This window comes from Schistocerca nitens, chromosome 12 (genome assembly GCF_023898315.1).
Source record: "Schistocerca nitens isolate TAMUIC-IGC-003100 chromosome 12, iqSchNite1.1, whole genome shotgun sequence".
Lineage (NCBI taxonomy): Eukaryota > Metazoa > Arthropoda > Insecta > Orthoptera > Acrididae > Schistocerca > Schistocerca nitens.
Window position 1 is genome coordinate 183,200,576 of NC_064625.1, and position 72,089 is coordinate 183,272,664.

Sequence of the window (72,089 nt, forward strand, 5' to 3'; positions counted from 1 at the left end):
GAAGGTCCAAGGGATACAGTAAACCTGCACTGGTGCATCGGAATCTAATACTGGTCTCCCAGAAGCCGCTCAAAGCACAAACTCTTAGAAGATTCACTCTTCTTGTACTTAAGTCGGCATTGTGCCTTTTACATTCAATTCCGATGCGATTTCTGTGTTTCATCGTCAATGTGAGGGTCCAAGGGATACAGTAAACCTGCACTGGTGCATCGGAATCTAATACTGTTCTCGCAGGAGCCGCTCAAAGCACAAACTCTTAGAAGATTCACTCTTCTTGTACTTAAGTCGGCATTGTGCCTTTGATATTCAATTCCGATGCGATGTCAGTGTTTCATCGTCAATGTGAAGGTCCAAGGGATACAGTAAACCTGCACTGGTGCATCGGAATCTAATACTGTTCTCGCAGGAGCCGCTCAAAGCACAAACTCTTAGAAGATTCACTCTTGTTGTACTTAAGTCGGCATTGTGCCTTTTATATTCAATTCCGATGCGATGTCAGTGTTTCATCGTCAATGTGAAGGTCCAAGGGATACAGTAAACCTGCACTGGTGCATCGGAATCTAATACTGTTCTCGCAGGAGCCGCTCAAAGCACAAACTCTTAGAAGATTCACTCTTCTTGTACTTAAGTCGGCATTGTGCCTTTGATATTCATTTCCGATGCGATGTCAGTGTTTCATCGTCAATGTGAAGGTCCAAGGGATACAGTAAACCTGCACTGGTGCATCGGAATCTAATACTGGTCTCCCAGAAGCCGCTCAAAGCACAAACTCTTAGAAGATTCACTCTTGTTGTACTTAAGTCGGCATTGTGCCTTTTATATTCAATTCCGATGCGATGTCAGTGTTTCATCGTCAATGTGAAGGTCCAAGGGATACAGTAAACCTGCACTGGTGCATCGGAATCTAATACTGTTCTCGCAGGAGCCGCTCAAAGCACAAACTCTTAGAAGATTCACTCTTCTTGTACTTAAGTCGGCATTGTGCCTTTTACATTCAATTCCGATGCGATTTCAGTGTTTCATCGTCAATGTGAAGGTCCAAGGGATACAGTAAACCTGCACTGGTGCATCGGAATCTAATACTGTTCTCGCAGGAGCCGCTCAAAGCACAAACTCTTAGAAGATTCACTCTTCTTGTACTTAAGTCGGCATTGTGCCTTTGATATTCAATTCCGATGCGATGTCAGTGTTTCATCGTCAATGTGAAGGTCCAAGGGATACAGTAAACCTGCACTGGTGCATCGGAATCTAATACTGTTCTCGCAGGAGCCGCTCAAAGCACAAACTCTTAGAAGATTCACTCTTGTTGTACTTAAGTCGGCATTGTGCCTTTTATATTCAATTCCGATGCGATGTCAGTGTTTCATCGTCAATGTGAAGGTCCAAGGGATACAGTAAACCTGCACTGGTGCATCGGAATCTAATACTGTTCTCGCAGGAGCCGCTCAAAGCACAAACTCTTAGAAGATTCACTCTTCTTGTACTTAAGTCGGCATTGTGCCTTTTACATTCAATTCCGATGCGATGTCAGTGTTTCATCGTCAATGTGAAGGTCCAAGGGATACAGTAAACCTGCACTGGTGCATCGGAATCTAATACTGTTCTCGCAGGAGCCGCTCAAAGCACAAACTCTTAGAAGATTCACTCTTCTTGTACTTAAGTCGGCATTGTGCCTTTGATATTCAATTCCGATGCGATGTCAGTGTTTCATCGTCAATGTGAAGGTCCAAGGGATACAGTAAACCTGCACTGGTGCATCGGAATCTAATACTGTTCTCGCAGGAGCCGCTCAAAGCACAAACTCTTAGAAGATTCACTCTTCTTGTACTTAAGTCGGCATTGTGCCTTTTACATTCAATTCCGATGCGATGTCAGTGTTTCATCGTCAATGTGAAGGTCCAAGGGATACAGTAAACCTGCACTGGTGCATCGGAATCTAATACTGTTCTCGCAGGAGCCGCTCAAAGCACAAACTCTTAGAAGATTCACTCTTGTTGTACTTAAGTCGGCATTGTGCCTTTTATATTCAATTCCGATGCGATTTCTGTGTTTCATCGTCAATGTGAGGGTCCAAGGGATACAGTAAACCTGCACTGGTGCATCGGAATCTAATACTGTTCTCGCAGGAGCCGCTCAAAGCACAAACTCTTAGAAGATTCACTCTTGTTGTACTTAAGTCGGCATTGTGCCTTTTATATTCAATTCCGATGCGATGTCAGTGTTTCATCGTCAATGTGAAGGTCCAAGGGATACAGTAAACCTGCACTGGTGCATCGGAATCTAATACTGTTCTCGCAGGAGCCGCTCAAAGCACAAACTCTTAGAAGATTCACTCTTGTTGTACTTAAGTCGGCATTGTGCCTTTTATATTCAATTCCGATGCGATGTCAGTGTTTCATCGTCAATGTGAAGGTCCAAGGGATACAGTAAACCTGCACTGGTGCATCGGAATCTAATACTGTTCTCGCAGGAGCCGCTCAAAGCACAAACTCTTAGAAGATTCACTCTTGTTGTACTTAAGTCGGCATTGTGCCTTTTATATTCAATTCCGATGCGATGTCAGTGTTTCATCGTCAATGTGAAGGTCCAAGGGATACAGTAAACCTGCACTGGTGCATCGGAATCTAATACTGTTCTCGCAGGAGCCGCTCAAAGCACAAACTCTTAGAAGATTCACTCTTCTTGTACTTAAGTCGGCATTGTGCCTTTTACATTCAATTCCGATGCGATGTCAGTGTTTCATCGTCAATGTGAAGGTCCAAGGGATACAGTAAACCTGCACTGGTGCATCGGAATCTAATACTGTTCTCGCAGGAGCCGCTCAAAGCACAAACTCTTAGAAGATTCACTCTTCTTGTACTTAAGTCGGCATTGTGCCTTTGATATTCAATTCCGATGCGATGTCAGTGTTTCATCGTCAATGTGAAGGTCCAAGGGATACAGTAAACCTGCACTGGTGCATCGGAATCTAATACTGTTCTCGCAGGAGCCGCTCAAAGCACAAACTCTTAGAAGATTCACTCTTCTTGTACTTAAGTCGGCATTGTGCCTTTTACATTCAATTCCGATGCGATGTCAGTGTTTCATCGTCAATGTGAAGGTCCAAGGGATACAGTAAACCTGCACTGGTGCATCGGAATCTAATACTGTTCTCGCAGGAGCCGCTCAAAGCACAAACTCTTAGAAGATTCACTCTTGTTGTACTTAAGTCGGCATTGTGCCTTTTATATTCAATTCCGATGCGATTTCTGTGTTTCATCGTCAATGTGAGGGTCCAAGGGATACAGTAAACCTGCACTGGTGCATCGGAATCTAATACTGTTCTCGCAGGAGCCGCTCAAAGCACAAACTCTTAGAAGATTCACTCTTCTTGTACTTAAGTCGGCATTGTGCCTTTGATATTCAATTCCGATGCGATGTCAGTGTTTCATCGTCAATGTGAAGGTCCAAGGGATACAGTAAACCTGCACTGGTGCATCGGAATCTAATACTGTTCTCGCAGGAGCCGCTCAAAGCACAAACTCTTAGAAGATTCACTCTTGTTGTACTTAAGTCGGCATTGTGCCTTTTATATTCAATTCCGATGCGATGTCAGTGTTTCATCGTCAATGTGAAGGTCCAAGGGATACAGTAAACCTGCACTGGTGCATCGGAATCTAATACTGTTCTCGCAGGAGCCGCTCAAAGCACAAACTCTTAGAAGATTCACTCTTCTTGTACTTAAGTCGGCATTGTGCCTTTGATATTCAATTCCGATGCGATGTCAGTGTTTCATCGTCAATGTGAAGGTCCAAGGGATACAGTAAACCTGCACTGGTGCATCGGAATCTAATACTGGTCTCCCAGAAGCCGCTCAAAGCACAAACTCTTAGAAGATTCACTCTTGTTGTACTTAAGTCGGCATTGTGCCTTTTATATTCAATTCCGATGCGATGTCAGTGTTTCATCGTCAATGTGAAGGTCCAAGGGATACAGTAAACCTGCACTGGTGCATCGGAATCTAATACTGTTCTCGCAGGAGCCGCTCAAAGCACAAACTCTTAGAAGATTCACTCTTCTTGTACTTAAGTCGGCATTGTGCCTTTGATATTCAATTCCGATGCGATGTCAGTGTTTCATCGTCAATGTGAAGGTCCAAGGGATACAGTAAACCTGCACTGGTGCATCGGAATCTAATACTGGTCTCCCAGAAGCCGCTCAAAGCACAAACTCTTAGAAGATTCACTCTTGTTGTACTTAAGTCGGCATTGTGCCTTTTATATTCAATTCCGATGCGATGTCAGTGTTTCATCGTCAATGTGAAGGTCCAAGGGATACAGTAAACCTGCACTGGTGCATCGGAATCTAATACTGTTCTCGCAGGAGCCGCTCAAAGCACAAACTCTTAGAAGATTCACTCTTCTTGTACTTAAGTCGGCATTGTGCCTTTTACATTCAATTCCGATGCGATGTCAGTGTTTCATCGTCAATGTGAAGGTCCAAGGGATACAGTAAACCTGCACTGGTGCATCGGAATCTAATACTGTTCTCGCAGGAGCCGCTCAAAGCACAAACTCTTAGAAGATTCACTCTTGTTGTACTTAAGTCGGCATTGTGCCTTTTATATTCAATTCCGATGCGATTTCTGTGTTTCATCGTCAATGTGAGGGTCCAAGGGATACAGTAAACCTGCACTGGTGCATCGGAATCTAATACTGTTCTCGCAGGAGCCGCTCAAAGCACAAACTCTTAGAAGATTCACTCTTCTTGTACTTAAGTCGGCATTGTGCCTTTTATATTCAATTCCGATGCGATGTCAGTGTTTCATCGTCAATGTGAAGGTCCAAGGGATACAGTAAACCTGCACTGGTGCATCGGAATCTAATACTGTTCTCGCAGGAGCCGCTCAAAGCACAAACTCTTAGAAGATTCACTCTTCTTGTACTTAAGTCGGCATTGTGCCTTTGATATTCAATTCCGATGCGATTTCTGTGTTTCATCGTCAATGTGAGGGTCCAAGGGATACAGTAAACCTGCACTGGTGCATCGGAATCTAATACTGTTCTCGCAGGAGCCGCTCAAAGCACAAACTCTTAGAAGATTCACTCTTGTTGTACTTAAGTCGGCATTGTGCCTTTTATATTCAATTCCGATGCGATTTCTGTGTTTCATCGTCAATGTGAGGGTCCAAGGGATACAGTAAACCTGCACTGGTGCATCGGAATCTAATACTGTTCTCGCAGGAGCCGCTCAAAGCACAAACTCTTAGAAGATTCACTCTTCTTGTACTTAAGTCGGCATTGTGCCTTTGATATTCAATTCCGATGCGATGTCAGTGTTTCATCGTCAATGTGAAGGTCCAAGGGATACAGTAAACCTGCACTGGTGCATCGGAATCTAATACTGTTCTCGCAGGAGCCGCTCAAAGCACAAACTCTTAGAAGATTCACTCTTGTTGTACTTAAGTCGGCATTGTGCCTTTGATATTCAATTTCGATGCGATTTCTGTGTTTCATCATCAATGTGAAGGTCCAAGGGATACAGTAAACCTGCACTGGTGCATCGGAATCTAATACTGTTCTCGCAGGAGCCGCTCAAAGCACAAACTCTTAGAAGATTCACTCTTCTTGTACTTAAGTCGGCATTGTGCCTTTGATATTCAATTCCGATGCGATTTCTGTGTTTCATCGTCAATGTGAGGGTCCAAGGGATACAGTAAACCTGCACTGGTGCATCGGAATCTAATACTGTTCTCGCAGGAGCCGCTCAAAGCACAAACTCTTAGAAGATTCACTCTTCTTGTACTTAAGTCGGCATTGTGCCTTTGATATTCAATTTCGATGCGATTTCTGTGTTTCATCATCAATGTGAAGGTCCAAGGGATACAGTAAACCTGCACTGGTGCATCGGAATCTAATACTGTTCTCGCAGGAGCCGCTCAAAGCACAAACTCTTAGAAGATTCACTCTTGTTGTACTTAAGTCGGCATTGTGCCTTTGATATTCAATTCCGATGCGATTTCTGTGTTTCATCGTCAATGTGAGGGTCCAAGGGATACAGTAAACCTGCACTGGTGCATCGGAATCTAATACTGTTCTCGCAGGAGCCGCTCAAAGCACAAACTCTTAGAAGATTCACTCTTCTTGTACTTAAGTCGGCATTGTGCCTTTGATATTCAATTTCGATGCGATTTCTGTGTTTCATCATCAATGTGAAGGTCCAAGGGATACAGTAAACCTGCACTGGTGCATCGGAATCTAATACTGTTCTCGCAGGAGCCGCTCAAAGCACAAACTCTTAGAAGATTCACTCTTGTTGTACTTAAGTCGGCATTGTGCCTTTTATATTCAATTCCGATGCGATTTCTGTGTTTCATCGTCAATGTGAGGGTCCAAGGGATACAGTAAACCTGCACTGGTGCATCGGAATCTAATACTGTTCTCGCAGGAGCCGCTCAAAGCACAAACTCTTAGAAGATTCACTCTTCTTGTACTTAAGTCGGCATTGTGCCTTTGATATTCAATTCCGATGCGATGTCAGTGTTTCATCGTCAATGTGAAGGTCCAAGGGATACAGTAAACCTGCACTGGTGCATCGGAATCTAATACTGTTCTCGCAGGAGCCGCTCAAAGCACAAACTCTTAGAAGATTCACTCTTGTTGTACTTAAGTCGGCATTGTGCCTTTTATATTCAATTCCGATGCGATTTCTGTGTTTCATCGTCAATGTGAGGGTCCAAGGGATACAGTAAACCTGCACTGGTGCATCGGAATCTAATACTGTTCTCGCAGGAGCCGCTCAAAGCACAAACTCTTAGAAGATTCACTCTTCTTGTACTTAAGTCGGCATTGTGCCTTTGATATTCAATTCCGATGCGATGTCAGTGTTTCATCGTCAATGTGAAGGTCCAAGGGATACAGTAAACCTGCACTGGTGCATCGGAATCTAATACTGTTCTCGCAGGAGCCGCTCAAAGCACAAACTCTTAGAAGATTCACTCTTGTTGTACTTAAGTCGGCATTGTGCCTTTGATATTCAATTTCGATGCGATTTCTGTGTTTCATCATCAATGTGAAGGTCCAAGGGATACAGTAAACCTGCACTGGTGCATCGGAATCTAATACTGTTCTCGCAGGAGCCGCTCAAAGCACAAACTCTTAGAAGATTCACTCTTCTTGTACTTAAGTCGGCATTGTGCCTTTTATATTCAATTCCGATGCGATTTCTGTGTTTCATCGTCAATGTGAGGGTCCAAGGGATACAGTAAACCTGCACTGGTGCATCGGAATCTAATACTGTTCTCGCAGGAGCCGCTCAAAGCACAAACTCTTAGAAGATTCACTCTTCTTGTACTTAAGTCGGCATTGTGCCTTTGATATTCAATTCCGATGCGATGTCAGTGTTTCATCGTCAATGTGAGGGTCCAAGGGATACAGTAAACCTGCACTGGTGCATCGGAATCTAATACTGTTCTCGCAGGAGCCGCTCAAAGCACAAACTCTTAGAAGATTCACTCTTGTTGTACTTAAGTCGGCATTGTGCCTTTGATATTCAATTTCGATGCGATTTCTGTGTTTCATCATCAATGTGAAGGTCCAAGGGATACAGTAAACCTGCACTGGTGCATCGGAATCTAATACTGTTCTCGCAGGAGCCGCTCAAAGCACAAACTCTTAGAAGATTCACTCTTCTTGTACTTAAGTCGGCATTGTGCCTTTGATATTCAATTCCGATGCGATTTCTGTGTTTCATCGTCAATGTGAGGGTCCAAGGGATACAGTAAACCTGCACTGGTGCATCGGAATCTAATACTGTTCTCGCAGGAGCCGCTCAAAGCACAAACTCTTAGAAGATTCACTCTTGTTGTACTTAAGTCGGCATTGTGCCTTTGATATTCAATTTCGATGCGATTTCTGTGTTTCATCATCAATGTGAAGGTCCAAGGGATACAGTAAACCTGCACTGGTGCATCGGAATCTAATACTGTTCTCGCAGGAGCCGCTCAAAGCACAAACTCTTAGAAGATTCACTCTTGTTGTACTTAAGTCGGCATTGTGCCTTTGATATTCAATTCCGATGCGATTTCTGTGTTTCATCGTCAATGTGAGGGTCCAAGGGATACAGTAAACCTGCACTGGTGCATCGGAATCTAATACTGTTCTCGCAGGAGCCGCTCAAAGCACAAACTCTTAGAAGATTCACTCTTCTTGTACTTAAGTCGGCATTGTGCCTTTGATATTCAATTTCGATGCGATTTCTGTGTTTCATCATCAATGTGAAGGTCCAAGGGATACAGTAAACCTGCACTGGTGCATCGGAATCTAATACTGTTCTCGCAGGAGCCGCTCAAAGCACAAACTCTTAGAAGATTCACTCTTCTTGTACTTAAGTCGGCATTGTGCCTTTGATATTCAATTCCGATGCGATGTCAGTGTTTCATCGTCAATGTGAAGGTCCAAGGGATACAGTAAACCTGCACTGGTGCATCGGAATCTAATACTGGTCTCCCAGAAGCCGCTCAAAGCACAAACTCTTAGAAGATTCACTCTTGTTGTACTTAAGTCGGCATTGTGCCTTTTATATTCAATTCCGATGCGATGTCAGTGTTTCATCGTCAATGTGAAGGTCCAAGGGATACAGTAAACCTGCACTGGTGCATCGGAATCTAATACTGTTCTCGCAGGAGCCGCTCAAAGCACAAACTCTTAGAAGATTCACTCTTCTTGTACTTAAGTCGGCATTGTGCCTTTTACATTCAATTCCGATGCGATGTCAGTGTTTCATCGTCAATGTGAAGGTCCAAGGGATACAGTAAACCTGCACTGGTGCATCGGAATCTAATACTGTTCTCGCAGGAGCCGCTCAAAGCACAAACTCTTAGAAGATTCACTCTTGTTGTACTTAAGTCGGCATTGTGCCTTTTATATTCAATTCCGATGCGATTTCTGTGTTTCATCGTCAATGTGAGGGTCCAAGGGATACAGTAAACCTGCACTGGTGCATCGGAATCTAATACTGTTCTCGCAGGAGCCGCTCAAAGCACAAACTCTTAGAAGATTCACTCTTCTTGTACTTAAGTCGGCATTGTGCCTTTGATATTCAATTCCGATGCGATGTCAGTGTTTCATCGTCAATGTGAAGGTCCAAGGGATACAGTAAACCTGCACTGGTGCATCGGAATCTAATACTGTTCTCGCAGGAGCCGCTCAAAGCACAAACTCTTAGAAGATTCACTCTTCTTGTACTTAAGTCGGCATTGTGCCTTTTATATTCAATTCCGATGCGATGTCAGTGTTTCATCGTCAATGTGAAGGTCCAAGGGATACAGTAAACCTGCACTGGTGCATCGGAATCTAATACTGTTCTCGCAGGAGCCGCTCAAAGCACAAACTCTTAGAAGATTCACTCTTCTTGTACTTAAGTCGGCATTGTGCCTTTTACATTCAATTCCGATGCGATGTCAGTGTTTCATCGTCAATGTGAAGGTCCAAGGGATACAGTAAACCTGCACTGGTGCATCGGAATCTAATACTGTTCTCGCAGGAGCCGCTCAAAGCACAAACTCTTAGGAGATTCACTCTTCTTGTACTTAAGTCGGCATTGTGCCTTTGATATTCAATTCCGATGCGATGTCAGTGTTTCATCGTCAATGTGAAGGTCCAAGGGATACAGTAAACCTGCACTGGTGCATCGGAATCTAATACTGTTCTCGCAGGAGCCGCTCAAAGCACAAACTCTTAGAAGATTCACTCTTCTTGTACTTAAGTCGGCATTGTGCCTTTTACATTCAATTCCGATGCGATGTCAGTGTTTCATCGTCAATGTGAAGGTCCAAGGGATACAGTAAACCTGCACTGGTGCATCGGAATCTAATACTGTTCTCGCAGGAGCCGCTCAAAGCACAAACTCTTAGAAGATTCACTCTTGTTGTACTTAAGTCGGCATTGTGCCTTTTATATTCAATTCCGATGCGATTTCTGTGTTTCATCGTCAATGTGAGGGTCCAAGGGATACAGTAAACCTGCACTGGTGCATCGGAATCTAATACTGTTCTCGCAGGAGCCGCTCAAAGCACAAACTCTTAGAAGATTCACTCTTGTTGTACTTAAGTCGGCATTGTGCCTTTTATATTCAATTCCGATGCGATGTCAGTGTTTCATCGTCAATGTGAAGGTCCAAGGGATACAGTAAACCTGCACTGGTGCATCGGAATCTAATACTGTTCTCGCAGGAGCCGCTCAAAGCACAAACTCTTAGAAGATTCACTCTTGTTGTACTTAAGTCGGCATTGTGCCTTTTATATTCAATTCCGATGCGATGTCAGTGTTTCATCGTCAATGTGAAGGTCCAAGGGATACAGTAAACCTGCACTGGTGCATCGGAATCTAATACTGTTCTCGCAGGAGCCGCTCAATGCACAAACTCTTAGAAGATTCACTCTTCTTGTACTTAAGTCGGCATTGTGCCTTTTACATTCAATTCCGATGCGATGTCAGTGTTTCATCGTCAATGTGAAGGTCCAAGGGATACAGTAAACCTGCACTGGTGCATCGGAATCCAATACTGGTCTCCCAGAAGCCGCTCAAAGCACAAACTCTTAGAAGATTCACTCTTCTTGTACTTAAGTCGGCATTGTGCCTTTGATATTCAATTCCGATGCGATGTCAGTGTTTCATCGTCAATGTGAAGGTCCAAGGGATACAGTAAACCTGCACTGGTGCATCGGAATCTAATACTGTTCTCGCAGGAGCCGCTCAAAGCACAAACTCTTAGAAGATTCACTCTTCTTGTACTTAAGTCGGCATTGTGCCTTTTATATTCAATTCCGATGCGATGTCAGTGTTTCATCGTCAATGTGAAGGTCCAAGGGATACAGTAAACCTGCACTGGTGCATCGGAATCTAATACTGTTCTCGCAGGAGCCGCTCAAAGCACAAACTCTTAGAAGATTCACTCTTCTTGTACTTAAGTCGGCATTGTGCCTTTTACATTCAATTCCGATGCGATGTCAGTGTTTCATCGTCAATGTGAAGGTCCAAGGGATACAGTAAACCTGCACTGGTGCATCGGAATCTAATACTGTTCTCGCAGGAGCCGCTCAAAGCACAAACTCTTAGAAGATTCACTCTTCTTGTACTTAAGTCGGCATTGTGCCTTTTATATTCAATTCCGATGCGATGTCAGTGTTTCATCGTCAATGTGAAGGTCCAAGGGATACAGTAAACCTGCACTGGTGCATCGGAATCTAATACTGGTCTCGCAGGAGCCGCTCAAAGCACAAACTCTTAGAAGATTCACTCTTCTTGTACTTAAGTCGGCATTGTGCCTTTGATATTCAATTCCGATGCGATGTCAGTGTTTCATCGTCAATGTGAAGGTCCAAGGGATACAGTAAACCTGCACTGGTGCATCGGAATCTAATACTGTTCTCGCAGGAGCCGCTCAATGCACAAACTCTTAGAAGATTCACTCTTCTTGTACTTAAGTCGGCATTGTGCCTTTGATATTCAATTCCGATGCGATGTCAGTGTTTCATCGTCAATGTGAAGGTCCAAGGGATACAGTAAACCTGCACTGGTGCATCGGAATCTAATACTGTTCTCGCAGGAGCCGCTCAAAGCACAAACTCTTAGAAGATTCACTCTTGTTGTACTTAAGTCGGCATTGTGCCTTTTATATTCAATTCCGATGCGATGTCAGTGTTTCATCGTCAATGTGAAGGTCCAAGGGATACAGTAAACCTGCACTGGTGCATCGGAATCTAATACTGTTCTCGCAGGAGCCGCTCAAAGCACAAACTCTTAGAAGATTCACTCTTCTTGTACTTAAGTCGGCATTGTGCCTTTGATATTCAATTCCGATGCGATTTCTGTGTTTCATCGTCAATGTGAAGGTCCAAGGGATACAGTAAACCTGCACTGGTGCATCGGAATCTAATACTGTTCTCGCAGGAGCCGCTCAAAGCACAAACTCTTAGAAGATTCACTCTTCTTGTACTTAAGTCGGCATTGTGCCTTTTACATTCAATTCCGATGCGATGTCAGTGTTTCATCGTCAATGTGAAGGTCCAAGGGATACAGTAAACCTGCACTGGTGCATCGGAATCTAATACTGTTCTCGCAGGAGCCGCTCAAAGCACAAACTCTTAGAAGATTCACTCTTGTTGTACTTAAGTCGGCATTGTGCCTTTGATATTCAATTCCGATGCGATGTCAGTGTTTCATCGTCAATGTGAAGGTCCAAGGGATACAGTAAACCTGCACTGGTGCATCGGAATCTAATACTGTTCTCGCAGGAGCCGCTCAAAGCACAAACTCTTAGAAGATTCACTCTTCTTGTACTTAAGTCGGCATTGTGCCTTTGATATTCAATTCCGATGCGATGTCAGTGTTTCATCGTCAATGTGAAGGTCCAAGGGATACAGTAAACCTGCACTGGTGCATCGGAATCTAATACTGTTCTCGCAGGAGCCGCTCAAAGCACAAACTCTTAGAAGATTCACTCTTGTTGTACTTAAGTCGGCATTGTGCCTTTGATATTCAATTCCGATGCGATGTCAGTGTTTCATCGTCAATGTGAAGGTCCAAGGGATACAGTAAACCTGCACTGGTGCATCGGAATCTAATACTGTTCTCGCAGGAGCCGCTCAAAGCACAAACTCTTAGAAGATTCACTCTTCTTGTACTTAAGTCGGCATTGTGCCTTTGATATTCAATTCCGATGCGATGTCAGTGTTTCATCGTCAATGTGAAGGTCCAAGGGATACAGTAAACCTGCACTGGTGCATCGGAATCTAATACTGTTCTCGCAGGAGCCGCTCAAAGCACAAACTCTTAGAAGATTCACTCTTCTTGTACTTAAGTCGGCATTGTGCCTTTGATATTCAATTCCGATGCGATGTCAGTGTTTCATCGTCAATGTGAAGGTCCAAGGGATACAGTAAACCTGCACTGGTGCATCGGAATCTAATACTGTTCTCGCAGGAGCCGCTCAAAGCACAAACTCTTAGAAGATTCACTCTTGTTGTACTTAAGTCGGCATTGTGCCTTTTATATTCAATTCCGATGCGATGTCAGTGTTTCATCGTCAATGTGAAGGTCCAAGGGATACAGTAAACCTGCACTGGTGCATCGGAATCTAATACTGTTCTCGCAGGAGCCGCTCAAAGCACAAACTCTTAGAAGATTCACTCTTCTTGTACTTAAGTCGGCATTGTGCCTTTTACATTCAATTCCGATGCGATGTCAGTGTTTCATCGTCAATGTGAAGGTCCAAGGGATACAGTAAACCTGCACTGGTGCATCGGAATCTAATACTGTTCTCGCAGGAGCCGCTCAAAGCACAAACTCTTAGAAGATTCACTCTTCTTGTACTTAAGTCGGCATTGTGCCTTTTATATTCAATTCCGATGCGATGTCAGTGTTTCATCGTCAATGTGAAGGTCCAAGGGATACAGTAAACCTGCACTGGTGCATCGGAATCTAATACTGTTCTCGCAGGAGCCGCTCAAAGCACAAACTCTTAGAAGATTCACTCTTCTTGTACTTAAGTCGGCATTGTGCCTTTTATATTCAATTCCGATGCGATGTCAGTGTTTCATCGTCAATGTGAAGGTCCAAGGGATACAGTAAACCTGCACTGGTGCATCGGAATCTAATACTGTTCTCGCAGGAGCCGCTCAATGCACAAACTCTTAGAAGATTCACTCTTCTTGTACTTAAGTCGGCATTGTGCCTTTTATATTCAATTCCGATGCGATGTCAGTGTTTCATCGTCAATGTGAAGGTCCAAGGGATACAGTAAACCTGCACTGGTGCATCGGAATCTAATACTGTTCTCGCAGGAGCCGCTCAAAGCACAAACTCTTAGAAGATTCACTCTTCTTGTACTTAAGTCGGCATTGTGCCTTTGATATTCAATTCCGATGCGATGTCAGTGTTTCATCGTCAATGTGAAGGTCCAAGGGATACAGTAAACCTGCACTGGTGCATCGGAATCTAATACTGGTCTCCCAGAAGCCGCTCAAAGCACAAACTCTTAGAAGATTCACTCTTGTTGTACTTAAGTCGGCATTGTGCCTTTTATATTCAATTCCGATGCGATGTCAGTGTTTCATCGTCAATGTGAAGGTCCAAGGGATACAGTAAACCTGCACTGGTGCATCGGAATCTAATACTGTTCTCGCAGGAGCCGCTCAAAGCACAAACTCTTAGAAGATTCACTCTTCTTGTACTTAAGTCGGCATTGTGCCTTTGATATTCAATTCCGATGCGATGTCAGTGTTTCATCGTCAATGTGAAGGTCCAAGGGATACAGTAAACCTGCACTGGTGCATCGGAATCTAATACTGGTCTCCCAGAAGCCGCTCAAAGCACAAACTCTTAGAAGATTCACTCTTGTTGTACTTAAGTCGGCATTGTGCCTTTTATATTCAATTCCGATGCGATGTCAGTGTTTCATCGTCAATGTGAAGGTCCAAGGGATACAGTAAACCTGCACTGGTGCATCGGAATCTAATACTGTTCTCGCAGGAGCCGCTCAAAGCACAAACTCTTAGAAGATTCACTCTTCTTGTACTTAAGTCGGCATTGTGCCTTTTACATTCAATTCCGATGCGATGTCAGTGTTTCATCGTCAATGTGAAGGTCCAAGGGATACAGTAAACCTGCACTGGTGCATCGGAATCTAATACTGTTCTCGCAGGAGCCGCTCAAAGCACAAACTCTTAGAAGATTCACTCTTGTTGTACTTAAGTCGGCATTGTGCCTTTTATATTCAATTCCGATGCGATGTCAGTGTTTCATCGTCAATGTGAAGGTCCAAGGGATACAGTAAACCTGCACTGGTGCATCGGAATCTAATACTGTTCTCGCAGGAGCCGCTCAAAGCACAAACTCTTAGAAGATTCACTCTTCTTGTACTTAAGTCGGCATTGTGCCTTTTATATTCAATTCCGATGCGATGTCAATGTTTCATCGTCAATGTGAAGGTCCAAGGGATACAGTAAACCTGCACTGGTGCATCGGAATCTAATACTGTTCTCGCAGGAGCCGCTCAAAGCACAAACTCTTAGAAGATTCACTCTTCTTGTACTTAAGTCGGCATTGTGCCTTTTACATTCAATTCCGATGCGATGTCAGTGTTTCATCGTCAATGTGAAGGTCCAAGGGATACAGTAAACCTGCACTGGTGCATCGGAATCTAATACTGTTCTCGCAGGAGCCGCTCAAAGCACAAACTCTTAGAAGATTCACTCTTCTTGTACTTAAGTCGGCATTGTGCCTTTTACATTCAATTCCGATGCGATGTCAGTGTTTCATCGTCAATGTGAAGGTCCAAGGGATACAGTAAACCTGCACTGGTGCATCGGAATCTAATACTGGTCTCCCAGAAGCCGCTCAAAGCACAAACTCTTAGAAGATTCACTCTTGTTGTACTTAAGTCGGCATTGTGCCTTTTATATTCAATTCCGATGCGATGTCAGTGTTTCATCGTCAATGTGAAGGTCCAAGGGATACAGTAAACCTGCACTGGTGCATCGGAATCTAATACTGTTCTCGCAGGAGCCGCTCAAAGCACAAACTCTTAGAAGATTCACTCTTCTTGTACTTAAGTCGGCATTGTGCCTTTTATATTCAATTCCGATGCGATGTCAGTGTTTCATCGTCAATGTGAAGGTCCAAGGGATACAGTAAACCTGCACTGGTGCATCGGAATCTAATACTGTTCTCGCAGGAGCCGCTCAAAGCACAAACTCTTAGAAGATTCACTCTTGTTGTACTTAAGTCGGCATTGTGCCTTTTATATTCAATTCCGATGCGATGTCAGTGTTTCATCGTCAATGTGAAGGTCCAAGGGATACAGTAAACCTGCACTGGTGCATCGGAATCTAATACTGTTCTCGCAGGAGCCGCTCAAAGCACAAACTCTTAGAAGATTCACTCTTCTTGTACTTAAGTCGGCATTGTGCCTTTGATATTCAATTCCGATGCGATGTCAGTGTTTCATCGTCAATGTGAAGGTCCAAGGGATACAGTAAACCTGCACTGGTGCATCGGAATCTAATACTGGTCTCCCAGAAGCCGCTCAAAGCACAAACTCTTAGAAGATTCACTCTTGTTGTACTTAAGTCGGCATTGTGCCTTTTATATTCAATTCCGATGCGATGTCAGTGTTTCATCGTCAATGTGAAGGTCCAAGGGATACAGTAAACCTGCACTGGTGCATCGGAATCTAATACTGTTCTCGCAGGAGCCGCTCAAAGCACAAACTCTTAGAAGATTCACTCTTCTTGTACTTAAGTCGGCATTGTGCCTTTTACATTCAATTCCGATGCGATGTCAGTGTTTCATCGTCAATGTGAAGGTCCAAGGGATACAGTAAACCTGCACTGGTGCATCGGAATCTAATACTGTTCTCGCAGGAGCCGCTCAAAGCACAAACTCTTAGAAGATTCACTCTTGTTGTACTTAAGTCGGCATTGTGCCTTTTATATTCAATTCCGATGCGATTTCTGTGTTTCATCGTCAATGTGAGGGTCCAAGGGATACAGTAAACCTGCACTGGTGCATCGGAATCTAATACTGTTCTCGCAGGAGCCGCTCAAAGCACAAACTCTTAGAAGATTCACTCTTCTTGTACTTAAGTCGGCATTGTGCCTTTTATATTCAATTCCGATGCGATGTCAGTGTTTCATCGTCAATGTGAAGGTCCAAGGGATACAGTAAACCTGCACTGGTGCATCGGAATCTAATACTGTTCTCGCAGGAGCCGCTCAAAGCACAAACTCTTAGAAGATTCACTCTTCTTGTACTTAAGTCGGCATTGTGCCTTTGATATTCAATTCCGATGCGATTTCTGTGTTTCATCGTCAATGTGAGGGTCCAAGGGATACAGTAAACCTGCACTGGTGCATCGGAATCTAATACTGTTCTCGCAGGAGCCGCTCAAAGCACAAACTCTTAGAAGATTCACTCTTGTTGTACTTAAGTCGGCATTGTGCCTTTTATATTCAATTCCGATGCGATGTCAGTGTTTCATCGTCAATGTGAAGGTCCAAGGGATACAGTAAACCTGCACTGGTGCATCGGAATCTAATACTGTTCTCGCAGGAGCCGCTCAAAGCACAAACTCTTAGAAGATTCACTCTTCTTGTACTTAAGTCGGCATTGTGCCTTTGATATTCAATTCCGATGCGATGTCAGTGTTTCATCGTCAATGTGAAGGTCCAAGGGATACAGTAAACCTGCACTGGTGCATCGGAATCTAATACTGGTCTCCCAGAAGCCGCTCAAAGCACAAACTCTTAGAAGATTCACTCTTCTTGTACTTAAGTCGGCATTGTGCCTTTTATATTCAATTCCGATGCGATGTCAGTGTTTCATCGTCAATGTGAAGGTCCAAGGGATACAGTAAACCTGCACTGGTGCATCGGAATCTAATACTGGTCTCCCAGAAGCCGCTCAAAGCACAAACTCTTAGAAGATTCACTCTTCTTGTACTTAAGTCGGCATTGTGCCTTTTATATTCAATTCCGATGCGATGTCAGTGTTTCATCGTCAATGTGAAGGTCCAAGGGATACAGTAAACCTGCACTGGTGCATCGGAATCTAATACTGGTCTCCCAGAAGCCGCTCAAAGCACAAACTCTTAGAAGATTCACTCTTCTTGTACTTAAGTCGGCATTGTGCCTTTTATATTCAATTCCGATGCGATGTCAGTGTTTCATCGTCAATGTGAAGGTCCAAGGGATACAGTAAACCTGCACTGGTGCATCGGAATCTAATACTGGTCTCGCAGGAGCCGCTCAAAGCACAAACTCTTAGAAGATTCACTCTTCTTGTACTTAAGTCGGCATTGTGCCTTTGATATTCAATTCCGATGCGATGTCAGTGTTTCATCGTCAATGTGAAGGTCCAAGGGATACAGTAAACCTGCACTGGTGCATCGGAATCTAATACTGTTCTCGCAGGAGCCGCTCAAAGCACAAACTCTTAGAAGATTCACTCTTCTTGTACTTAAGTCGGCATTGTGCCTTTGATATTCAATTCCGATGCGATGTCAGTGTTTCATCGTCAATGTGAAGGTCCAAGGGATACAGTAAACCTGCACTGGTGCATCGGAATCTAATACTGGTCTCCCAGAAGCCGCTCAAAGCACAAACTCTTAGAAGATTCACTCTTCTTGTACTTAAGTCGGCATTGTGCCTTTTATATTCAATTCCGATGCGATGTCAGTGTTTCATCGTCAATGTGAAGGTCCAAGGGATACAGTAAACCTGCACTGGTGCATCGGAATCTAATACTGGTCTCGCAGGAGCCGCTCAAAGCACAAACTCTTAGAAGATTCACTCTTCTTGTACTTAAGTCGGCATTGTGCCTTTGATATTCAATTCCGATGCGATGTCAGTGTTTCATCGTCAATGTGAAGGTCCAAGGGATACAGTAAACCTGCACTGGTGCATCGGAATCTAATACTGTTCTCGCAGGAGCCGCTCAAAGCACAAACTCTTAGAAGATTCACTCTTCTTGTACTTAAGTCGGCATTGTGCCTTTGATATTCAATTCCGATGCGATGTCAGTGTTTCATCGTCAATGTGAAGGTCCAAGGGATACAGTAAACCTGCACTGGTGCATCGGAATCTAATACTGGTCTCCCAGAAGCCGCTCAAAGCACAAACTCTTAGAAGATTCACTCTTCTTGTACTTAAGTCGGCATTGTGCCTTTTATATTCAATTCCGATGCGATGTCAGTGTTTCATCGTCAATGTGAAGGTCCAAGGGATACAGTAAACCTGCACTGGTGCATCGGAATCTAATACTGGTCTCGCAGGAGCCGCTCAAAGCACAAACTCTTAGAAGATTCACTCTTCTTGTACTTAAGTCGGCATTGTGCCTTTGATATTCAATTCCGATGCGATGTCAGTGTTTCATCGTCAATGTGAAGGTCCAAGGGATACAGTAAACCTGCACTGGTGCATCGGAATCTAATACTGTTCTCGCAGGAGCCGCTCAAAGCACAAACTCTTAGAAGATTCACTCTTGTTGTACTTAAGTCGGCATTGTGCCTTTTATATTCAATTCCGATGCGATGTCAGTGTTTCATCGTCAATGTGAAGGTCCAAGGGATACAGTAAACCTGCACTGGTGCATCGGAATCTAATACTGTTCTCGCAGGAGCCGCTCAAAGCACAAACTCTTAGAAGATTCACTCTTCTTGTACTTAAGTCGGCATTGTGCCTTTGATATTCAATTCCGATGCGATGTCAGTGTTTCATCGTCAATGTGAAGGTCCAAGGGATACAGTAAACCTGCACTGGTGCATCGGAATCTAATACTGGTCTCCCAGAAGCCGCTCAAAGCACAAACTCTTAGAAGATTCACTCTTCTTGTACTTAAGTCGGCATTGTGCCTTTTATATTCAATTCCGATGCGATGTCAGTGTTTCATCGTCAATGTGAAGGTCCAAGGGATACAGTAAACCTGCACTGGTGCATCGGAATCTAATACTGGTCTCCCAGAAGCCGCTCAAAGCACAAACTCTTAGAAGATTCACTCTTCTTGTACTTAAGTCGGCATTGTGCCTTTGATATTCAATTCCGATGCGATGTCAGTGTTTCATCGTCAATGTGAAGGTCCAAGGGATACAGTAAACCTGCACTGGTGCATCGGAATCTAATACTGGTCTCCCAGAAGCCGCTCAAAGCACAAACTCTTAGAAGATTCACTCTTCTTGTACTTAAGTCGGCATTGTGCCTTTTATATTCAATTCCGATGCGATGTCAGTGTTTCATCGTCAATGTGAAGGTCCAAGGGATACAGTAAACCTGCACTGGTGCATCGGAATCTAATACTGGTCTCCCAGAAGCCGCTCAAAGCACAAACTCTTAGAAGATTCACTCTTCTTGTACTTAAGTCGGCATTGTGCCTTTTATATTCAATTCCGATGCGATGTCAGTGTTTCATCGTCAATGTGAAGGTCCAAGGGATACAGTAAACCTGCACTGGTGCATCGGAATCTAATACTGTTCTCGCAGGAGCCGCTCAAAGCACAAACTCTTAGAAGATTCACTCTTCTTGTACTTAAGTCGGCATTGTGCCTTTTACATTCAATTCCGATGCGATGTCAGTGTTTCATCGTCAATGTGAAGGTCCAAGGGATACAGTAAACCTGCACTGGTGCATCGGAATCTAATACTGTTCTCGCAGGAGCCGCTCAAAGCACAAACTCTTAGAAGATTCACTCTTGTTGTACTTAAGTCGGCATTGTGCCTTTTATATTCAATTCCGATGCGATTTCTGTGTTTCATCGTCAATGTGAGGGTCCAAGGGATACAGTAAACCTGCACTGGTGCATCGGAATCTAATACTGTTCTCGCAGGAGCCGCTCAAAGCACAAACTCTTAGAAGATTCACTCTTGTTGTACTTAAGTCGGCATTGTGCCTTTTATATTCAATTCCGATGCGATGTCAGTGTTTCATCGTCAATGTGAAGGTCCAAGGGATACAGTAAACCTGCACTGGTGCATCGGAATCTAATACTGTTCTCGCAGGAGCCGCTCAAAGCACAAACTCTTAGAAGATTCACTCTTCTTGTACTTAAGTCGGCATTGTGCCTTTGATATTCAATTCCGATGCGATTTCTGTGTTTCATCGTCAATGTGAGGGTCCAAGGGATACAGTAAACCTGCACTGGTGCATCGGAATCTAATACTGTTCTCGCAGGAGCCGCTCAAAGCACAAACTCTTAGAAGATTCACTCTTGTTGTACTTAAGTCGGCATTGTGCCTTTTATATTCAATTCCGATGCGATTTCTGTGTTTCATCGTCAATGTGAGGGTCCAAGGGATACAGTAAACCTGCACTGGTGCATCGGAATCTAATACTGTTCTCGCAGGAGCCGCTCAAAGCACAAACTCTTAGAAGATTCACTCTTCTTGTACTTAAGTCGGCATTGTGCCTTTTACATTCAATTCCGATGCGATGTCAGTGTTTCATCGTCAATGTGAAGGTCCAAGGGATACAGTAAACCTGCACTGGTGCATCGGAATCTAATACTGTTCTCGCAGGAGCCGCTCAAAGCACAAACTCTTAGAAGATTCACTCTTGTTGTACTTAAGTCGGCATTGTGCCTTTTATATTCAATTCCGATGCGATGTCAGTGTTTCATCGTCAATGTGAAGGTCCAAGGGATACAGTAAACCTGCACTGGTGCATCGGAATCTAATACTGGTCTCCCAGAAGCCGCTCAAAGCACAAACTCTTAGAAGATTCACTCTTGTTGTACTTAAGTCGGCATTGTGCCTTTTATATTCAATTCCGATGCGATTTCTGTGTTTCATCGTCAATGTGAAGGTCCAAGGGATACAGTAAACCTGCACTGGTGCATCGGAATCTAATACTGTTCTCGCAGGAGCCGCTCAAAGCACAAACTCTTAGAAGATTCACTCTTGTTGTACTTAAGTCGGCATTGTGCCTTTTATATTCAATTCCGATGCGATTTCTGTGTTTCATCGTCAATGTGAAGGTCCAAGGGATACAGTAAACCTGCACTGGTGCATCGGAATCTAATACTGGTCTCCCAGAAGCCGCTCAAAGCACAAACTCTTAGAAGATTCACTCTTCTTGTACTTAAGTCGGCATTGTGCCTTTTACATTCAATTCCGATGCGATTTCTGTGTTTCATCGTCAATGTGAGGGTCCAAGGGATACAGTAAACCTGCACTGGTGCATCGGAATCTAATACTGGTCTCGCAGGAGCCGCTCAATGCACAAACTCTTAGAAGATTCACTCTTGTTGTACTTAAGTCGGCATTGTGCCTTTTATATTCAATTCCGATGCGATGTCAGTGTTTCATCGTCAATGTGAAGGTCCAAGGGATACAGTAAACCTGCACTGGTGCATCGGAATCTAATACTGTTCTCGCAGGAGCCGCTCAAAGCACAAACTCTTAGAAGATTCACTCTTCTTGTACTTAAGTCGGCATTGTGCCTTTTATATTCAATTCCGATGCGATTTCTGTGTTTCATCGTCAATGTGAGGGTCCAAGGGATACAGTAAACCTGCACTGGTGCATCGGAATCTAATACTGTTCTCGCAGGAGCCGCTCAAAGCACAAACTCTTAGAAGATTCACTCTTCTTGTACTTAAGTCGGCATTGTGCCTTTTACATTCAATTCCGATGCGATGTCAGTGTTTCATCGTCAATGTGAAGGTCCAAGGGATACAGTAAACCTGCACTGGTGCATCGGAATCTAATACTGTTCTCGCAGGAGCCGCTCAAAGCACAAACTCTTAGAAGATTCACTCTTGTTGTACTTAAGTCGGCATTGTGCCTTTTATATTCAATTCCGATGCGATGTCAGTGTTTCATCGTCAATGTGAAGGTCCAAGGGATACAGTAAACCTGCACTGGTGCATCGGAATCTAATACTGGTCTCCCAGAAGCCGCTCAAAGCACAAACTCTTAGAAGATTCACTCTTCTTGTACTTAAGTCGGCATTGTGCCTTTTACATTCAATTCCGATGCGATTTCTGTGTTTCATCGTCAATGTGAGGGTCCAAGGGATACAGTAAACCTGCACTGGTGCATCGGAATCTAATACTGTTCTCGCAGGAGCCGCTCAAAGCACAAACTCTTAGAAGATTCACTCTTCTTGTACTTAAGTCGGCATTGTGCCTTTGATATTCAATTCCGATGCGATGTCAGTGTTTCATCGTCAATGTGAAGGTCCAAGGGATACAGTAAACCTGCACTGGTGCATCGGAATCTAATACTGTTCTCGCAGGAGCCGCTCAAAGCACAAACTCTTAGAAGATTCACTCTTCTTGTACTTAAGTCGGCATTGTGCCTTTTATATTCAATTCCGATGCGATGTCAGTGTTTCATCGTCAATGTGAAGGTCCAAGGGATACAGTAAACCTGCACTGGTGCATCGGAATCTAATACTGTTCTCGCAGGAGCCGCTCAAAGCACAAACTCTTAGAAGATTCACTCTTCTTGTACTTAAGTCGGCATTGTGCCTTTGATATTCAATTCCGATGCGATGTCAGTGTTTCATCGTCAATGTGAAGGTCCAAGGGATACAGTAAACCTGCACTGGTGCATCGGAATCTAATACTGGTCTCCCAGAAGCCGCTCAAAGCACAAACTCTTAGAAGATTCACTCTTGTTGTACTTAAGTCGGCATTGTGCCTTTTATATTCAATTCCGATGCGATGTCAGTGTTTCATCGTCAATGTGAAGGTCCAAGGGATACAGTAAACCTGCACTGGTGCATCGGAATCTAATACTGTTCTCGCAGGAGCCGCTCAAAGCACAAACTCTTAGAAGATTCACTCTTCTTGTACTTAAGTCGGCATTGTGCCTTTGATATTCAATTCCGATGCGATTTCTGTGTTTCATCGTCAATGTGAGGGTCCAAGGGATACAGTAAACCTGCACTGGTGCATCGGAATCTAATACTGTTCTCGCAGGAGCCGCTCAAAGCACAAACTCTTAGAAGATTCACTCTTCTTGTACTTAAGTCGGCATTGTGCCTTTGATATTCAATTCCGATGCGATTTCTGTGTTTCATCGTCAATGTGAGGGTCCAAGGGATACAGTAAACCTGCACTGGTGCATCGGAATCTAATACTGTTCTCGCAGGAGCCGCTCAAAGCACAAACTCTTAGAAGATTCACTCTTGTTGTACTTAAGTCGGCATTGTGCCTTTTATATTCAATTCCGATGCGATTTCTGTGTTTCATCGTCAATGTGAGGGTCCAAGGGATACAGTAAACCTGCACTGGTGCATCGGAATCTAATACTGTTCTCGCAGGAGCCGCTCAAAGCACAAACTCTTAGAAGATTCACTCTTCTTGTACTTAAGTCGGCATTGTGCCTTTTACATTCAATTCCGATGCGATGTCAGTGTTTCATCGTCAATGTGAAGGTCCAAGGGATACAGTAAACCTGCACTGGTGCATCGGAATCTAATACTGTTCTCGCAGGAGCCGCTCAAAGCACAAACTCTTAGAAGATTCACTCTTGTTGTACTTAAGTCGGCATTGTGCCTTTTATATTCAATTCCGATGCGATTTCTGTGTTTCATCGTCAATGTGAAGGTCCAAGGGATACAGTAAACCTGCACTGGTGCATCGGAATCTAATACTGGTCTCCCAGAAGCCGCTCAAAGCACAAACTCTTAGAAGATTCACTCTTCTTGTACTTAAGTCGGCATTGTGCCTTTTACATTCAATTCCGATGCGATTTCTGTGTTTCATCGTCAATGTGAGGGTCCAAGGGATACAGTAAACCTGCACTGGTGCATCGGAATCTAATACTGGTCTCGCAGGAGCCGCTCAATGCACAAACTCTTAGAAGATTCACTCTTCTTGTACTTAAGTCGGCATTGTGCCTTTTACATTCAATTCCGATGCGATTTCTGTGTTTCATCGACAATGTGAAGGTCCAAGGGATACAGTAAACCTGCACTGGTGCATCGGAATCTAATACTGGTCTCCCAGAAGCCGCTCAAAGCACAAACTCTTAGAAGATTCACTCTTCTTGTACTTAAGTCGGCATTGTGCCTTTTACATTCAATTCCGATGCGATTTCTGTGTTTCATCGTCAATGTGAGGGTCCAAGGGATACAGTAAACCTGCACTGGTGCATCGGAATCTAATACTGTTCTCGCAGGAGCCGCTCAAAGCACAAACTCTTAGAAGATTCACTCTTCTTGTACTTAAGTCGGCATTGTGCCTTTTACATTCAATTCCGATGCGATGTCAGTGTTTCATCGTCAATGTGAAGGTCCAAGGGATACAGTAAACCCGCACTGGTGCATCGGAATCTAATACTGTTCTCGCAGGAGCCGCTCAAAGCACAAACTCTTAGAAGATTCACTCTTCTTGTACTTAAGTCGGCATTGTGCCTTTTACATTCAATTCCGATGCGATGTCAGTGTTTCATCGTCAATGTGAGGGTCCAAGGGATACAGTAAACCTGCACTGGTGCATCGGAATCTAATACTGTTCTCGCAGGAGCCGCTCAAAGCACAAACTCTTAGAAGATTCACTCTTGTTGTACTTAAGTCGGCATTGTGCCTTTTATATTCAATTCCGATGCGATTTCTGTGTTTCATCGACAATGTGAAGGTCCAAGGGATACAGTAAACCTGCACTGGTGCATCGGAATCTAATACTGGTCTCCCAGAAGCCGCTCAAAGCACAAACTCTTAGAAGATTCACTCTTCTTGTACTTAAGTCGGCATTGTGCCTTTTATATTCAATTCCGATGCGATTTCTGTGTTTCATCGACAATGTGAAGGTCCAAGGGATACAGTAAACCTGCACTGGTGCATCGGAATCTAATACTGGTCTCCCAGAAGCCGCTCAAAGCACAAACTCTTAGAAGATTCACTCTTGTTGTACTTAAGTCGGCATTGTGCCTTTTACATTCAATTCCGATGCGATTTCTGTGTTTCATCGACAATGTGAAGGTCCAAGGGATACAGTAAACCTGCACTGGTGCATCGGAATCTAATACTGGTCTCGCAGGAGCCGCTCAAAGCACAAACTCTTAGAAGATTCACTCTTCTTGTACTTAAGTCGGCATTGTGCCTTTTATATTCAATTCCGATGCGATTTCTGTGTTTCATCGTCAATGTGAGGGTCCAAGGGATACAGTAAACCTGCACTGGTGCATCGGAATCTAATACTGGTCTCCCAGAAGCCGCTCAAAGCACAAACTCTTAGAAGATTCACTCTTGTTGTACTTAAGTCGGCATTGTGCCTTTTATATTCAATTCCGATGCGATTTCTGTGTTTCATCGTCAATGTGAAGGTCCAAGGGATACAGTAAACCTGCACTGGTGCATCGGAATCTAATACTGGTCTCCCAGAAGCCGCTCAAAGCACAAACTCTTAGAAGATTCACTCTTCTTGTACTTAAGTCGGCATTGTGCCTTTTACATTCAATTCCGATGCGATTTCTGTGTTTCATCGTCAATGTGAGGGTCCAAGGGATACAGTAAACCTGCACTGGTGCATCGGAATCTAATACTGGTCTCGCAGGAGCCGCTCAAAGCACAAACTCTTAGAAGATTCACTCTTCTTGTACTTAAGTCGGCATTGTGCCTTTTATATTCAATTCCGATGCGATTTCTGTGTTTCATCGTCAATGTGAGGGTCCAAGGGATACAGTAAACCTGCACTGGTGCATCGGAATCTAATACTGGTCTCCCAGAAGCCGCTCAAAGCACAAACTCTTAGAAGATTCACTCTTGTTGTACTTAAGTCGGCATTGTGCCTTTTACATTCAATTCCGATGCGATTTCTGTGTTTCATCGACAATGTGAAGGTCCAAGGGATACAGTAAACCTGCACTGGTGCATCGGAATCTAATACTGGTCTCGCAGGAGCCGCTCAATGCACAAACTCTTAGAAGATTCACTCTTCTTGTACTTAAGTCGGCATTGTGCCTTTTATATTCAATTCCGATGCGATTTCTGTGTTTCATCGTCAATGTGAAGGTCCAAGGGATACAGTAAACCTGCACTGGTGCATCGGAATCTAATACTGTTCTCCCAGGAGCCGCTCAATGCACAAACTCTTAGAAGATTCACTCTTCTTGTACTTAAGTCGGCATTGTGCCTTTGATATTCAATTCCGATGCGATTTCTGTGTTTCATCGTCAATGTGAAGGTCCAAGGGATACAGTAAACCTGCACTGGTGCATCGGAATCTAATACTGGTCTCCCAGAAGCCGCTCAAAGCACAAACTCTTAGAAGATTCACTCTTCTTGTACTTAAGTCGGCATTGTGCCTTTGATATTCAATTCCGATGCGATTTCTGTGTTTCATCGTCAATGTGAGGGTCCAAGGGATACAGTAAACCTGCACTGGTGCATCGGAATCTAATACTGGTCTCCCAGAAGCCGCTCAAAGCACAAACTCTTAGAAGATTCACTCTTCTTGTACTTAAGTCGGCATTGTGCCTTTTATATTCAATTCCGATGCGATTTCTGTGTTTCATCGTCAATGTGAAGGTCCAAGGGATACAGTAAACCTGCACTGGTGCATCGGAATCTAATACTGTTCTCGCAGGAGCCGCTCAAAGCACAAACTCTTAGAAGATTCACTCTTGTTGTACTTAAGTCGGCATTGTGCCTTTTATATTCAATTCCGATGCGATGTCAGTGTTTCATCGTCAATGTGAAGGTCCAAGGGATACAGTAAACCTGCACTGGTGCATCGGAATCTAATACTGGTCTCCCAGAAGCCGCTCAAAGCACAAACTCTTAGAAGATTCACTCTTCTTGTACTTAAGTCGGCATTGTGCCTTTTATATTCAATTCCGATGCGATTTCTGTGTTTCATCGTCAATGTGAGGGTCCAAGGGATACAGTAAACCTGCACTGGTGCATCGGAATCTAATACTGGTGTGTCAGGAGCCGCTCAAAGCACAAACTCTTAGAAGATTCACTCTTCTTGTACTTATGTCGGCATTGTGCCTTTTATATTCAATTCCGATGCGATTTCTGTGTTTCATCGTCAATGTGAAGGTCCAAGGGATACAGTAAACCTGCACTGGTGCATCGGAATCTAATACTGGTCTCGCAGGAGCCGCTCAATGCACAAACTCTTAGAAGATTCACTCTTCTTGTACTTAAGTCGGCATTGTGCCTTTTATATTCAATTCCGATGCGATTTCTGTGTTTCATCGTCAATGTGAAGGTCCAAGGGATACAGTAAACCTGCACTGGTGCATCGGAATCTAATACTGTTCTCCCAGGAGCCGCTCAATGCACAAACTCTTAGAAGATTCACTCTTCTTGTACTTAAGTCGGCATTGTGCCTTTGATATTCAATTCCGATGCGATTTCTGTGTTTCATCGTCAATGTGAAGGTCCAAGGGATACAGTAAACCTGCACTGGTGCATCGGAATCTAATACTGGTCTCCCAGAAGCCGCTCAAAGCACAAACTCTTAGAAGATTCACTCTTCTTGTACTTAAGTCGGCATTGTGCCTTTGATATTCAATTCCGATGCGATTTCTGTGTTTCATCGTCAATGTGAGGGTCCAAGGGATACAGTAAACCTGCACTGGTGCATCGGAATCTAATACTGGTGTGTCAGGAGCCGCTCAAAGCACAAACTCTTAGAAGATTCACTCTTCTTGTACTTATGTCGGCATTGTGCCTTTTATATTCAATTCCGATGCGATTTCTGTGTTTCATCGTCAATGTGAAGGTCCAAGGGATACAGTAAACCTGCACTGGTGCATCGGAATCTAATACTGGTCTCGCAGGAGCCGCTCAATGCACAAACTCTTAGAAGATTCACTCTTCTTGTACTTAAGTCGGCATTGTGCCTTTTATATTCAATTCCGATGCGATTTCTGTGTTTCATCGTCAATGTGAGGGTCCAAGGGATACAGTAAACCTGCACTGGTGCATCGGAATCTAATACTGGTGTGTCAGGAGCCGCTCAAAGCACAAACTCTTAGAAGATTCACTCTTCTTGTACTTATGTCGGCATTGTGCCTTTGATATTCAATTCCGATGCGATTTCTGTGTTTCATCGTCAATGTGAAGGTCCAAGGGATACAGTAAACCTGCACTGGTGCATCGGAATCTAATACTGGTGTGTCAGGAGCCGCTCAAAGCACAAACTCTTAGAAGATTCACTCTTCTTGTACTTAAGTCGGCATTGTGCCTTTGATATTCAATTCCGATGCGATTTCTGTGTTTCATCGTCAATGTGAAGGTCCAAGGGATACAGTAAACCTGCACTGGTGCATCGGAATCTAATACTGGTCTCCCAGAAGCCGCTCAAAGCACAAACTCTTAGAAGATTCACTCTTCTTGTACTTAAGTCGGCATTGTGCCTTTTATATTCAATTCCGATGCGATTTCTGTGTTTCATCGTCAATGTGAGGGTCCAAGGGATACAGTAAACCTGCACTGGTGCATCGGAATCTAATACTGGTGTGTCAGGAGCCGCTCAAAGCACAAACTCTTAGAAGATTCACTCTTCTTGTACTTAAGTCGGCATTGTGCCTTTGATATTCAATTCCGATGCGATTTCTGTGTTTCATCGTCAATGTGAAGGTCCAAGGGATACAGTAAACCTGCACTGGTGCATCGGAATCTAATACTGGTCTCCCAGAAGCCGCTCAAAGCACAAACTCTTAGAAGATTCACTCTTCTTGTACTTAAGTCGGCATTGTGCCTTTTATATTCAATTCCGATGCGATTTCTGTGTTTCATCGTCAATGTGAGGGTCCAAGGGATACAGTAAACCTGCACTGGTGCATCGGAATCTAATACTGTTCTCCCAGAAGCCGCTCAATGCACAAACTCTTAGAAGATTCACTCTTCTTGTACTTAAGTCGGCATTGTGCCTTTGATATTCAATTCCGATGCGATTTCTGTGTTTCATCGTCAATGTGAGGGTCCAAGGGATACAGTAAACCTGCACTGGTGCATCGGAATCTAATACTGGTCTCCCAGAAGCCGCTCAAAGCACAAACTCTTAGAAGATTCACTCTTCTTGTACTTATGTCGGCATTGTGCCTTTTATATTCAATTCCGATGCGATTTCTGTGTTTCAACGTCAATGTGAAGGTCCAAGGGATACAGTAAACCTGCACTGGTGCATCGGAATCTAATACTGGTCTCGCAGGAGCCGCTCAATGCACAAACTCTTAGAAGATTCACTCTTCTTGTACTTAAGTCGGCATTGTGCCTTTTATATTCAATTCCGATGCGATTTCTGTGTTTCATCGTCAATGTGAGGGTCCAAGGGATACAGTAAACCTGCACTGGTGCATCGGAATCTAATACTGGTGTGTCAGGAGCCGCTCAAAGCACAAACTCTTAGAAGATTCACTCTTCTTGTACTTATGTCGGCATTGTGCCTTTGATATTCAATTCCGATGCGATTTCTGTGTTTCATCGTCAATGTGAGGGTCCAAGGGATACAGTAAACCTGCACTGGTGCATCGGAATCTAATACTGGTGTGTCAGGAGCCGCTCAAAGCACAAACTCTTAGAAGATTCACTCTTCTTGTACTTAAGTCGGCATTGTGCCTTTGATATTCAATTCCGATGCGATTTCTGTGTTTCATCGTCAATGTGAAGGTCCAAGGGATACAGTAAACCTGCACTGGTGCATCGGAATCTAATACTGGTCTCCCAGAAGCCGCTCAAAGCACAAACTCTTAGAAGATTCACTCTTCTTGTACTTAAGTCGGCATTGTGCCTTTTATATTCAATTCCGATGCGATTTCTGTGTTTCATCGTCAATGTGAGGGTCCAAGGGATACAGTAAACCTGCACTGGTGCATCGGAATCTAATACTGGTGTGTCAGGAGCCGCTCAAAGCACAAACTCTTAGAAGATTCACTCTTCTTGTACTTATGTCGGCATTGTGCCTTTTATATTCAATTCCGATGCGATTTCTGTGTTTCATCGTCAATGTGAAGGTCCAAGGGATACAGTAAACCTGCACTGGTGCATCGGAATCTAATACTGGTCTCGCAGGAGCCGCTCAATGCACAAACTCTTAGAAGATTCACTCTTGTTGTACTTAAGTCGGCATTGTGCCTTTTATATTCAATTCCGATGCGATTTCTGTGTTTCATCGTCAATGTGAAGGTCCAAGGGATACAGTAAACCTGCACTGGTGCATCGGAATCTAATACTGTTCTCCCAGGAGCCGCTCAATGCACAAACTCTTAGAAGATTCACTCTTCTTGTACTTAAGTCGGCATTGTGCCTTTGATATTCAATTCCGATGCGATTTCTGTGTTTCATCGTCAATGTGAAGGTCCAAGGGATACAGTAAACCTGCACTGGTGCATCGGAATCTAATACTGGTCTCCCAGAAGCCGCTCAAAGCACAAACTCTTAGAAGATTCACTCTTCTTGTACTTAAGTCGGCATTGTGCCTTTGATATTCAATTCCGATGCGATTTCTGTGTTTCATCGTCAATGTGAGGGTCCAAGGGATACAGTAAACCTGCACTGGTGCATCGGAATCTAATACTGGTCTCCCAGAAGCCGCTCAAAGCACAAACTCTTAGAAGATTCACTCTTCTTGTACTTAAGTCGGCATTGTGCCTTTTATATTCAATTCCGATGCGATTTCTGTGTTTCATCGTCAATGTGAAGGTCCAAGGGATACAGTAAACCTGCACTGGTGCATCGGAATCTAATACTGTTCTCGCAGGAGCCGCTCAATGCACAAACTCTTAGAAGATTCACTCTTGTTGTACTTAAGTCGGCATTGTGCCTTTGATATTCAATTCCGATGCGATTTCTGTGTTTCATCGTCAATGTGAGGGTCCAAGGGATACAGTAAACCTGCACTGGTGCATCGGAATCTAATACTGGTCTCCCAGAAGCCGCTCAAAGCACAAACTCTTAGAAGATTCACTCTTCTTGTACTTAAGTCGGCATTGTGCCTTTTATATTCAATTCCGATGCGATTTCTGTGTTTCATCGTCAATGTGAAGGTCCAAGGGATACAGTAAACCTGCACTGGTGCATCGGAATCTAATACTGTTCTCGCAGGAGCCGCTCAATGCACAAACTCTTAGAAGATTCACTCTTGTTGTACTTAAGTCGGCATTGTGCCTTTTATATTCAATTCCGATGCGATGTCAGTGTTTCATCGTCAATGTGAAGGTCCAAGGGATACAGTAAACCTGCACTGGTGCATCGGAATCTAATACTGGTCTCCCAGAAGCCGCTCAAAGCACAAACTCTTAGAAGATTCACTCTTCTTGTACTTAAGTCGGCATTGTGCCTTTGATATTCAATTCCGATGCGATTTCTGTGTTTCATCGTCAATGTGAGGGTCCAAGGGATACAGTAAACCTGCACTGGTGCATCGGAATCTAATACTGGTCTCCCAGAAGCCGCTCAAAGCACAAACTCTTAGAAGATTCACTCTTCTTGTACTTAAGTCGGCATTGTGCCTTTTATATTCAATTCCGATGCGATTTCTGTGTTTCATCGTCAATGTGAGGGTCCAAGGGATACAGTAAACCTGCACTGGTGCATCGGAATCTAATACTGGTGTGTCAGGAGCCGCTCAAAGCACAAACTCTTAGAAGATTCACTCTTCTTGTACTTATGTCGGCATTGTGCCTTTTATATTCAATTCCGATGCGATTTCTGTGTTTCATCGTCAATGTGAAGGTCCAAGGGATACAGTAAACCTGCACTGGTGCATCGGAATCTAATACTGGTCTCGCAGGAGCCGCTCAATGCACAAACTCTTAGAAGATTCACTCTTGTTGTACTTAAGTCGGCACTGGGCCTTTTATATTCAATTCCGATGCGATTTCAGTGTTTCATCGTCAATGTGAAGGTCCAAGGGATACAGTAAACCTGCACTGGTGCATCGGAATCTAATACTGGTCTCCCAGAAGCCGCTCAAAGCACAAACTCTTAGAAGATTCACTCTTCTTGTACTTAAGTCGGCATTGTGCCTTTTATATTCAATTCCGATGCGATTTCTGTGTTTCATCGTCAATGTGAGGGTCCAAGGGATACAGTAAACCTGCACTGGTGCATCGGAATCTAATACTGGTCTCCCAGAAGCCGCTCAAAGCACAAACTCTTAGAAGATTCACTCTTCTTGTACTTAAGTCGGCATTGTGCCTTTTATATTCAATTCCGATGCGATTTCTGTGTTTCATCGTCAATGTGAGGGTCCAAGGGATACAGTAAACCTGCACTGGTGCATCGGAATCTAATACTGGTGTGTCAGGAGCCGCTCAAAGCACAAACTCTTAGAAGATTCACTCTTCTTGTACTTATGTCGGCATTGTGCCTTTTATATTCAATTCCGATGCGATTTCTGTGTTTCATCGTCAATGTGAAGGTCCAAGGGATACAGTAAACCTGCACTAGTGCATCGGAATCTAATACTGGTCTCGCAGGAGCCGCTCAATGCACAAACTCTTAGAAGATTCACTCTTGTTGTACTTAAGTCGGCACTGGGCCTTTTATATTCAATTCCGATGCGATTTCAGTGTTTCATCGTCAATGTGAAGGTCCAAGGGATACAGTAAACCTGCACTGGTGCATCGGAATCTAATACTGGTCTCCCAGAAGCCGCTCAAAGCAAAAACTCTTAGAAGATTCACTCTTCTTGTACTTAAGTCGGCATTGTGCCTTTTATATTCAATTCCGATGCGATTTCTGTGTTTCATCGTCAATGTGAGGGTCCAAGGGATACAGTAAACCTGCACTGGTGCATCGGAATCTAATACTGGTCTCCCAGAAGCCGCTCAAAGCACAAACTCTTAGAAGATTCACTCTTCTTGTACTTAAGTCGGCATTGTGCCTTTTATATTCAATTCCGATGCGATTTCTGTGTTTCATCGTCAATGTGAGGGTCCAAGGGATACAGTAAACCTGCACTGGTGCATCGGAATCTAATACTGGTCTCCCAGAAGCCGCTCAAAGCACAAAGTCTTAGAAGATTCACTCTTCTTGTACTTAAGTCGGCATTGTGCCTTTTATATTCAATTCCGATCCGATGTCAGTGTTTCATCGTCAATGTGAAGGTCCAAGGGATACAGTAAACCTGCACTGGTGCATCGGAATCTAATACTGGTCTCCCAGAAGCCGCTCAAAGCACAAACTCTTAGAAGATTCACTCTTCTTGTACTTAAGTCGGCATTGTGCCTTTTATATTCAATTCCGATGCGATTTCAGTGTTTCATCGTCAATGTGAAGGTCCAAGGGATACAGTAAACCTGCACTGGTGCATCGGAATCTAATACTGGTCTCCCAGAAGCCGCTCAAAGCACAAACTCTTAGAAGATTCACTCTTCTTGTACTTAAGTCGGCATTGTGCCTTTTATATTCAATTCCGATGCGATTTCTGTGTTTCATCGTCAATGTGAGGGTCCAAGGGATACAGTAAACCTGCACTGGTGCATCGGAATCTAATACTGGTGTGTCAGGAGCCGCTCAAAGCACAAACTCTTAGAAGATTCACTCTTCTTGTACTTATGTCGGCATTGTGCCTTTTATATTCAATTCCGATGCGATTTCTGTGTTTCATCGTCAATGTGAAGGTCCAAGGGATACAATAAACCTGCACTGGTGCATCGGAATCTAATACTGGTCTCGCAGGAGCCGCTCAATGCACAAACTCTTAGAAGATTCACTCTTATTGTACTTAAGTCGGCACTGGGCCTTTTATATTCAATTCCGATGCGATTTCAGTGTTTCATCGTCAATGTGAAGGTCCAAGGGATACAGTAAACCTGCACTGGTGCATCGGAATCTAATACTGGTCTCCCAGAAGCCGCTCAAAGCACAAACTCTTAGAAGATTCACTCTTCTTGTACTTAAGTCGGCATTGTGCCTTTGATATTCAATTCCGATGCGATTTCTGTGTTTCATCGTCAATGTGAGGGTCCAAGGGATACAGTAAACCTGCACTGGTGCATCGGAATCTAATACTGGTGTGTCAGGAGCCGCTCAAAGCACAAACTCTTAGAAGATTCACTCTTCTTGTACTTAAGTCGGCATTGTGCCTTTTATATTCAATTCCGATGCGATTTCTGTGTTTCATCGTCAATGTGAAGGTCCAAGGGATACAGTAAACCTGCACTGGTGCATCGGAATCTAATACTGGTCTCCCAGAAGCCGCTCAAAGCACAAACTCTTAGAAGATTCACTCTTCTTGTACTTAAGTCGGCATTGTGCCTTTTATATTCAATTCCGATGCGATTTCTGTGTTTCATCGTCAATGTGAGGGTCCAAGGGATACAGTAAACCTGCACTGGTGCATCGGAATCTAATACTGGTGTGTCAGGAGCCGCTCAAAGCACAAACTCTTAGAAGATTCACTCTTCTTGTACTTATGTCGGCATTGTGCCTTTTATATTCAATTCCGATGCGATTTCTGTGTTTCATCGTCAATGTGAAGGTCCAAGGGATACAGTAAACCTGCACTGGTGCATCGGAATCTAATACTGGTCTCGCAGGAGCCGCTCAATGCACAAACTCTTAGAAGATTCACTCTTGTTGTACTTAAGTCGGCACTGGGCCTTTTATATTCAATTCCGATGCGATTTCAGTGTTTCATCGTCAATGTGAAGGTCCAAGGGATACAGTAAACCTGCACTGGTGCATCGGAATCTAATACTGGTCTCCCAGAAGCCGCTCAAAGCACAAACTCTTAGAAGATTCACTCTTCTTGTACTTAAGTCGGCATTGTGCCTTTTATATTCAATTCCGATGCGATGTCAGTGTTTCATCGTCAATGTGAGGGTCCAAGGGATACAGTAAACCTGCACTGGTGCATCGGAATCTAATACTGGTCTCCCAGAAGCCGCTCAAAGCACAAACTCTTAGAAGATTCACTCTTCTTGTACTTAAGTCGGCATTGTGCCTTTGATATTCAATTCCGATGCGATTTCTGTGTTTCATCGTCAATGTGAGGGTCCAAGGGATACAGTAAACCTGCACTGGTGCATCGGAATCTAATACTGGTGTGTCAGGAGCCGCTCAAAGCACAAACTCTTAGAAGATTCACTCTTCTTGTACTTAAGTCGGCATTGTGCCTTTTATATTCAATTCCGATGCGATTTCTGTGTTTCATCGTCAATGTGAAGGTCCAAGGGATACAGTAAACCTGCACTGGTGCATCGGAATCTAATACTGGTCTCCCAGAAGCCGCTCAAAGCACAAACTCTTAGAAGATTCACTCTTCTTGTACTTAAGTCGGCATTGTGCCTTTGATATTCAATTCCGATGCGATTTCTGTGTTTCATCGTCAATGTGAGGGTCCAAGGGATACAGTAAACCTGCACTTGTGCATCGGAATCTAATACTGGTGTGTCAGGAGCCGCTCAAAGCACAAACTCTTAGAAGATTCACTCTTCTTGTACTTATGTCGGCATTGTGCCTTTTATATTCAATTCCGATGCGATTTCTGTGTTTCATCGTCAATGTGAAGGTCCAAGGGATACAGTAAACCTGCACTGGTGCATCGGAATCTAATACTGGTCTCGCAGGAGCCGCTCAATGCACAAACTCTTAGAAGATTCACTCTTGTTGTACTTAAGTCGGCACTGGGCCTTTTATATTCAATTCCGATGCGATTTCAGTGTTTCATCGTCAATGTGAAGGTCCAAGGGATACAGTAAACCTGCACTGGTGCATCGGAATCTAATACTGGTCTCCCAGAAGCCGCTCAAAGCACAAACTCTTAGAAGATTCACTCTTCTTGTACTTAAGTCGGCATTGTGCCTTTTATATTCAATTCCGATGCGATGTCAGTGTTTCATCGTCAATGTGAGGGTCCAAGGGATACAGTAAACCTGCACTGGTGCATCGGAATCTAATACTGGTCTCGCAGGAGCCGCTCAATGCACAAACTCTTAGAAGATTCACTCTTGTTGTACTTAAGTCGGCACTGGGCCTTTTATATTCAATTCCGATGCGATTTCAGTGTTTCATCGTCAATGTGAAGGTCCAAGGGATACAGTAAACCTGCACTGGTGCATCGGAATCTAATACTGGTCTCCCAGAAGCCGCTCAAAGCACAAACTCTTAGAAGATTCACTCTTCTTGTACTTAAGTCGGCATTGTGCCTTTTATATTCAATTCCGATGCGATGTCAGTGTTTCATCGTCAATGTGAAGGTCCAAGGGATACAGTAAACCTGCACTGGTGCATCGGAATCTAATACTGGTCTCCCAGAAGCCGCTCAAAGCACAAACTCTTAGAAGATTCACTCTTCTTGTACTTAAGTCGGCATTGTGCCTTTGATATTCAATTCCGATGCGATTTCTGTGTTTCATCGTCAATGTGAGGGTCCAAGGGATACAGTAAACCTGCACTGGTGCATCGGAATCTAATACTGGTGTGTCAGGAGCCGCTCAAAGCACAAACTCTTAGAAGATTCACTCTTCTTGTACTTAAGTCGGCATTGTGCCTTTTATATTCAATTCCGATCCGATGTCAGTGTTTCATCGTCAATGTGAAGGTCCAAGGGATACAGTAAACCTGCACTGGTGCATCGGAATCTAATACTGGTCTCCCAGAAGCCGCTCAAAGCACAAACTCTTAGAAGATTCACTCTTCTTGTACTTAAGTCGGCATTGTGCCTTTGATATTCAATTCCGATGCGATTTCTGTGTTTCATCGTCAATGTGAGGGTCCAAGGGATACAGTAAACCTGCACTGGTGCATCGGAATCTAATACTGGTGTGTCAGGAGCCGCTCAAAGCACAAACTCTTAGAAGATTCACTCTTCTTGTACTTAAGTCGGCATTGTGCCTTTGATATTCAATTCCGATGCGATTTCTGTGTTTCATCGTCAATGTGAGGGTCCAAGGGATACAGTAAACCTGCACTGGTGCATCGGAATCTAATACTGGTGTGTCAGGAGCCGCTCAAAGCACAAACTCTTAGAAGATTCACTCTTCTTGTACTTATGTCGGCATTGTGCCTTTTATATTCAATTCCGATGCGATTTCTGTGTTTCATCGTCAATGTGAAGGTCCAAGGGATACAGTAAACCTGCACTGGTGCATCGGAATCTAATACTGGTCTCGCAGGAGCCGCTCAATGCACAAACTCTTAGAAGATTCACTCTTGTTGTACTTAAGTCGGCACTGGGCCTTTTATATTCAATTCCGATGCGATTTCAGTGTTTCATCGTCAATGTGAAGGTCCAAGGGATACAGTAAACCTGCACTGGTGCATCGGAATCTAATACTGGTCTCCCAGAAGCCGCTCAAAGCACAAACTCTTAGAAGATTCACTCTTCTTGTACTTAAGTCGGCATTGTGCCTTTTATATTCAATTCCGATGCGATGTCAGTGTTTCATCGTCAATGTGAGGGTCCAAGGGATACAGTAAACCTGCACTGGTGCATCGGAATCTAATACTGGTCTCCCAGAAGCCGCTCAAAGCACAAACTCTTAGAAGATTCACTCTTCTTGTACTTAAGTCGGCATTGTGCCTTTTATATTCAATTCCGATGCGATGTCAGTGTTTCATCGTCAATGTGAAGGTCCAAGGGATACAGTAAACCTGCACTGGTGCATCGGAATCTAATACTGGTCTCCCAGAAGCCGCTCAAAGCACAAACTCTTAGAAGATTCACTCTTCTTGTACTTAAGTCGGCATTGTGCCTTTGATATTCAATTCCGATGCGATTTCTGTGTTTCATCGTCAATGTGAGGGTCCAAGGGATACAGTAAACCTGCACTGGTGCATCGGAATCTAATACTGGTGTGTCAGGAGCCGCTCAAAGCACAAACTCTTAGAAGATTCACTCTTCTTGTACTTAAGTCGGCATTGTGCCTTTTATATTCAATTCCGATCCGATGTCAGTGTTTCATCGTCAATGTGAAGGTCCAAGGGATACAGTAAACCTGCACTGGTGCATCGGAATCTAATACTGGTCTCCCAGAAGCCGCTCAAAGCACAAACTCTTAGAAGATTCACTCTTCTTGTACTTAAGTCGGCATTGTGCCTTTGATATTCAATTCCGATGCGATTTCTGTGTTTCATCGTCAATGTGAGGGTCCAAGGGATACAGTAAACCTGCACTGGTGCATCGGAATCTAATACTGGTGTGTCAGGAGCCGCTCAAAGCACAAACTCTTAGAAGATTCACTCTTCTTGTACTTAAGTCGGCATTGTGCCTTTTATATTCAATTCCGATGCGATTTCTGTGTTTCATCGTCAATGTGAAGGTCCAAGGGATACAGTAAACCTGCACTGGTGCATCGGAATCTAATACTGGTCTCCCAGAAGCCGCTCAAAGCACAAACTCTTAGAAGATTCACTCTTCTTGTACTTAAGTCGGCATTGTGCCTTTGATATTCAATTCCGATGCGATTTCTGTGTTTCATCGTCAATGTGAGGGTCCAAGGGATACAGTAAACCTGCACTGGTGCATCGGAATCTAATACTGGTGTGTCAGGAGCCGCTCAAAGCACAAACTCTTAGAAGATTCACTCTTCTTGTACTTAAGTCGGCATTGTGCCTTTGATATTCAATTCCGATGCGATTTCTGTGTTTCATCGTCAATGTGAGGGTCCAAGGGATACAGTAAACCTGCACTGGTGCATCGGAATCTAATACTGGTGTGTCAGGAGCCGCTCAAAGCACAAACTCTTAGAAGATTCACTCTTCTTGTACTTAAGTCGGCATTGTGCCTTTGATATTCAATTCCGATGCGATTTCTGTGTTTCATCGTCAATGTGAAGGTCCAAGGGATACAGTAAACCTGCACTGGTGCATCGGAATCTAATACTGTTCTCGCAGGAGCCGCTCAATGCACAAACTCTTAGAAGATTCACTCTTGTTGTACTTAAGTCGGCACTGGGCCTTTTATATTCAATTCCGATGCGATTTCAGTGTTTCATCGTCAATGTGAAGGTCCAAGGGATACAGTAAACCTGCACTGGTGCATCGGAATCTAATACTGGTCTCCCAGAAGCCGCTCAAAGCACAAACTCTTAGAAGATTCACTCTTCTTGTACTTAAGTCGGCATTGTGCCTTTTATATTCAATTCCGATGCGCTTTCTGTGTGTCATCGTCAATGTGAAGGTCCAAGGGATACAGTAAACCTGCACTGGTGCATCGGAATCTAATACTGGTCTCCCAGAAGCCGCTCAAAGCACAAACTCTTAGAAGATTCACTCTTCTTGTACTTAAGTCGGCACTGGGCCTTTTATATTCAATTCCGATGCGATTTCAGTGTTTCATCGTCAATGTGAAGGTCCAAGGGATACAGTAAACCTGCACTGGTGCATCGGAATCTAATACTGGTGTGTCAGGAGCCGCTCAAAGCACAAACTCTTAGAAGATTCACTCTTCTTGTACTTAAGTCGGCATTGTGCCTTTGATATTCAATTCCGATGCGATTTCTGTGTTTCATCGTCAATGTGAAGGTCCAAGGGATACAGTAAACCTGCACTGGTGCATCGGAATCTAATACTGGTCTCCCAGAAGCCGCTCAAAGCACAAACTCTTAGAAGATTCACTCTTCTTGTACTTAAGTCGGCACTGGGCCTTTTATATTCAATTCCGATGCGATTTCAGTGTTTCATCGTCAATGTGAAGGTCCAAGGGATACAGTAAACCTGCACTGGTGCATCGGAATCTAATACTGGTCTCCCAGAAGCCGCTCAAAGCACAAACTCTTAGAAGATTCACTCTTCTTGTACTTAAGTCGGCATTGTGCCTTTGATATTCAATTCCGATGCGATTTCTGTGTTTCATCGTCAATGTGAGGGTCCAAGGGATACAGTAAACCTGCACTGGTGCATCGGAATCTAATACTGGTGTGTCAGGAGCCGCTCAAAGCACAAACTCTTAGAAGATTCACTCTTCTTGTACTTAAGTCGGCATTGTGCCTTTTATATTCAATTCCGATCCGATGTCAGTGTTTCATCGTCAATGTGAAGGTCCAAGGGATACAGTAAACCTGCACTGGTGCATCGGAATCTAATACTGGTCTCCCAGAAGCCGCTCAAAGCACAAACTCTTAGAAGATTCACTCTTCTTGTACTTAAGTCGGCATTGTGCCTTTGATATTCAATTCCGATGCGATTTCTGTGTTTCATCGTCAATGTGAGGGTCCAAGGGATACAGTAAACCTGCACTGGTGCATCGGAATCTAATACTGGTGTGTCAGGAGCCGCTCAAAGCACAAACTCTTAGAAGATTCACTCTTCTTGTACTTAAGTCGGCATTGTGCCTTTTATATTCAATTCCGATGCGATGTCAGTGTTTCATCGTCAATGTGAGGGTCCAAGGGATACAGTAAACCTGCACTGGTGCATCGGAATCTAATACTGGTCTCCCAGAAGCCGCTCAAAGCACAAACTCTTAGAAGATTCACTCTTCTTGTACTTAAGTCGGCATTGTGCCTTTGATATTCAATTCCGATGCGATTTCTGTGTTTCATCGTCAATGTGAAGGTCCAAGGGATACAGTAAACCTGCACTGGTGCATCGGAATCTAATACTGGTGTGTCAGGAGCCGCTCAAAGCACAAACTCTTAGAAGATTCACTCTTCTTGTACTTAAGTCGGCATTGTGCCTTTGATATTCAATTCCGATGCGATTTCAGTGTTTCATCGTCAATGTGAGGGTCCAAGGGATACAGTAAACCTGCACTGGTGCATCGGAATCTAATACTGGTCTCCCAGAAGCCGCTCAAAGCACAAACTCTTAGAAGATTCACTCTTCTTGTACTTAAGTCGGCATTGTGCCTTTGATATTCAATTCCGATGCGATTTCTGTGTTTCATCGTCAATGTGAAGGTCCAAGGGATACAGTAAACCTGCACTGGTGCATCGGAATCTAATACTGGTGTGTCAGGAGCCGCTCAAAGCACAAACTCTTAGAAGATTCACTCTTCTTGTACTTAAGTCGGCATTGTGCCTTTTATATTCAATTCCGATGCGATTTCTGTGTTTCATCGTCAATGTGAGGGTCCAAGGGATACAGTAAACCTGCACTGGTGCATCGGAATCTAATACTGGTGTGTCAGGAGCCGCTCAAAGCACAAACTCTTAGAAGATTCACTCTTCTTGTACTTAAGTCGGCATTGTGCCTTTGATATTCAATTCCGATGCGATTTCAGTGTTTCATCGTCAATGTGAAGGTCCAAGGGATACAGTAAACCTGCACTGGTGCATCGGAATCTAATACTGGTCTCCCAGAAGCCGCTCAAAGCACAAACTCTTAGAAGATTCACTCTTCTTGTACTTAAGTCGGCATTGTGCCTTTGATATTCAATTCCGATGCGATTTCTGTGTTTCATCGTCAATGTGAGGGTCCAAGGGATACAGTAAACCTGCACTGGTGCATCGGAATCTAATACTGGTCTCCCAGAAGCCGCTCAAAGCACAAACTCTTAGAAGATTCACTCTTCTTGTACTTAAGTCGGCATTGTGCCTTTGATATTCAATTCCGATGCGATTTCTGTGTTTCATCGTCAATGTGAAGGTCCAAGGGATACAGTAAACCTGCACTGGTGCATCGGAATCTAATACTGGTCTCCCAGAAGCCGCTCAAAGCACAAACTCTTAGAAGATTCACTCTTCTTGTACTTAAGTCGGCATTGTGCCTTTTATATTCAATTCCGATGCGCTTTCTGTGTGTCATCGTCAATGTGAAGGTCCAAGGGATACAGTAAACCTGCACTGGTGCATCGGAATCTAATACTGGTCTCCCAGAAGCCGCTCAAAGCACAAACTCTTAGAAGATTCACTCTTCTTGTACTTAAGTCGGCATTGTGCCTTTGATATTCAATTCCGATGCGATTTCTGTGTTTCATCGTCAATGTGAAGGTCCAAGGGATACAGTAAACCTGCACTGGTGCATCGGAATCTAATACTGGTCTCCCAGAAGCCGCTCAAAGCACAAACTCTTAGAAGATTCACTCTTCTTGTACTTAAGTCGGCATTGTGCCTTTTATATTCAATTCCGATGCGCTTTCTGTGTGTCATCGTCAATGTGAAGGTCCAAGGGATACAGTAAACCTGCACTGGTGCATCGGAATCTAATACTGGTCTCCCAGAAGCCGCTCAAAGCACAAACTCTTAGAAGATTCACTCTTCTTGTACTTAAGTCGGCATTGTGCCTTTGATATTCAATTCCGATGCGATTTCTGTGTTTCATCGTCAATGTGAAGGTCCAAGGGATACAGTAAACCTGCACTGGTGCATCGGAATCTAATACTGGTCTCCCAGAAGCCGCTCAAAGCACAAACTCTTAGAAGATTCACTCTTCTTGTACTTAAGTCGGCATTGTGCCTTTGATATTCAATTCCGATGCGATTTCTGTGTTTCATCGTCAATGTGAGGGTCCAAGGGATACAGTAAACCTGCACTGGTGCATCGGAATCTAATACTGGTGTGTCAGGAGCCGCTCAAAGCACAAACTCTTAGAAGATTCACTCTTCTTGTACTTAAGTCGGCATTGTGCCTTTTATATTCAATTCCGATGCGATGTCAGTGTTTCATCGTCAATGTGAGGGTCCAAGGGATACAGTAAACCTGCACTGGTGCATCGGAATCTAATACTGGTCTCCCAGAAGCCGCTCAAAGCACAAACTCTTAGAAGATTCACTCTTCTTGTACTTAAGTCGGCATTGTGCCTTTGATATTCAATTCCGATGCGATTTCTGTGTTTCATCGTCAATGTGAGGGTCCAAGGGATACAGTAAACCTGCACTGGTGCATCGGAATCTAATACTGGTCTCCCAGAAGCCGCTCAAAGCACAAACTCTTAGAAGATTCACTCTTCTTGTACTTAAGTCGGCATTGTGCCTTTGATATTCAATTCCGATGCGATTTCTGTGTTTCATCGTCAATGTGAAGGTCCAAGGGATACAGTAAACCTGCACTGGTGCATCGGAATCTAATACTGGTCTCCCAGAAGCCGCTCAAAGCACAAACTCTTAGAAGATTCACTCTTCTTGTACTTAAGTCGGCATTGTGCCTTTTATATTCAATTCCGATGCGCTTTCTGTGTGTCATCGTCAATGTGAAGGTCCAAGGGATACAGTAAACCTGCACTGGTGCATCGGAATCTAATACTGGTCTCCCAGAAGCCGCTCAAAGCACAAACTCTTAGAAGATTCACTCTTCTTGTACTTAAGTCGGCACTGGGCCTTTTATATTCAATTCCGATGCGATTTCAGTGTTTCATCGTCAATGTGAAGGTCCAAGGGATACAGTAAACCTGCACTGGTGCATCGGAATCTAATACTGGTCTCCCAGAAGCCGCTCAAAGCACAAACTCTTAGAAGATTCACTCTTCTTGTACTTAAGTCGGCATTGTGCCTTTGATATTCAATTCCGATGCGATTTCTGTGTTTCATCGTCAATGTGAGGGTCCAAGGGATACAGTAAACCTGCACTGGTGCATCGGAATCTAATACTGGTGTGTCAGGAGCCGCTCAAAGCACAAACTCTTAGAAGATTCACTCTTCTTGTACTTAAGTCGGCATTGTGCCTTTTATATTCAATTCCGATCCGATGTCAGTGTTTCATCGTCAATGTGAAGGTCCAAGGGATACAGTAAACCTGCACTGGTGCATCGGAATCTAATACTGGTGTGTCAGGAGCCGCTCAAAGCACAAACTCTTAGAAGATTCACTCTTCTTGTACTTAAGTCGGCATTGTGCCTTTGATATTCAATTCCGATGCGATTTCTGTGTTTCATCGTCAATGTGAGGGTCCAAGGGATACAGTAAACCTGCACTGGTGCATCGGAATCTAATACTGGTGTGTCAGGAGCCGCTCAAAGCACAAACTCTTAGAAGATTCACTCTTCTTGTACTTAAGTCGGCATTGTGCCTTTTATATTCAATTCCGATCCGATGTCAGTGTTTCATCGTCAATGTGAAGGTCCAAGGGATACAGTAAACCTGCACTGGTGCATCGGAATCTAATACTGGTCTCCCAGAAGCCGCTCAAAGCACAAACTCTTAGAAGATTCACTCTTCTTGTACTTAAGTCGGCATTGTGCCTTTGATATTCAATTCCGATGCGATTTCTGTGTTTCATCGTCAATGTGAGGGTCCAAGGGATACAGTAAACCTGCACTGGTGCATCGGAATCTAATACTGGTGTGTCAGGAGCCGCTCAAAGCACAAACTCTTAGAAGATTCACTCTTCTTGTACTTAAGTCGGCATTGTGCCTTTTATATTCAATTCCGATGCGATTTCTGTGTTTCATCGTCAATGTGAAGGTCCAAGGGATACAGTAAACCTGCACTGGTGCATCGGAATCTAATACTGGTCTCCCAGAAGCCGCTCAAAGCACAAACTCTTAGAAGATTCACTCTTCTTGTACTTAAGTCGGCATTGTGCCTTTGATATTCAATTCCGATGCGATTTCTGTGTTTCATCGTCAATGTGAGGGTCCAAGGGATACAGTAAACCTGCACTGGTGCATCGGAATCTAATACTGGTGTGTCAGGAGCCGCTCAAAGCACAAACTCTTAGAAGATTCACTCTTCTTGTACTTAAGTCGGCATTGTGCCTTTGATATTCAATTCCGATGCGATTTCTGTGTTTCATCGTCAATGTGAGGGTCCAAGGGATACAGTAAACCTGCACTGGTGCATCGGAATCTAATACTGGTGTGTCAGGAGCCGCTCAAAGCACAAACTCTTAGAAGATTCACTCTTCTTGTACTTAAGTCGGCATTGTGCCTTTGATATTCAATTCCGATGCGATTTCTGTGTTTCATCGTCAATGTGAAGGTCCAAGGGATACAGTAAACCTGCACTGGTGCATCGGAATCTAATACTGTTCTCGCAGGAGCCGCTCAATGCACAAACTCTTAGAAGATTCACTCTTGTTGTACTTAAGTCGGCACTGGGCCTTTTATATTCAATTCCGATGCGATTTCAGTGTTTCATCGTCAATGTGAAGGTCCAAGGGATACAGTAAACCTGCACTGGTGCATCGGAATCTAATACTGGTCTCCCAGAAGCCGCTCAAAGCACAAACTCTTAGAAGATTCACTCTTCTTGTACTTAAGTCGGCATTGTGCCTTTTATATTCAATTCCGATGCGCTTTCTGTGTGTCATCGTCAATGTGAAGGTCCAAGGGATACAGTAAACCTGCACTGGTGCATCGGAATCTAATACTGGTCTCCCAGGAGCCACTCAAAGCACAAACTCTTAGAAGATTCACTCTTCTTGTACTTAAGTCGGCATTGTGCCTTTTATATTCAATTCCGATGCGATTTGTGTGTTTCATCGTCAATGTGAAGGTCCACGGGATACAGTAAACCTGCACTGGTGCATCGGAATCTAATACTGGTCTCCCAGGAGCCGCTCAAAGCACAAACTCTTAGAAGATTCACTCTTCTTGTACTTAAGTCGGCATTGTGCCTTTTATATTCAATTCCGATGCGATTTCTGTGTTTCATCGTCAATGTGAAGGTCCAAGGGATACAGTAAACCTGCACTGGTGCAGAGGAATCCAATACTGGTGTCCCAGGAGCCGCTCAAAGCACAAACTATTAGAAGATTCACTCTTCTTGTACTTAAGTCGGCATTGTGCCTTTTATATTCAATTCCGTTGCGATTTCTGAGTTTCATCGTCAATGTGAAGGTCCAAGGAATACAGTAAACCTGCACTGGTGCATCGGAATCTAATACTGGTCTCCCAGGAGCCGCTCAAAGCACAAACTCTTAGAAGATTCAATCTTCTTGTACTTAAGTCGGTATTGTGCTTTTGTATTCAATTCCGATGCGATTTCTGTGTTTCATTGTCAAAGTGAAGGTCCAAGGGATACAGTAAACCTGCACTGGTGCATCGGAATCTAATACTGGTCTCCCAGGAGCCGCTCAAAGCACCAACTCTGAGAAGATTCACTGTTCTTGTACTTACGTCGGCACTGTGCCTTTTATATTCAATTCCGATGCGATTTCTGTGTTTCATCGTCAATGTGAAGGTCCAAGGGATACAGTAAACCTGCACTGATGCATCGGAATCTAATACTGGTCTCCCAGGAGCCACTCAAATCACAAACTCGTAGAAGATTCGCTTTTCTTGTACTTAAGTTGGCACTCTACCTTTTATATTCAATTCCGATGCGATTTCTGTGTTTCATTGTCAATGTGAAGGTCCAAGGGATACATTAAAACTGCACTGGTGCATCGGAATCCAATACTTGTCTCCCAGGAGCCGCTCAAACCTCAAACTCTTAGGAGACTCACTCTTCTTGTACTTAAGTCGGCATTGTGCCTTTGATATTCAATTCCGATGCGATTTCTGTGTTTCATCGTCAATGTGAAGGTCCAGGGGATACAGTAAACCTGCACTGGTGCATCGGAATCCAATACTGGTCTCCCAGGTGCCGCTCAAAGAACGAACCCTTAGAAGAATCACTCTTCTTGTACATAAGTCGGCATTGTGGCTTTTATATTCAATTCCGATGCGTCTTCTGTGTTTCATTGTCAATGTGACGGTCCAAGGGATATAGTAAACATGCACTGGTGCATGAGAATCTAATACTGGTCTCCCAGGAGCCGCTCATAGCACAACTTCTAGAAAATTCACTCTTCTTGTACTTAAGTCGGCATTGGGCCTTTTATATTCAATTCCGATGCGATTTCCGTGTTTTATCGTCAATGTGAAGGTCCAAGGGATACAGTAAACCTGCACTGGTGCACCGGAATCTAACACTGGTCTCCCAGGAGCCGCTCAAAGCACAAACTCTTAGGAGATTCACTCTTCTTGTACTTAAGTCGGCACTGTGCCTTTTATATTCAATTCCGATGCGATTTCTGTGTTTCATCGTCAATGTGAAGGTCCAAGGGATACAGTAAACCTGCACTGGTGCATCGGAATCTAATACTGGTCTCCCAGGAACCGCTCAAAGCACAAACTCTGAGAAGATTCACTCTTCTTGTACTTAAGTCGGCACTGTGCCTTTTATATTCAATTCCGATGCGATTTCCGTGTTTCATCGTCAATGTGAAGATCCAAGGGATACAGTAAACCTGCACTGGTGCATCGGAATCCAATACTGGTCTCCCAGGGGCCGCTCAAACCACAAACTCTTAGGAGACTCACTCTTCTTGTACTTAAGTCGGTATTGTGCCTTTTATATTCAATTCCGATGCGATTTCTGTGTTTCATTGTCAATGTGAAGGTGCAAGGGGTAGAGTAAAACTGCACTGGTGCATCGGAATCCAATACTGGTCTCCCAGGAGCCGCTCAAAGCACAAACTCTGAGAAGATTCACTCTTCTTGTACTTAAGTCGGCACTGTGCCTTTTATATTCAATTCCGATGCGATTTCTGTGTTTCATCGTCAATGTGAAGGTCCAAGGGATACAGTAAACCTGCACTGGTGCATCGGAATCTAATACTGGTCTCCCAGGAACCGCTCAAAGCACAAACTCTGAGAAGATTCACTCTTCTTGTACTTAAGTCGGCACTGTGCCTTTTATATTCAATTCCGATGCGATTTCCGTGTTTCATCGTCAATGTGAAGATCCAAGGGATACAGTAAACCTGCACTGGTGCATCGGAATCCAATACTGGTCTCCCAGGGGCCGCTCAAACCACAAACTCTTAGGAGACTCACTCTTCTTGTACTTAAGTCGGTATTGTGCCTTTTATATTCAATTCCGATGCGATTTCTGTGTTTCATTGTCAATGTGAAGGTGCAAGGGGTAGAGTAAAACTGCACTGGTGCATCGGAATCCAATACTGGTCTCCCAGGAGCCGCTCAAAGCACAAACTCTGAGAAGATTCACTCTTCTTGTACTTAAGTCGGCACTGTGCCTTTTATATTCAATTCCGATGCGATTTCTGTGTTTCATCGTCAATGTGAAGGTCCAAGGGATACAGTAAACCTGCACTGGTGCATCGGAATCCAATACTGGTCTCCCAGGATCTGCTCAAACCACAAACTCTTAGGAGACTCACTCTTCTTGTACTTAAGTCGGCATTGTGCCTTTTATATTCAATTCCGATGCGATTTCTGTGTTTCATCGTCAATGTGAAGGTCCAAGGGATACAGTAAACCTGCACTGGTGCATCGGAATTCAATACTAACCTCCCAGGAGCCGCTCAAAGCACAAACTCTTAGGAGACTCACTCTTCTTGTACTTAAGTCGGTATTGTGCCTTTTATATTCAATTCCGATGCGATTTCTGTGTTTCATCGTCAATGTGAAGGTCCTAGGGATACAGTAAACCTGCACTGGTGCATCGGAATCTAACACTGGTCTCTCAGGAGCCGCTCAAAGCACAAACTGCTAGGAGACCTACTCTTCTTGTACTTATGTCGGTATTGTGCCTTTTATATTCAATTGCGATGTGATTTCTGTGTTTCATCGTCAATGTGAGGATCCAAGGGATACAGTAAACCTGCACTGGTGCGTCGGAATCTAATGCTGGTCTCCCAGGAGCCACTCAAAGCACAAACTCTTAGAAGATTCACTCTTCTTGTACTTAAGTCGGCATTGTGCCTTTTATATACAATTCCGATGCGCTTTCTGTGTGTCATCGTCAATGTGAAGGTCCAAGGGATTCAGCAAACCTGCACTGGTGCATCGGAATCTAATACTGGTCTCCCAGGAGCCACTCAAAGCAGAACTCTTAGAAGATTCATTCTTCCTGTACTTAAGTCGGCATTGTGCCTTTGATATTCAATTCCGATGCGATTTCTGTGTTTCATCGTCAATGTGAAGGTCCAAGGGATACAGTAAACCTGCACTGGTGCATCGGAATCCAATACTGGTCTCCCAGGTGCCGCTCAAAGAACAAACCCTTAGAAGAATCACTCTTCTTGTACATAAGTCGGCATTGTCCCTTTTATATTCAATTCCGATGCGATTTCTGTGTTTCATTGTCAATGTGAAGGTCCAAGGGATACAGTAAACCTGCACTGGTGCATCGGAATCTAATACTTGTCTCCCAGGAGCCGCTCAAAGTACAAACTCTTAGGAGATTCACTCTTCTTGTACTTAAGTCGGCACTGTGCCTTTTATATTCAATTCCGATGCGATTTCTGTGTTTCATCGTCAATGTGAAGGTCCAAGGGATACAGTAAACCTGCACTGGTGCATCGGAATCTAATACTGGGCTTCCAGGAGCCGCTCAAAGCACAAACTCTTAGAAGATTCACTCTTCTTGTACTTAAGTCGGCATTGTGCCTTTGATATTCAATTCCGATGCGATTTCTGTGTTTCATCGTCAATGTGAGCGACCAAGGGATACAGTAAACCTGCACTGGTGCATCGGAATCTAATACTGGTGTGTCAGGAGCCGCTCAAAGCACAAACTCTTAGAAGATTCACTCTTCTTGTACTTAAGTCGGCATTGTGCCTTTTATATTCAATTCCGATGCGATTTCTGTGTTTCATCGTCAATGTGAAGGTCCAAGGGATACAGTAAACCTGCACTGGTGCATCGGAATCTAATACTGTTCTCCCAGGAGCCGCTCAATGCACAAACTCTTAGAAGATTCACTCTTCTTGTACTTAAGTCGGCACTGGGCCTTTTATATTCAATTCCGATGCGATTTCAGTGTTTCATCGTCAATGTGAAGGTCCAAGGGATACAGTAAACCTGCACTGGTGCATCGGAATCTAATACTGGTCTCCCAGAAGCCGCTCAAAGCACAAACTCTTAGAAGATTCACTCTTCTTGTACTTAAGTCGGCATTGTGCCTTTTATATTCAATTCCGATGCGCTTTCTGTGTGTCATCGTCAATGTGAAGGTCCAAGGGATACAGTAAACCTGCACTGGTGCATCGGAATCTAATACTGGTCTCCCAGGAGCCACTCAAAGCACAAACTCTTAGAAGATTCACTCTTCTTGTACTTAAGTCGGCATTGTGCCTTTTATATTCAATTCCGATGCGATTTCTGTGTTTCATCGTCAATGGGAAGGTCCAAGGGATACAGTAAACCTGCACTGGTGCATCGGAATCTAATACTGGTCTCCCAGGAGACGCTCAAAGCACAAACTCTTAGAAGATTCACTCTTCTTGTACTTAAGTCGGCATTGTGCCTTTTATATTCAATTCCGATGCGATTTCTGTGTTTCATCGTCAATGTGAGGATCCAACGGATACAGTAAACCTGCACTGGTGCATCGGAATCTAATGCTGGTCTCCCAGGAGCCACTCAAAGCACAAACTCTTAGAAGATTCACTCTTCTTGTACTTAAGTCGGCATTGTGCCTTTTATATACAATTCCGATGCGCTTTCTGTGTGTCATCGTCAATGTGAAGGTCCAAGGGATTCAGTAAACCTGCACTGGTGCATCGGAATGTAATACTGGTGTGTCAGGAGCCGCTCAAAGCACAAACTCTTAGAAGATTCACTCTTCTTGTACTTAAGTCGGCATTGTGCCTTTTATATTCAATTCCGATGCGATTTCTGTGTTTCATCGCCAATGTGAAGGTCCAAGGGATACAGTAAACCTGCACTGGTGCATCGGAATCTAATACTGTTCTCCCAGGAGCCGCTCAATGCACAAACTCTTAGAAGATTCACTCTTCTTGTACTTAAGTCGGCACTGGGCCTTTTATATTCAATTCCGATGCGATTTCAGTGTTTCATCGTCAATGTGAAGGTCCAAGGGATACAGTAAACCTGCACTGGTGCATCGGAATCTAATACTGGTCTCCCAGAAGCCGCTCAAAGCACAAACTATTAGAAGATTCACTCTTCTTGTACTTAAGTCGGCATTGTGCCTTTTATATTCAATTCCGATGCGCTTTCTGTGTGTCATCGTCAATGTGAAGGTCCAAGGGATACAGTAAACCTGCACTGGTGCATCGGAATCTAATACTGGTCTCCCAGGAGCCACTCAAAGCACAAACTCTTAGAAGATTCACTCTTCTTGTACTTAAGTCGGCATTGTGCCTTTTATATTCAATTCCGATGCGATTTCTGTGTTTCATCGTCAATGGGAAGGTCCAAGGGATACAGTAAACCTGCACTGGTGCATCGGAATCTAATACTGGTCTCCCAGGCGACGCTCAAAGCACAAACTCTTAGAAGATTCACTCTTCTTTTACTTAAGTCGGCATTGTGCCTTTTATATTCAATTCCGATGCGATTTCTGTGTTTCATCGTCAATGTGAAGGTCCAAGGGATACAGTAAACCTGCACTGGTGCATCGGAATCCAATACTGGTCTCCCAGGAGCCGCTCAAAGCACAAACTCTTAGAAGATTCACTCTTCTTGTACTTAAGTCGGCATTGTGCCTTTTATATTCAATTCCGATTCGATTTCTCTGTTTCATCGTCAATGTGAAGGTCCAAGGGATAGAGTAAACCTGCACTGGTGCATCGGAATCTCATACTGGTCTCCCAGGAGCCGCTCAAAGCACAAACTCTTAGAAGATTCATTCTTCTTGTACTTAAGTCGGCATTGTTCCTTTTATATACAATTCCGATGCGATTTCTGTGTTTCATTGTCAATGTGAAGGTCCAAGTGATACAGTAAACCTGCACTGGTGCAGAGGAATCCAATACTGGTGTCCCAGGAGCCGCTCAATGCACAAACTATTAGAAGATTCATTCTTCTTGTACTTAAGTCGGCATTGTGCCTTTTATATTCAATTCCGTTACGATTTCTGTGTTTCATCGTCAATGTGAAGGTCCAAGGGATACAGTAAACCTGCACTGGTGCATCGGAATCTAATACTGGTCTCCCAGGAGCCGCTCAAAGCACAAACTCTTAGAAGATTCAATCTTCTTGTACTGAAGTCGGTATTGTGCCTTTTATATTCAATTCCGATGCGATTTCTGTGTTTCATTGTCAATGTGAAGGTCCAAGGGATACAGTAAACCTGCACTGGTGCATCGGAATCTAATACTGGTCTCCCAGGAGCCGCTCAAAGCGCAAACTCTTAGAAAATTCACTCTTCTTGTACTTAAGTCGGCTTTGTGCCTTTGATATTCAATTCCGATGCGATTTCTGTGTTTCTTCGTCAATGTGAAGGTCCAAGGGATACAGTAAACCTGCACTGGTGCATCGGAATCCAATACTGGTCTCCCAGGTGCCGCTAAAAGCACAAACCCTTAGAAGATTCACTCTTCTTGTACATAAGTCGGCATTGTGCCTTTTATATTCAATTCCGATGCGATTTCTGTGTTTCATTGTCAATGTGAAGGTCCAAGGGATACAGTAAACCTGCACTGGTGCATCGGAATCCAATACTGGTCTCCCAGGAGACGCTCAAACCACAAACTCTTAGGAGACTCACTCTTCTTGTACTTAAGTCGGCATTGTGCCTTTTATATTCAATTCCGATTCGATTTCTGTGTTTCATCGTCAATGTGAAGCTCCAAGGGATACAGTAAACCTGCACTGGTGCATCGGAATCTAATACTGGTCTCCCAGGAGCCACTTAAAAGCAGAACTCTTATAAGATTCACTCTTCTTGTACTTAAGTCGGCATTGTGCCTTTGTTATTCAATTCCGATGCGATTTCTGTGTTTCATCGTCAATGTGAAGGTCCAAGGGACACAGTACACCTGCACTGGTGCATCGGAATCCAATACTGGTCTCCCAGGTGCCGCTCAAAGAACAAACCCACAGAAGAATCACTCTTTTTGTACATAAGTCGGCATTGTGCCTTTTATATTCAATTCCGATGCGATTTCTGTGTTTCATTGTCAATGTGACGGTCCAAGGGATATAGTAAACATGCACTGGTGCATGGGAATCTAATACTGGTCTCCCAGGAACCGCTCAAAACACAACTCTTCGAAAATTCACTCTTCTTGTACTTAAGTCGGCATTGTGCCTTTATATTCAATTCCGATGCGATTTCTGTGTTTCATCGTCAATGTGAAGGTCCAAGGGATACAGTAAACCTGCACTGGTGCATCGGAATCTAATACTGGTCTCCCAGGAGCCGCTCAAAGTACAAACTCTTAGGAGATTCACTCTTCTTGTACTTAAGTCGGCACTGTGCCTTTTATATTCAATTCCGATGCGATTTCTGTGTTTCATCGTCAATGTGAAGGTCCAAGGGATAGAGTAAACCTGCACTGGTGCATCGGAATCCAATACTGGTCTCCCAGGTGCCGCTCAAAGAACAAACCCTTAGAAGAATCACTCTTCTTGTACATAAGTCGGCATTGTCCCTTTTATATTCAATTCCGATGCGATTTCTGTGTTTCATTGTCAATGTGAAGGTCCAAGGGATACAGTAAACCTGCACTGGTGCATCAGAATCTAATACTGGTCTCCCAGGAGCCGCTCAAAGCACAAACTGCTAGGAGACCTACTCTTCTTGTACTTAAGTCGGTATTGTGCCTTTTATATTCAATTGCGATGTGATTTCTGTATTTCATCGTCAATGTGAGGATCCAAGGGATACAGTAAACCTGCACTGGTGCATCGGAATCTAATGCTGGTCTCCCAGGAGCCACTCAAAGCACAAACTCTTAGAAGATTCACTCTTCTTGTACTTAAGTCGGCATTGTGCCTTTTATATACAATTCCGATGCGCTTTCTGTGTGTCATCGTCAATGTGAAGGTCCAAGGGATTCAGCAAACCTGCACTGGTGCATCGGAATCCAATACTGGTCTCCCAGGAGCCACTCGAAGCAGAACTCTTAGAAGATTCATTGTTCCTGTACTTAAGTCGGCATTGTGCCTTTGATATTCAATTCCGATGCGATTTCTATGTTTCATCGTCAATGTGAAGGTCCAAGGGATACTGTAAACCTGCACTGGTGCATCGGAATCCAATACTGGTCTCCCAGGTGCCGCTCAAAGAACAAACCCTTAGAAGAATCACTCTTCTTGTACATAAGTCGGCATTGTCCCTTTTATATTCAATTCCGATGCGATTTCTGTGTTTCATTGTCAATGTGAAGGTCCAAGGGATACAGTAAACCTGCACTGGTGCATCAGAATCTAATACTGGTCTCCCAGGAGCCGCTCAAAGTACAAACTCTTAGGAGATTCACTCTTCTTGTACTTAAGTCGGCACTGTGCCTTTTATATTCAATTCCGATGCGATTTCTGTGTTTCATCGTCAATGTGAAGGTCCAAGGGATACAGTAAACCTGCACTGGTGCATCGGAATCTAATACTGGGCTTCCAGGAGCCGCTCAAAGCACAAACTCTTAGAAGATTCACTCTTCGTGTATTTAAGTCGGCATTGTGCCTTTGATATTCAATTCCGATGCGATTTCTGTGTTTCATCGTCAATGTGAGGGTCCAAGGGATACAGTAAACCTGCACTGGTGCATCGGAATCTAATACTGGTGTGTCAGGAGCCGCTCAAAGCACAAACTCTTAGGAGATTCACTCTTCTTGTACTTAAGTCGGCACTGTGCCTTTTATATTCAATTCCGATGCGATTTCTGTGTTTCATCGTCAATGTGAAGGTCCAAGGGATAGAGTAAACCTGCACTGGTGCATCAGAATCTAATACTGGTCTCCCAGGAGCCGCTCAAAGCACAAACTCTTAGAAGATTCACTCTTCTTGTACTTAAGTCGTCACTGTGCCTTTTATATTAAATTCCGATGCGATTTCTGTGTTTCATCGTCAATGTGAAGGTCCAAGGGATACAGTAAACCTGCACTGGTGCATCGGAATCTAATACTGGTCTCCCAGGAGCCGCTCAAAGCACAAACTCTGAGAAGATTCACTCTTCTTGTACTTAAGTCGGCACTGTGCCTTTTATATTCAATTCCGATGCGATTTCCGTGTTTCATCGTCAATGTGAAGATCCAAGGGATACAGTAAACCTGCACTGGTGCATCGGAATCCAATACTGGTCTCCCAGGAGCCGCTCAAACCACAAACTCTTAGGAGACTCACTCTTCTTGTACTTAAGTCGGTATTGTGCCTTTTATATTCAATTCCGATGCGATTTCTGTGTTTCATTGTCAATGTGAAGGTGCAAGGGGTAGAGTAAAACTGCACTGGTGCATCGGAATCCAATACTGGTCTCCCAGGAGCCGCTCAAAGCACAAACTCTGAGAAGATTCACTCTTCTTGTACTTAAGTCGGCACTGTGCCTTTTATATTCAATTCCGATGCGATTTCTGTGTTTCATCGTCAATGTGAAGGTCCAAGGGATACAGTAAACCTGCACTGGTGCATCGGAATCCAATACTGGTCTCCCAGGATCTGCTCAAACCACAAACTCTTAGTAGACTCACTCTTCTTGTACTTAAGTCGGCATTGTGCCTTTTATATTCAATTCCGATGCGATTTCTGTGTTTCATCGTCAATGTGAAGGTCCAAGGGATACAGTAAACCTGCACTGGTGCATCGGAATTCAATACTAACCTCCCAGGAGCCGCTCAAAGCACAAACTCTTAGGAGACTCACTCTTCTTGTACTTAAGTCGGTATTGTGCCTTTTATATTCAATTCCGATGCGATTTCTGTGTTTCATCGTCAATGTGAAGGTCCTAGGGATACAGTAAACCTGCACTGGTGCATCGGAATCTAACACTGGTCTCCCAGGAGCCGCTCAAAGCACAAACTGCTAGGAGACCTACTCTTCTTGTACTTATGTCGGTATTGTGCCTTTTATAATCAATTGCGATGTGATTTCTGTGTTTCATCGTCAATGTGAGGATCCAAGGGATACAGTAAACCTGCACTGGTGCATCGGAATCTAATGCTGGTCTCCCAGGAGCCACTCAAAGCACAAACTCTTAGAAGATTCACTCTTCTTGTACTTAAGTCGGCATTGTGCCTTTTATATACAATTCCGATGCGCTTTCTGTGTGTCATCGTCAATGTGAAGGTCCAAGGGATTCAGCAAACCTGCACTGGTGCATCGGAATCTAATACTGGTCTCCCAGGAGCCACTCAAAGCAGAACTCTTAGAAGATTCATTCTTCCTGTACTTAAGTCGGCATTGTGCCTTTGATATTCAATTCCGATGCGATTTCTGTGTTTCATCGTCAATGTGAAGGTCCAAGGGATACAGTAAACCTGCACTGGTGCATCGGAATCCAATACTGGTCTCCCAGGTGCCGCTCAAAGAACAAACCCTTAGAAGAATCACTCTTCTTGTACATAAGTCGGCATTGTCCCTTTTATATTCAATTCCGATGCGATTTCTGTGTTTCATTGTCAATGTGAAGGTACAAGGGATACAGTAAACCTGCACTGGTGCATCGGAATCTAATACTGGGCTTCCAGGAGCCGCTCAAAGCACAAACTCTTAGAAGATTCACTCTTCTTGTACTTAAGTCGGCATTGTGCCTTTGATATTCAATTCCGATGCGATTTCTGTGTTTCATCGTCAATGTGAGGGTCCAAGGGATACAGTAAACCTGCACTGGTGCATCGGAATCTAATACTGGTCTCCCAGGCGACGCTCAAAGCACAAACTCTTAGAAGATTCACTCTTCTTGTACTTAAGTCGGCATTGTGCCTTTTATATTCAATTCCGATGCGATTTCTGTGTTTCATCGTCAATGTGAAGGTCCAAGGGATACAGTAAACCTGCACTGGTGCATCGGAATCTAATACTGTTCTCCCAGGAGCCGCTCAATGCACAAACTCTTAGAAGATTCACTCTTCTTGTACTTAAGTCGGCACTGGGCCTTTTATATTCAATTCCGATGCGATTTCAGTGTTTCATCGTCAATGTGAAGGTCCAAGGGATACAGTAAACCTGCACTGGTGCATCGGAATCTAATACTGGTCTCCCAGAAGCCGCTCAAAGCACAAACTCTTAGAAGATTCACTCTTCTTGTACTTAAGTCGGCATTGTGCCTTTTATATTCAATTCCGATGCGCTTTCTGTGTGACATCGTCAATGTGAAGGTCCAAGGGATACAGTAAACCTGCACTGGTGCATCGGAATCTAATACTGGTCTCCCAGGAGCCACTCAAAGCACAAACTCTTAGAAGATTCATTCTTCTTGTACTTAAGTCGGCATTGTGCCTTTTATATTCAATTCCGATGCGATTTCTGTGTTTCATCGTCAATGGGAAGGTCCAAGGGATACAGTAAACCTGCACTGGTGCATCGGAATCTAATACTGGTCTCCCAGGAGACGCTCAAAGCACAAACTCTTAGAAGATTCACTCTCCTTGTACTTAAGTCGGCATTGTGCATTTTATATTCAATTCCGATGCGATTTCTGTGTTTCATCGTCAATGTGAGGATCCAAGGGATACAGTAAACATGCACTGGTGCATCGGAATCTAAAACTGGTCTCCCATGAGCCGCTCAAAGCACAAACTCTTAGAAGATTCACTCTTCTTGTACATAAGTCGGCATTGTGCCTTTTATATTCAATTCCGATGCGATTTCTGTGTTTCATCTTAAATGTGAAGGTCCAAGGGATACAGTAAACCTGCACTGGTGCATCGGAATCTAATACTGGTCTCCCAGGAGCCGCTCAAACCACAAACTCTTAGAAGATTCACTCTCCTTGTACTTAAGTCGGCATTGTGCCTTTTATATTCAATTCAGATGCGTCTCCTGTGTTTCATCGCCTATGTGAAGGTCCAAGGGATACAGTAAACCTGCACTGGTGCATCGGAATCCAATACTGGTCTCCCAGGAGCCGCTCAAAGCACAAACGGTTAGAAGACCCACTCTTCTTGTACTTAAGTCAGCATTGTGCCTTTTATATTCAATACCGATGCGATTTCTGTGTTTCATCGTCAATGTGAAGGTCCAAGGGATACAGTAAACCTGCACTGGTGCATCGGAATCCAATACTGGTCTCCCAGGAGCCGTTCAAAGCACAAACGCTTAGAAGATTCACTCTTCTTGTACGTAAGTCGGTATTGTGCCTTTTATATTCAATTCCGATGCGATTTCTGTGTTTCATCGACAATGTGAAGGTCCAAAGGATACAGTAAACCTGCACTGGTGCATCGGAATCCAATACTGGTCTCCCAGGAGCCGCTCAAAGCACAAACTCTTAGAAGATTCACTCTTCTTGTACTTAAGTCGGCATTGTGACTTTGATATTCAATTCCGATGCGATTTCTGTGTTTCATCGTCAATGTGAAGGTCCAAGGGATGCAGTAAACCTGCACTGGTGCATCGGAATCAAATACTGGTCTCTCAGGAGCCGCTCAAAGCACAAACTGCTAGAAAACTCACTCTTCTTGTACTTAAATCGGCATTGTGCCTTGTATATTCAATTCCGATGCGATTTCTGTGTCTCATCGTCAATGTGAAGGTCCAAGGGATAGAGTAAACCTGCACTGGTGCATGGGAATCTAATACTGGTCTCCCAGGAGCCGCTCAAAGCACAAACTCTTAGAAGATTCACTCTTCTTGTACTTAAGTCGGCATTGTGCCTTTTATATACAATTCCGATGCGCTTTCTGTGTGTCATCGTCAATGTGAAGGTCCAAGGGATTCAGCAAACCTGCACTGGTGCATCGGAATCTAATACTGGTCTCCCAGGAGCCACTCAAAGCAGAACTCTTAGAAGATTCACTCTTCCTGTACTTAAGTCGGCATTGTGCCTTTGAAATTCAATTCCGATGCGATTTCTGTGTTTCATCGTCAATGTGAAGGTCCAAGGGATACAGTAAACCTGCACTGGTGCATCGGAATCCAATACTGGTCTCCCAGGTGCCGCTCAAAGAACAAACCCTTAGAAGAATCACTCTTCTTGTACATAAGTCGGCATTGTCCCTTTTATATTCAATTCCGATGCGATTTCTGTGTTTCATTGTCAATGTGAAGGTCCAAGGGATACAGTAAACCTGCACTGGTGCATCGGAATCTAATACTGGTCTCCCAGGCGCCGCTCAAAGTACAAACTCTTAGGAGATTCACTCTTCTTGTACTTAAGTCGGCACTGTGCCTTTTATATTCAATTCCGATGCGATTTCTGTGTTTCATCGTCAATGTGAAGGTCCAAGGGATACAGTAAACCTGCACTGGTGCATCGGAATCTAATACTGGGCTCCCAGGAGCCGCTCAAAGCACAAACTCTTAGAAGATTCACTCTTCTTGTACTTAAGTCGGCATTGTGCCTTTGATATTCAATTCCGATGCGATTTCTGTGTTTCATCGTCAATGTGAGGGTCCAAGGGATTCAGTAAACCTGCACTGGTGCATCGGAATGTAATACTGGTGTGTCAGGAGCCGCTCAAAGCACAAACTCTTAGAAGATTCACTCTTCTTGTACTTAAGTCGGCATTGTGCCTTTTATATTCAATTCCGATGCGATTTCTGTGTTTCATCGCCAATGTGAAGGTCCAAGGGATACAGTAAACCTGCACTGGTGCATCGGAATCTAATACTGTTCTCCCAGGAGCCGCTCAATGCACAAACTCTTAGAAGATTCACTCTTCTTGTACTTAAGTCGGCACTGGGCCTTTTATATTCAATTCCGATGCGATTTCAGTGTTTCATCGTCAATGTGAAGGTCCAAGGGATACAGTAAACCTGCACTGGTGCATCGGAATCTAATACTGGTCTCCCAGAAGCCGCTCAAAGCACAAACTCTTAGAAGATTCACTCTTCTTGTACTTAAGTCGGCATTGTGCCTTTTATATTCAATTCCGATTCGATTTCTCTGTTTCATCGTCAATGTGAAGGTCCAAGGGATAGAGTAAACCTGCACTGGTGCATCGGAATCTCATACTGGTCTCCCAGGAGCCGCTCAAAGCACAAACTCTTAGAAGATTCATTCTTCTTGTACTTAAGTCGGCATTGTTCCTTTTATATACAATTCCGATGCGATTTCTGTGTTTCATTGTCAATGTGAAGGTCCAAGTGATACAGTAAACCTGCACTGGTGCAGAGGAATCCAATACTGGTGTCCCAGGAGCCGCTCAAAGCACAAACTATTAGAAGATTCATTCTTCTTGTACTTAAGTCGGCATTGTGCCTTTTATATTCAATTCCGATGCGATTTCTGTGTTTCATCGTCAATGTGAAGGTCCAAGGGATACAGTAAACCTGCACTGGTGCATCGGAATCTAATACTGTTCTCCCAGGAGCCGCTCAATGCACAAACTCTTAGAAGATTCACTCTTCTTGTACTTAAGTCGGCACTGGGCATTTTATATTCAATTCCGATGCGATTTCAGTGTTTCATCGTCAATGTGAAGGTCCAAGGGATACAGTAAACCTGCACTGGTGCATCGGAATCTAATACTGGTCTCCCAGAAGCCGCTCAAAGCACAAACTCTTAGAAGATTCACTCTTCTTGTACTTAAGTCGGCATTGTGCCTTTTATATTCAATTCCGATGCGCTTTCTGTGTGTCATCGTCAATGTGAAGGTCCAAGGGATACAGTAAACCTGCACTGGTGCATCGGAATCTAATACTGGTCTCCCAGGAGCCACTCAAAGCACAAACTCTTAGAAGATTCACTCTTCTTGTACTTAAGTCGGCATTGTGCCTTTTATATTCAATTCCGATGCGATTTCTGTGTTTCATCGTCAATGGGAAGGTCCAAGGGATACAGTAAACCTGCACTGGTGCATCGGAATCTAATACTGGTCTCCCAGGAGACGCTCAAAGCACAAACTCTTAGAAGATTCACTCTTCTTGTACTTAAGTCGGCATTGTGCCTTTTATATTCAATTCCGATGCGATTTCTGTGTTTCATCGTCAATGTGAGGATCCAAGGGATACAGTAAACCTGCACTGGTGCATCGGAATCTAATGCTGGTCTCCCAGGAGCCACTCAAAGCACAAACTCTTAGAAGATTCACTCTTCTTGTACTTAAGTCGGCATTGTGCCTTTTATATACAATTCCGATGCGCTTTCTGTGTGTCATCGTCAATGTGAAGGTCCAAGGGATTCAGCAAACCTGCACTGGTGCATCGGAATCTAATACTGGTCTCCCAGGAGCCACTCAAAGCAGAACTCTTAGAAGATTCACTCTTCCTGTACTTAAGTCGGCATTGTGCCTTTGAAATTCAATTCCGATGCGATTTCTGTGTTTCATCGTCAATGTGAAGGTCCAAGGGATACAGTAAACCTGCACTGGTGCATCGGAATCCAATACTGGTCTCCCAGGTGCCGCTCAAAGAACAAACCCTTAGAAGAATCACTCTTCTTGTACATAAGTCGGCATTGTCCCTTTTATATTCAATTCCGATGCGATTTCTGTGTTTCATTGTCAATGTGAAGGTCCAAGGGATACAGTAAACCTGCACTGGTGCATCGGAATCTAATACTGGTCTCCCAGGCGCCGCTCAAAGTACAAACTCTTAGGAGATTCACTCTTCTTGTACTTAAGTCGGCACTGTGCCTTTTATATTCAATTCCGATGCGATTTCTGTGTTTCATCGTCAATGTGAAGGTCCAAGGGATACAGTAAACCTGCACTGGTGCATCGGAATCTAATACTGGGCTCCCAGGAGCCGCTCAAAGCACAAACTCTTAGAAGATTCACTCTTCTTGTACTTAAGTCGGCATTGTGCCTTTGATATTCAATTCCGATGCGATTTCTGTGTTTCATCGTCAATGTGAGGGTCCAAGGGATTCAGTAAACCTGCACTGGTGCATCGGAATGTAATACTGGTGTGTCAGGAGCCGCTCAAAGCACAAACTCTTAGAAGATTCACTCTTCTTGTACTTAAGTCGGCATTGTGCCTTTTATATTCAATTCCGATGCGATTTCTGTGTTTCATCGCCAATGTGAAGGTCCAAGGGATACAGTAAACCTGCACTGGTGCATCGGAATCTAATACTGTTCTCCCAGGAGCCGCTCAATGCACAAACTCTTAGAAGATTCACTCTTCTTGTACTTAAGTCGGCACTGGGCCTTTTATATTCAATTCCGATGCGATTTCAGTGTTTCATCGTCAATGTGAAGGTCCAAGGGATACAGTAAACCTGCACTGGTGCATCGGAATCTAATACTGGTCTCCCAGAAGCCGCTCAAAGCACAAACTCTTAGAAGATTCACTCTTCTTGTACTTAAGTCGGCATTGTGCCTTTTATATTCAATTCCGATTCGATTTCTCTGTTTCATCGTCAATGTGAAGGTCCAAGGGATAGAGTAAACCTGCACTGGTGCATCGGAATCTCATACTGGTCTCCCAGGAGCCGCTCAAAGCACAAACTCTTAGAAGATTCATTCTTCTTGTACTTAAGTCGGCATTGTTCCTTTTATATACAATTCCGATGCGATTTCTGTGTTTCATTGTCAATGTGAAGGTCCAAGTGATACAGTAAACCTGCACTGGTGCAGAGGAATCCAATACTGGTGTCCCAGGAGCCGCTCAAAGCACAAACTATTAGAAGATTCATTCTTCTTGTACTTAAGTCGGCATTGTGCCTTTTATATTCAATTCCGTTGCGATTTCTGTGTTTCATCGTCAATGTGAAGGTCCAAGGGATACAGTAAACCTGCACTGGTGCATCGGAATCTAATACTGGTCTCCCAGGAGCCGCTCAAACCACAAACTCTTAGAAGATTCAATCTTCTTGTACTGAAGTCGGTATTGTGCCTTTTATATTCAATTCCGATGCGATTTCTGTGTTTCATTGTCAATGTGAAGGTCCAAGGGATACAGTAAACCTGCACTGGTGCATCGGAATCTAATACTGGTCTCCCAGGAGCCGCTCAAAGCGCAAACTCTTAGAAAATTCACTCTTCTTGTACTTAAGTCGGCTTTGTGCCTTTGATATTCAATTCCGATGCGATTTCTGTGTTTCTTCGTCAATGTGAAGGTCCAAGGGATACAGTAAACCTGCACTGATGCATCGGAATCCAATACTGGTCTCCCAGGTGCCGCTAAAAGCACAAACCCTTAGAAGATTCACTCTTCTTGTACATAAGTCGGCATTGTGCCTTTTATATTCAATTCCGATGAGATTTCTGTGTTTCATTGTCAATGTGACGGTCCAAGGGATACAGTAAACCTGCAGTGGTGCATCGGAATCTAATACTGGTCTCCCAGGAGCCGCTCAAAGCACAAACTCGTAGAAGATTCACTTTTCTTGTACTTAAGTCGGCATTGTGCCTTTTATATTCAATTCCGATGCGATTTCTGTGTTTCATCGTCATGGTGAAGGTCCAAGGGATACAGTAAACCTGCACTGGTGCATCGGAATCCAATACTGGTCTCCCAGGAGACGCTCAAACCACAAACTCTTAGGAGACTCACTCTTCTTGTACTTAAGTCGGCATTGTGCCTTTTATATTCAATTCAGATGCGATTTCTGTGTTTCATCGTCAATGTGAAGCTCCAAGGGATACAGTAAACCTGCACTGGTGCATCGGAATCTAATACTGGTCTCCCAGGAGCCACTCAAAGCAGAACTCTTAGAAGATTCACTCTTCTTGTACTTAAGTCGGCATTGTGCCTTTGATATTCAATTCCGATGCGATTTCTGTGTTTCATCGTCAATGTGAAGGTCCAAGGAACACAGTACACCTGCACTGGTGCATCGGAATCCAATACTGGTCTCCCAGGTGCCGCTCAAAGAACAAACCCATAGAAGAATCACTCTTCTTGTACATAAGTCGGCATTGTGCCTTTTATATTCAATTCCGATGCGATTTCTGTGTTTCATTGTCAATGTGACGGTCCAAGGGATATAGTAAACATGCACTGGTGCATGGGAATCTAATACTGGTCTCCCAGGAACCGCTCAAAACACAACTCTTAGAAAATTCACTCTTCTTGTACTTAAGTCGGCATTGTGCCTTTTATATTCAATTCCGATGCGATTTATGTGTTTCATCGTCAATGTGAAGGTCCAAGGGATACAGTAAACCTGCACTGGTGCATCGGAATCTAATACTGGTCTCCCAGGAGCCGCTCAAAGTACAAACTCTTAGGAGATTCACTCTTCTTGTACTTAAGTCGGCACTGTGCCTTTTATATTCAATTCCGATGCGATTTCTGTGTTTCATCGTCAATGTGAAGGTCCAAGGGATAGAGTAAACCTGCACTGGTGCATCGGAATCTAAAACTGGTCTCCCAGGAGCCGCTCAAAGCACAAACTCTTAGAAGATTCACTCTTCTTGTACTTAAGTCGGCATTGTGCCTTTTATATTCAATTCCGATGCGATTTCTGTGTTTCATCGTCAATGTGAAGGTCCAAGGGATACAGTAAACCTGCACTGGTGCATCGGAATCTAATACTGGTCTCCCAGGAGCCGCTCAAATCACAAACTCTTAGAAGATTCACTCTTCTTGTACTTAAGTCGGCATTGTGCCTTTGATATTCAATTCCGATGCGATTTCTGTATTTCATCGTCAATGTGAGGGTCCAAGGGATACAGTAAACCTGCACTGGTGCATCGGAAACTAATACTGGTCTCCCAGGAGCCGCTCAAAGCACAAACTCTTAGAAGATTCACTCTTCTTGTACTTAAGTCGGCATTGTGCCTTTTATATTAAATTCCGATGCGATTTCTGTGTTTCATCGTCAATGTGAAGGTCCAAGGGATTCAGTAAACCTGCACTGGTGCATCGGAATCTAATACTGGTCTCCCAGGAGCCGCTCAATGCACAAACTCTTAGAAGATTCACTCTTCTTGTACTTAAGTCGGCATTGTGCCTTTTATATTCAATTCCGATGCGATTTCTGTGTTTCATCGTCAATGTGAAGGTCCAAGGGATACAGTAAACCTGCACTGGTGCATCGGAATCTAATACTGGTCTCCCAGGAGCCACTCAAAGCACAAACTCGTAGACGATTCAGTCTTCTTGTACTTAAGTCGGCACTGGGCCTTTTATATTCAATTCCGATGCGATTTCTGTGTTTCATCGTCAATGTGAATGTCCAAGGGATGGAGTAAACCTGCACTGGTGCATCGGAATCTAATACTGGTCTCCCAGGAGCCGCTCAAAGCACAAACTCTTAGAAGATTCACTCCTCTTGTACTTAGGTCGGCATTGTGCCTTTTATAATCAATTCCGATGCGCTTTCTGTGTGTCATCGTCAATGTGAAGGTCCAAGGGATACAGTAAACCTGCACTGATGCATCGGAATCTAATACTGGTCTCCCAGGAGCCACTCAAAGCACAAACTCTTAGAAGATTCACTCTTTTTGTACTTAAGTCGGCATTGTGCCTTTTATATTCAATTCCGATGCGATTTCTGTGTTTCATCGTCAATGTGAAGGTCCAAAGGATACAGTAAACCTGCACTGGTGCATTGGAATCCAATACTGGTCTCCCAGGAGCCGCTCAAAGCACAAACTCTTAGAAGATTCACTCTTCTTGTACTTAAGTCGGCATTGTGCCTTTTATATTCAATTCCGTTGCGATTTCTGTGTTTCATCGTCAATGTGAAGGTCCAAGGGATACAGTAAACCTGCACTGGTGCATCGGAATCTACTACTGGTCTCCCAGGAGCCGCTCAAAGCACAAACTCTTAGAAGATTCAATCTTCTTGTACTTAAGTCGGCATTGTGCCTTTTATATTCAATTCCGATGCGATTTCTGTGTTTCATTGTCAATGTGAAGGTCCGAGGGATACAGTAAACCTGCACTGGTGCATCGGAATCTAATACTGGTCTCCCGGGAGCCACTCAAAGCACAAACTCTTAGAAAATTCACGCTTCTTGTACTTAAGTCGGCATTGTGCCTTTGATATACAATTCCGATGCGATTTCTGTGTTTCATCGTCAATGTGAAGGTCCAAGGGATACAGTAAACCTGCACTGGTGCATCGGAATCTAATACTGGTCTCCCAGGTGCCGCTCAAAGCACAAACCCTTAGAAGATTCACTCTTCTTGTACATAAGTCGGCATTGTGCCTCTTATTTTCAATTCCGATGCGATTTCTGTGTTTCATTGTCAATGTGACGGTCCAAGGGATACAGTAAACCTGCACTGGTGCATCGGAATCTAATACTGGTCTCCCAGGAGCCGCTCAAAGCACAAACTCGTAGAAGATTCACTCTTCTTGTACTTAAGTCGGCATTGTGCCTTTTATATTCAATTCCGATGCGGTTTCTATGTTTCATCGTCAATGTGAAGGTCCCAGGGATACAGTAAACCTGCACTGGTGCATCGGAATCCAATACTGGTCTCCCAGGTGCCGCTCAAAGCGCAAACTCTTAGAAAATTCACTCTTCTTGTACATAAGTCGGCATTGTGCCTTTTATATTCAATTCCGATGCGATTACTGTGTTTCATTGTCAATGTGACGGTCCAAGGGATACAGTAAACCTGCACTGGTGCATCGGAATCTAATACTGGTCTCCCAGGAGCCACTCAAAGCACAAACTCTTAGAAGATTCACTCTTCTTGTACTTAAGTCGGCACTGTGCCTTTTATATTCAATTCCGATGCGATTTCTGTGTTTCATTGTCAATGTGAAGGTCCAAGGGATACAATAAACCTGCACTGGTGCATCGGAATCAAATACTGGTCTCCCAGGAGCCGCTCAAACCACAAACTCTTAGGAGACTCACTCTTCTTGTACTTAAGTCGGCATTGTGCCTTTTATTTTCCATTCCGATGCGATTTCTGTGTTTCATCGTCAATGTGAAGGTCCAAGGGATACAGTAAACCTGCACTGGTGCATCGGAATCTAATACTGGTCTCCCAGGAGCCGCTCAAAGCCCAAACTCTTAGGAGATTCACTCTTCTTGTACTTAAGTCGGCACTGTGCCTTTTATATTCAATTCCGATGCGATTTCTGTGTTTCATCGTCAATGTGAAGGTGCAAGGGATAGAGTAAACCTGCACTGGTGCATCGGAATCCAATACTGGTCTCCCAGGAGCCGCTCAAAGCACAAACTCTTAGAAGATTCACTCTTCTTGTACTTAAGTCGGCATTGTGCCTTTTATATTCAATTCCGATGCGATTTCTGTGTTTCGTCGTCAATGTGAAGGTCCAAGGGATACAGTAAACCTGCACTGGTGCATCGGAATCTAATACTGGTCTCCCAGGAGCCGCTCAAAGCACAAACACTTAGAAGATTCAATCTTCTTGTACTTAAGTCGGTATTGTGCCTTTTATATTCAATTCCGATGCGATTTCTGTGTTTCATCGTCAATGTGAAGGTCCAAGGGATACAGTAAACCTGCACTGGTGCATCGGAATCTAATACTGGTCTCCCGGGAGCCGCTCAAAGCGCAAACTCTTAGAAAATTCACTCTTCTTGTACTTAAGTCGGCATTGTGCCTTTGATATTCAATTCCGATGCGATTTCTGTGTTTGATCGTCAATGTGAAGGTCCAAGGGATACAGTAAACCTGCACTGGTGCATCGGAATCTAATACTGGTCTCCCAGGTGCCGCTCAAAGCACAAACCCTTAGAAGATTCACTCTTCTTGTACATAAGTCGGCATTGTGCCTTTTATATTCAATTCCGATGCGATTTCTGTGTTTCATTGTCAATGTGACGGCCCAAGGGATACAGTAAACCTGCACTGGTGCATCGGAATCTAATACTGGTCTCCCAGGAGCCGCTCAAAGCACAAACTCGTAGAAGATTCACTCTTCTTGTACTTTAGTCGGCATTGTGCCTTTTATATTCAATTCCGATGCGGTTTCTGTGTTTCATCGTCAATGTGAAGGTCCCAGGGATACAGTAAACCTGCACTGGTGCATCGGAATCCAATACTGGTCTCCCAGGTGACGCTCAAAGCGCAAACTCTTAGAAAATTCACTCTTCTTGTACATAAGTCGGCATTGTGCCTTTTATATTCAATTCCGATGCGATTTCTGTGTTTCATTGTCAATGTGACGGTCCAAGGGATACAGTAAACCTGCACTGGTGCATCGGAATCTAATACTGGTCTCCCAGGAGCCACACAAAGCACAAACTCTTAGATGATTCACTTTTCTTGTACTTAAGTCGGCACTGTGCCTTTTATATTCAATTCCGATGCGATTTCTGTGTTTCATTGTCAATGTGAAGGTCCAAGGGATACAGTAAACCTGCACTGGTGCATCGGAATCAAATACTGGTCTCCCAGGAGCCGCTCAAACCACAAACTCTTAGGAGACTCACTCTTCTTGTACTTAAGTCGGCATTGTGCCTTTTACATTCCATTCCGATGCGATTTCTGTGTTTCATCGTCAATGTGAAGGTCCAAGGGATACAGTAAACCTGCACTGGTGCATCGGAATCTAATACTGGTCTGCCAGGATCCGCTCAAAGCACAAACTCTTAGAAGATTCACTCTCCTTGTACTTAAGTCGGCATTGTGCCTTTTATATTCAATTCCGATGCGATTTCTGTGTTTCATCGTCAATGTGAAGGTCCAAGGGATACAGTAAACCTGCACTGGTGCATCGGAATCCAATACTGGTCTCCCAGGAGCCGCTCAAAGCACAAACTCTTAGAAGATTCACTCTTCTTGTACTTAAGTCGGCATTGTGCATTTTATATTCAATTCCGATGCGATTTCTGTGTTTCATCGTCAATGTGAAGGTACAAGGGATACAGTAAACCTTCACTGGTGCATCGGAATCTCATACTGGTCTCCCAGGAGCCGCTCAAATCACAAACTCTTAGAAGATTCACTCTCCTTGTACATAAGTCGGCATTGTTCCTTTTATATTCAATTCCGACGCGATTTCTGTGTTTCATCGTCAATGTGAAGGTCCAAGGGATACAGTAAACCTGCACTGGTGCAGAGCAATCCAATACTGGTGTCCCAGGAGCCGCTCAAAGCACAAACTCTTAGGAGACTCACTCTTCTTGTACTTAAGTCGGCACTGTGCCTTTTATATTCAATTCCGATGCGATTTCTGTGTTTCATCGTCAATGTGAAGGTGCAAGGGATAGAGTAAACCTGCACTGGTGCATCGGAATCCAATACTGGTCTCCCAGGAGCCGCTCAAAGCACAAACTCTTAGAAGATTCACTCTTCTTGTACTTAAGTCGGCATTGTGCCTTTTATATTCAATTCCGATGCGATTTCTGTGTTTCGTCGTCAATGTGAAGGTCCAAGGGATACAGTAAACCTGCACTGGTGCATCGGAATCTAATACTGGTCTCCCAGGAGCCGCTCAAAGCACAAACACTTAGAAGATTCAATCTTCTTGTACTTAAGTCGGTATTGTGCCTTTTATATTCAATTCCGATGCGATTTCTGTGTTTCATCGTCAATGTGAAGGTCCAAGGGATACAGTAAACCTGCACTGGTGCATCGGAATCTAATACTGGTCTCCCGGGAGCCGCTCAAAGCGCAAACTCTTAGAAAATTCACTCTTCTTGTACTTAAGTCGGCATTGTGCCTTTGATATTCAATTCCGATGCGATTTCTGTGTTTGATCGTCAATGTGAAGGTCCAAGGGATACAGTAAACCTGCACTGGTGCATCGGAATCTAATACTGGTCTCCCAGGTGCCGCTCAAAGCACAAACCCTTAGAAGATTCACTCTTCTTGTACATAAGTCGGCATTGTGCCTTTTATATTCAATTCCGATGCGATTTCTGTGTTTCATTGTCAATGTGACGGCCCAAGGGATACAGTAAACCTGCACTGGTGCATCGGAATCTAATACTGGTCTCCCAGGAGCCGCTCAAAGCACAAACTCGTAGAAGATTCACTCTTCTTGTACTTTAGTCGGCATTGTGCCTTTTATATTCAATTCCGATGCGGTTTCTGTGTTTCATCGTCAATGTGAAGGTCCCAGGGATACAGTAAACCTGCACTGGTGCATCGGAATCCAATACTGGTCTCCCAGGTGACGCTCAAAGCGCAAACTCTTAGAAAATTCACTCTTCTTGTACATAAGTCGGCATTGTGCCTTTTATATTCAATTCCGATGCGATTTCTGTGTTTCATTGTCAATGTGACGGTCCAAGGGATACAGTAAACCTGCACTGGTGCATCGGAATCTAATACTGGTCTCCCAGGAGCCACACAAAGCACAAACTCTTAGATGATTCACTTTTCTTGTACTTAAGTCGGCACTGTGCCTTTTATATTCAATTCCGATGCGATTTCTGTGTTTCATTGTCAATGTGAAGGTCCAAGGGATACAGTAAACCTGCACTGGTGCATCGGAATCAAATACTGGTCTCCCAGGAGCCGCTCAAACCACAAACTCTTAGGAGACTCACTCTTCTTGTACTTAAGTCGGCATTGTGCCTTTTATATTCCATTCCGATGCGATTTCTGTGTTTCATCGTCAATGTGAAGGTCCAAGGGATACAGTAAACCTACACTGGTGCATCGGAATCTAATACTGGTCTGCCAGGATCCGCTCAAAGCACAAACTCTTAGAAGATTCACTCTCCTTGTACTTAAGTCGGCATTGTGCCTTTTATATTCAATTCCGATGCGATTTCTGTGTTTCATCGTCAATGTGAAGGTCCAAGGGATACAGTAAACCTGCACTGGTGCATCGGAATCTAATACTGGTCTCCCAGGTGCCGCTCAAAGCACAAACCCTTAGAAGATTCACTCTTCTTGTACATATGTCGGCATTGTGCCTTTTATATTCAATTCCGATGCGATTTCTGTGTTTCATTGTCAATGTGACGGTCCAAGGGATACAGTAAACCTGCACTGGTGCATCGGAATCTAATACTGGTCTCCCAGGAGCCGCTCAAACCACAAACTCTTAGGAGACTCACTCTTCTTGTACTTAAGTTGGCATTGTGCCTTTTATATTCCATTCCGATGCGATTTCTGTGTTTCATCGTCAATGTGAAGGTCCAAGGGATACAGTAAACCTGCACTGGTGCATCGGAATCTAATACTGGTCTCCCAGGAGCCGCTCAAAGCACAAACTCTTAGGAGATTCACTCTCCTTGTACTTAAGTCGGCACTGTGCCTTTTATATTCAATTCCGATGCGATTTCTGTGTTTCGTCGTCAATGTGAAGGTCCAAGGGATACAGTAAACCTGCACTGGTGCATCGGAATCCAATACTGGTCTCCCAGGTGACGCTCAAAGCGCAAACTCTTAGAAAATTCACTCTTCTTGTACATAAGTCGGCATTGTGCCTTTTATATTCAATTCCGATGCGATTTCTGTGTTTCATTGTCAATGTGACGGTCCAAGGGATACAGTAAACCTGCACTGGTGCATCGGAATCTAATACTGGTCTCCCAGGAGCCACTCAAAGCACAAACTCTTAGATGATTCACTTTTCTTGTACTTAAGTCGGCACTGTGCCTTTTATATTCAATTCCGATGCGATTTCTGTGTTTCATTGTCAATGTGAAGGTCCAAGGGATACAGTAAACCTGCACTGGTGCATCGGAATCAAATACTGGTCTCCCAGGAGCCGCTCAAACCACAAACTCTTAGGAGACTCACTCTTCTTGTACTTAAGTCGGCATTGTGCCTTTTATATTCAATTCCGATGCGATTTCTGTGTTTCATCGTCAATGTGAAGGTCCAAGGGATACAGTAAACCTGCACTGGTGCGTCGGAATCTAATACTGGTCTCCCAGGAGCCGCTCAAAGCACAAACTCTTAGGAGATTCACTCTTCTTGTACTTAAGTCGGCACTGTGCCTTTTATATTCAATTCCGATGCGATTTCTGTGTTTCATTGTCAATGTGAAGGTCCAAGGGATACAGTAAACCTGCACTGGTGCATCGGAATCAAATACTGGTCTCCCAGGAGCCGCTCAAACCACAAACTCTTAGGAGACTCACTCTTCTTGTACTTAAGTCGGCATTGTGCCTTTTATATTCCATTCCGATGTGATTTCTGTGTTTCATCGTCAATGTGAAGGTCCAAGGGATACAGTAAACCTGCACTG